Below are 62,901 nucleotides of genomic sequence, written 5' to 3' on the forward strand. Positions count from 1 at the left end.
TAGAAGGAGGGCAAGAGGAAAGGCAAGTTTTCGCCACTCCAGTACAAAACACTGGAGGAAGTCAACCACTGCACTTCCTGCTGGAGAGGACTGCTGATCAGGCAGTCTCTGTCTCACACACACACTTAAGCCCTTCACTCCTACATATCTGTATCCTGTAACAGGGAGAGAGAGTGAAGTAAGGGCCTTGCACTGTTCTGCTCTGTGGTTTCTCTCTCTTCTCTCTGTCTCGATCCTTCTCCAACTTCTAAGGAAACAGGTTTATTTTGTATATTTTCTGATTGGTATTAAACCTCATGGAAATGAACTGACGGAGTGTGGTGTATTACTATTAATTGGTGTGAAGAGCCGTTCATAATCATACCCCAATCATAAGTATGGGTGATTGATACAGATTGATGGGTTACAGGGTTGTGGAAAAATCTGATCTTGGAGTAAAGAAACGGTTAAGCATTCACCCAGGGTTTATTTAAGCAATAAGGCACCTCAGGGGTTTGTGGTATATGGCCAGTATACCACGGCTAAGGGCTGTATCCAGGCACCCCGCATTTTTTTGGCAAGCTTATCTATTATATACTGCCACGTTTCATACTCCCCTTCCTCAAAGGCAGATTTGTCTGGTTCTAGTTCGATAATAGCTTTAAAGCACACATTACAGTTGTCTAACACAATTGTCATTAAGCTTAATGTTTTCCTTCACAGCAGTAGGTGTGAGCATAACTTACAATGACCAACTTCAGAAATGTATGTATATGTAGATAATGTAGGACCACACTAGTGTGTCTTTAGACAAATATGTGTATTAGTTGCCCTTAGACATGCATGACAACTTCGATTACATTGTCCTCCTGACTAAACATGTTTTTAGCAATGGGTGGAATTTCACCAATGAATATGCTTTCTAAATAGCTGCAGAGTCAAGAAAAGGTCACGTTTTCGATATATAGATAGCCAGCCATTACTTCAATATCACTAAGCATTAGTTCAGTAATAAAGCACACAACGAAACAACTGGTTATTTGTTTGAGCACGCTCAACGGTCAAATTATAACAGGAAGAAATTATAGACAGAACAAAACCTAAAACAACAGAGGAATGTATAAAGTGTTTATTCTGTTCATTAATTTGTCTTGTGGTAAAATTGGTTTAGTTTTTTTGTCATTTGCTTCAATAAAATAATGATTAGAGAATACTGCCAATCAGTTGAGAAGGAGCAGAGAAAACTCTGGGAGCGTGGAACATGAATCTACTAGTACCAGCCACGCGCTCTCACCAGAGATACATTTGAAGAAGTTGTAACAGAAGAGAGGAGTGGTTTTGGCAGTAATGCACTATAACGTTGGATGCCGATAAACCCCTCAGAAGAAGCGTGCGAGTTGTTGATTGCTAGATCTCGGTTGGAGACATGCATGTTTACCGCTGATCTGCCGTATGCGAAAGAGAGAGGAGCAGCGCAGGCTTTCTGTAAGTATCCTAGCTCTATATTCGCTTAAGAAAATCCAATGGTTGACATGAAAAACAATGCTATCTATGTTGAATAGTATTTTCTATTTGTGCAACAAAAAAAAGCATCGGATTTACGCATGGGTATTCATTCTCCAGGAGTTATCCAAGTAAATACACGGAGGACCGTTTCAATGTGTTTTCTCGTCACTTTGTAACACATCTTAAAGCAGCAATCAGCAGATGAAACAATAACGAATTGAATCCCTGCCACTGTTTCTGTAAAAGGCTGAGGGATGGGGCTGGAGAAATATAACCACTCTAAAATTCATATATAGCGCTGTGGATGCAAGGAATGACCACCCATGATATCAAAATTATAGTTTTAACCATGTTCTGAGGCTATAGTCAGTGGCGATTTTAGCATGTAAATCTTGGTTGGGCAAATCACTTTTTGTTGTTTATGCATGACAGCAAAGACACAACACTAAACTATACATTAATTGCACTACACGGTGCAAACGGTGCCCACAAACACCGAGGTAAAGACAGATTCAGGTTGGATATTCGTCTGTAGTTTTCATTACGTCCACCAACAGCAGTTGGAGACCGTCAACATGGTAACAAATCTAATTTTTCAAATGTCAATAGCTCCATGGTCATGTGACCCACACACCTCAAACAAGGTTCATAATGTACACTCAGTGGGTCTACACATTGCACACCCTTTTGTTTGACAATTTGCATCTAATTAGATTCTAAGATCATTTTTAAATGTTTCAAATTTCAATAGCTCCTTAGTCATATGACATACAACCCTCAAACTACTTTCAGAATATCCACTGAGTAGCCTTATATGTAGCACAACCTTTTGTTTGTCCATTTTTATCTCACACGATTTTACATTAATTTCATATGTTTTTAAATGTTTCTAATTTCAATAGCTCCTTGTTCATGTGACCTACAACCATCAAACTACTTTCAGAACATCCACTTACTAGCCTTATATATTACACACCCCTTTGTTCGTCTAATTTCATCTCAGGTGATTTTACATGAATTTTTCTGTTTTTCATTGTTTTTTCGAATTTCAATAGCTCTCTGGTCATGTGACCTATTGACCTCAAACAAGGTTCAGAATGTCCACTGACTACCCTTCTATATTGTACATTTTACATTTTAGTCATTTAGCAGACACTTTTATCCAGAGCGACTTACAGTTAGTGAGTGCATACATTTTTATTAATTTTTTCATACTGTAATATACATACATTTTTCAAACTTTTGAATTTCAATAGCTCCTTGGTCATGTGATCTACTGGACTCCAACAAGGTTCAGAATGTCCACTGACTAGCCTTATATATTGCACACTCTTGTTTGTGTACTGTAATCTCACGCGGTGTTACGTAAATTGTTCATATTCTTGAATTTTAATAGCTCCTTGGTCATGTCAGTTACACAGCTAAGAAGTGTGCCTAAGTTATAGCATAACCTCCAGTTACGTATCTTCTATATTGTTGTACATTAATATTAGTTTGACAATTAGTGGGTTCAGTCCAGTGTTGTGTTTACCCTTTTCTTTAATGTATTTATCTATAATAATTGGTAGTTCTGAGAACTTATTTTCCCTTTCCTTAAGAATTTATTTTGCCACAGTATTTAACAGCGGTAAACAATAGGAGAGAGAGAATATCTCCTTTCATCGTTAATATCAACCATAAAGGAAAAGGGCAAAGTATGAGAGTCATGTGTTTTTATATTTTTTTTTTAGGGAGTAGATCAACTTTAATATTGCAGATAGATTGTAACTTCCATCAATGTAATTGTCTGCATCACTTCCAATCCCCCATGTGGTTTTTTGTCTCACAAATATATGTGTATATATATATATATATATATATATATATATATATATATATATATATATATATATATATATACACACATACATACATACATATGCTTTAAAAAAATATATTTCCCTTTATTACTTTCCAACCACACCACCCCTTCCCTAATTGGAGTAAACTAGTGAACAACAATGCTTAGGCCTCTACTTCCAGCTTATACATACTATATTCATTTTATGGACACAGTCACTAATTATATTTTGTTTGTTTTTACTCCTGAACTTCCTCTACCCTCAACCTCTCCGATCATTTTCATGATGTCCATCTGGTTTGCTTCTATATGCCATATCTTTCTAACTGTGCTCTTTCACAAAAGCTCTCAACCTATAACCTATATACTTAATATGGACACCGCATGCTTTACATTATTAGTTATCTTGTTGTTATTAGTTGTTGTTAGTTGTTATTAGACACATCCTTCAATTCCATTCAACACCACCCATCTATCTCTTAATACCATCCATATTGGATTTCTATTTGCCATATATTTTTCAACTGTACTGTGATGTTTTACAAAAGTTCAATTATATAATAATACTTTTAGCAAAAATGTTTATTTTCAATTTACAATCTGTAGAAACAATGAGAATAGAACATTCTCATTGTTTCTACAGATTGTAAATTGAAAATAAACATTTTTGCTAAAAGTATTATTATATTATTGATCGATTGACTATGACTTTTCAGATCACCCAGTAATGCTATCTGCAGGGTTAGCTCCAGGTAAATATTGCAATCCTTTAGCCATTCCTGGACCTGAGTCCAAAAACAAGCTACAAATGTACAGTACCAAAACAAATTATCTAATGATTCTGTCTCTTTGCAGCAAAATCTGCAGAGCTGGGAAGATTGTATTCCCCATATAAATAACATTCTAATGGTAGCAAGAATTTTATACAAGAATTTAAATTGAAAAATTATATGTTTTGAATCCGGCGTCGTTTCGCGTATCAGTTCATAAACACTATGCCATGGAATCGGTACGTTAAAAATCTCTTCCCAACTATTTTGCAGTATATATGGGACGGCTGTCAATCCTTTGGTCCTTAAATGAAACTGGTATACTTTTTTATTTATCACAGTTTTCTTTAACCAATTATGTTCTTTAATGCAAGGCCGACAGACAAGTTCCTTACTTTTTCCCCCTTCCACTTTCCTCTTACATTTTTGCGGTAATGCTGCAATTATTTGGTTGTAATTTTGGGTAGAGCAGACTTTTCCATATGTTTTTGTTAGCTGCATGTGCGACATAACTCCACCAGTCCTACCGATAATATCATTTACGAAGATTATACCTTTTTTTATCAATTAGTATATTTGAGTTTAACCACAATATTTGTTGCATTATATGTTCTGTCGTTTCTGGAGGATTAAATTGAAATGGCAACCAACTTTCTAGGGCTTGTTTTAGAAATTGTGATATTTGGGAGATGATTTCCTTTTCAAATAACTGAAAGTGAGAGGTTGTAATCTGTATAAAGGGGAAAAGGCCATTCTTGAACATTTGGTGAGACAATCGTACTAATTTATTAGAGAACCATTTCGGATTTAAGTATACCTTTTGAATGACTGAAGCTTTTAGTGATAGGTCTAATGCTTTAATATTTAATATTTTCTGTCCTCCAAATTCATATTCATTATATAAATAGGCCCGTTTAATTTTGTCTGGCTTGCCGTTCCAAATAAAATTGAATAGTTTTTTCTCATATAATTTAAAAAACTGTTCGCTTGTGGTGTAGGCAAGACCATAATCAAATAGGTAAACTGGGATAATACTAAAGAGTTAATCAGGGTGATTTGTTCCACAAATTGACAGGTATTTACCTTTCCATGGTAGCAAGATCTTATCTATTTTTGCAAACTTTCTATTAAAATGTATTGAAGTGAGATCATTTTTTTCATTTGGGATATGTATTCTGAGTATATCACCATCAGACCATTTTATTGGTAAACTACATGGTAATGTAAACATTGTATTTTTTTGTGATCCAATACATAATATAGTACATTTATCATAATTTGGTTGTAATCCAGAGAGGTTAGAAAATGTATCTAGATCCTCTATGAGGCTGTGGAGGGATTCAAGTTGTGGATTTAAAAGAAAACATGAATCATCAGCGTAAAATGACACCTTTGTTTTTAAGCCCTGGATTTCTAATCCCTTGATATTATTGTTGGATCTGATTTTAATAGCTAACATCTCGATGGGACATAATAAATAGATATGCCGATAGTGGACAACCTTGTTTCACTCCTCTTGACAGTTTAAAACTTTCTGAGAAATAGCCATTATTTACTATTTTACACCTAGGGTTACTATACATGATTTTAACCCAATTTATAAGAGATACTCCAAAATGGAAATGCTCCAGGCATTTATATATAAACCCAAGTCGTACTTTATCAAATGCCTTTTCGAAGTCTGCTATGAATAGCAGGCCTGGTTTCCCAGATTTTTCATAGTGTTCTATTGTTTCCACTACTTGCCTTATATTATCTCCAATGTATCGTCCATGTAAAAAACCTGTCTGATTAGAATGAATAATGTCCAACAATACCTTTTTAATTCTATGAGAGTCATGTTAATAATTGTCCAAAGTAGGGATGGAGAGTGAACTGCACGGCCAGTAAGGTAGGCTGCAGTGGGTTTGCTGGTCGATACATATACTGAACATGTAACCACAATAATGGTGGCCAGATAATCAATTAATTAAAATTGAATATTGACAAATTAAACAGAAATTGTAGACCTTTAATCTTTTCCAACATGTCAACAGACACTTTAATAATCTTTACCCCTGGTTGATGTACATTTCAGAGCCTCTTCCGTGTGGATGGGGTATAGCATACAATTTCAACAACAAAGACAGCACTTCCAGTTTGTGTTCTTGACTCTGTTGAACTCTTTTGTAGCACATGGAACCACCGTTGGCATGCAAAACATCTAAAACAGAACAAAGTGTAACACGTTTTAAATAATATCAAATATCATTGCAGTATGACGAATTTGCCATCCATTGTGTTATATCATAAATTGTCACTGTTGCCAAAAGATTATAAACATGTTAAATAAAGTTACTAACCCAGTCAGTCTTTGGGCCACATCCAGGTTCTTTGTCAGTGGGACACATGAAATAGTTGTTGGCTTTGTTGAACTCTCAAATCATGGGCATGAACTGAACATATGGTTGTCCCACACAACTACATAAAAATAAAGAATTGACATTTACTTTGAATGAAATTTCATTACATACCAGACATTTTTAGTATATCCTTAGCCATTTATTTTCAGTTGCTCCATGTGTTTTTGTGAAGGTCCTATATCCATTTGGGAGGGGATGTTGGGGAAGTTCTGTGCAACTTCCTTGGCCATCTACACCAAAAAAGAAAATAGTTTTTGACCTAATTGTCACATAACAGCTAACCATTCATTATTGAAAATATACAGTTGAAGTCGGAAGTTTACATACACTTAGGTTGGAGTCATTAAAACTTGTTTGTCAACCTCTCCACAAATTTCTTTTTAACAAACTATAGGTTTGGAAAGTCATTTAGGACATCTACTTTGTGCATGACACAAGTCATTTTTCCAACAATTGTTTACAGACAGATTATTTCACTTAAAATCGACTATCACAATTCCAGTGGGTCAGGAGTTTACATACACTAAGTTGACTGTGCCTTTTTAAACAGCTTGGAAAATTCCAGAAAATTATGTTATGGCTTTAGAAGCTAATTGACATCATTTGAGTCAATTGGAGGTGTACCTGTGGATGTATTTCAAGGCCTACCTTCAAACTCAGTGCCTCTTTGCTTGACATCATGGGAAAATCAAAAGAAATCAACCAAGACCTCAGAAAGAATATTGTAGTGCTCCACAAGTCTGGTTCATCCTTGGGCGCAATTTCCAAATGCCTGAAGGTACCACGTTCATCTGTACAAACAATAGTACGCAAGTATAAACACCATGGGACCACGCAGCCGTCATACCGCTCAGGAAGGAGACACGTTCTGTTTCCTAGAGATGAACATACTTTGGTGCGAAAAGTGCAAATCAATCCCCGAACAACAGCAACGGACCTTGTGAAGATGCTGGAGGAAACGGGTGCAAAAGTATCTATATCCACAGTAAAACAAGTCCTATATCGACATAATCTGAAAGGCCTCTCAGCAAGGAAGAAGCCACTGCTCCAAAACCACCATAAAAAAGCCAGACTACGGTTTGCAACTGCACATGGGGACAAAGATCATACTTATTGGAGAAATGTCCTCTGGTCTGATTAAACAAAAATAGAACTGTTTGGCCATAATGACCATCGTTATGTTTGGAGGAAAAAGGGGGATGCTTGTGTGGGTAATTTTTGGTTAACTACTCTCTCACTTAGGGGCGGACAACATAAAACCCAATTATATTAATTATGCAGGTTGTAAAATGAAACGCCTATATGCCTTAAATGTTTATCGATTAAGAACCAATTAAAGGGTTAAAACAGAGCAGAGACATTTATTTAGTCTCCTGAGTGGCGCAGTGGTCTAAGGCACTGCATCGCAGTGCTAGCTGTGCCACTAGAGATCCTGGTTCGAATCCAGGCTCTGTCGTAGGCGGCCGCGACCGGGAGACCCATGGGGCGGCGCACAATTGGCCCAGCGTCGTCCAGGTTAGGGGAGGGGAATGGCCGGCAGGGATGTAGCTCAGTTGGTAGAGCATGGCGTTTGTAACGCCAGGGTTGTGGGTTTGATTCCCACGGGGGGCCAGTATAAAAAAACTATGTATGCATTCACTAACTGTAAGTCGCTCTGGATAAGAGCGTCTGCTAAATGACTAAAATGTAATAAATAAAAGATTTAGTGCAAATGCTGTGCTTCTGATAATGAATGGTTCCCTCTAGCTCCCTGCAGCTGGTCTGGGTATGTCAATGACATGTGATGGAGATGAAACTTCTCGTTGTGGCTGTGTGGAGATTAGAGTAACAATGGAACTAGTGCTATCACTTGTTTGTGCTTATGACCTGACACACATAGCCGCATGCACATAGTCACATAGTGGCTCAGGGTCCTGGGAGGATGGCTGTTGGGAAAGGCTTAAATGTATGTTATGGACATGACATGTGTAAACCATGTTTAAGTATTAATTGAAATGTGTTATAAGGGTAAAACAGAATGAACATGATTGATACTTTGTACTCCAGATGCATGTCTGGATAGTGAATATAGTCAATACAGAGTGTGATTGTTCTTTAACGTAAGTATGTGTATAATTTCTTGAGTCACGTCACCAGTATAATGAGACGAGACAGAGGACCTTGTAAGTAAATAACATGTGACAATGAAATATGTTAATAATGTACATATAATGGAGTAACTATGTATGTTGTATAAGCATGACTATGCATTGTGTCTGTATAAAAGGAGAGCTCCGAGTCAGGGCAGGCAATTGCTCCATGGACCAGCTCAGCTTTGTTTCGCTTTAATAAAGTATATTCTGAATTCACAAGCTCCAGTTTTTTTAGAGATACTTTTGAGCTAAATATTTCTGCCACACTTGCAAGCCGAAGAACACCATCCCAACCGTGTAGCACGGGGGTGGCAACATCATGCTGTGGGGGTGCTTTGCTGCAGGAGGGACTGGTGCACTTCACAAAATAGATGGCATCATGAGGAAGGAAAATGTATGTGGATATATTGAAGCAACATCTCAAGACATCAGTCAAGAAGTTAAAGCTTGGTCGCAAACTGGTCTTCCAAATGGACAATGACCCCAAGCATACTTCCAAAGTTGTGGCAAAATGGCTTAAGGACAACAAAGTCAAGGTATTGGAGTGGCCATCACAAAGCCCTGACCTCAATCCTATAGAAAATGTGTGGGCAGAACTGAAAAAGCGTGTGCGAGCAAGGAGGCCTACAAACCTGACTCAGTTACACCAGCTCTGTCTTGAAGAATGGGCCAAAATTCACCCAACTTATTGTGGGAAGCTTGTGGAAGGCTATTCGAAACGTTTGACCCAAGATAAACAATTTAAAAGCAATGCTACCAAATACTAATTGAGTGTATGCAAACTTCTGACCCACTGGGAATGTGAAGAAATAAGTAAAAGCTGAAATAAATCATTCTCTCTACTATTATTCTGACATTTCACATTCTTAAAATAAAGTGGTGATCCTAACTGATCTAAGACAGGGAATATTTACTAGGATTAAATGTCAGGAATTGTGAAAAACTGAGTTTAAATGTATTTGGCTAAGGTGTATGTAAACTTCCGACTTCAACTGTAACTATCAAACCTGCATTGCAAAGACCCCGCAGCTGAAGGTGTCCTGCTGCATGGTGTGAGTTATTTCCCCTCCTTTCCACGATGTCCACCCAGTCATCTTTTCCATGGCAGGATCTTATCATTTTGAAGTATTCTCTTTTTTATGTAAAGATAATGGAATTCTGATTAGTTATAGGCAAATGAATACACAGGCCAAAACTGTATGCTGTTTTCCTTATCAGCATAATCTAGTAGAGGTAAATTCCTTTATGCCCCATTCTACACACAGCCTAAATTATAGGCACTGAACCATTTACAGGAGAATAATAAAAGTAGCATATAGGATCCAACCCTATCACAGAGTTAATAAATGTAGAGCGTTTGTAGACTTTAAGAAAACAATATTAAGTGACCGTTTCATCAGAACGTGCTTAAAGAAAGTCATATCACAAAGATCACAGATGACATTGCCCACCAAGTCTATGACAATATATCATTAATTGTAAGCACCAATTTAAAGTGTGTTTTGTCAAAATAAGATCTGAAAATGTCAGTTGTTGAACATAATACTTCTATTTGCCATAGCAATTTGTGATATATGCAGTTGATGAGTATTCTATGTACCAACACTACATGTAGGACAGACATTCCCACATACAGTATACACATACAGCTTTTTTTAATGAACCAGAAAATCAATAGTTGTATCTGGTTTCTTATTAAAGTTAGCTGTCTTTAATTGATCCTGATTGTAGTATAACACTCTAGTCTAACCCGAGACGGGCCAATAGCTTAAAACCTGGTGTGAGTCTAAGGAAGTTGTCTACATAGCTAGGAATGAATAGGCTCCATTGTTATTATAACTGTTTAACCATTGTGATTAATTCACTTCAAGGTTGCGTCTCTGCATCACTTGAAGGCTGGAGACAGTTGTCTGGTCAATTGTCATAATAATGATTAGCCTGAGACAAGTTACCCTTGTTTAATCCTGAGAAAGGGCCTTGGATATCAACAATACCATATTATACACCAAACAGATGTGGAGGGTTCGTCTGGAGGGTCAACCTGACCTGAGTTGGAACTCTCCTCCTGCCCAGACTGCTATTTGTGGGGCACAGGCTCCTCCTATATTAGTGTGTACTATGTTGCTGGTGTTAGTTAATTGTGAATTGTGTGCAGCTCTCTAACTTTCAACCCATGATGTCCAAACTGGCAGTCACATGTCCTAATCATTTTTCAGAGTTGCAGTGCATGTTAGAAAAATCAATAGCTTGGTTGATGGATAACCATTGCATAGTTTTCACAACTGTTTCTCTCTTTTTTTTCTCCAGAATTGACCTCTCACAATTCAACTATTGAGGATGGTGCCCCATATGCTTGAAATGCTGCCCAGCTCAATGTGCTGGGTCAGATAGAGCTGACACAACATGGATAACACTTGGAGCAATGGTGACGGATGCAGCCGCCATAATATGGCTCACTGGGAAAGTCCTCTCCCTGCTGGTGAAAGACAGTACCTTACCCAACAGGAAAGGGAACGCCAGTGGCTGAAGCATGAGGAAGAAGCTGCCATACGGGCCCACTACAACTCCCAAGTACAAATCTCTCAAATGGACTTCCGTGGACATGGGGCACAAGAGACCCATCCGGCTCCTATGTATCATCAGCACCGTCACAGAATGGCTCAGAGTCAGAACATAAGGGATTTGCCCAATCTCTATGGACCCTTAAGAGGCCAGTCACCCCCTAATGTAACCTTACTCCGCAGTGGAGAAAGAACAGAAACATGGGCTGAGCATGAACCCCACTTGCCCAGCTATGAGCTTTTGCCCCCACTCATTGAAGAAAGAGGGCATGAGGATATTTCCCTTCACCATAACGCTGACCGTGATTATATGGTTGGTCGGATAGTGAATCATAACAATCTCCATTACTTGGAAAGGAAATGGCAGATGTTCAATCCCACCCGTTCCAATGGACATGCTAGAGGACATTTTAATGAACATTCAAGGGGACATTCTAATGAATACTCAAGAGGATGTTCTAGGGCTGGCTCTAGTGTACGGTCTAGGGGTGGCTCTAGTGAACATTCTAGGGATGGTTCTAGTAGACGTTCGAGGGGTGGGTCTAGTGGACATTCGAGGGCCCATTCCAGCAGGTGTCCCAGGCTGGACTTCCAGGCTAAGCATGTCAACCCTTCTCAAACTACGACCAACAGTTCTCCTGACATTCAGAACGCCAACATCAGTCCAACTATTCCTGTGGTCAACAATGAACACAGTGAAACAACATCAGGACGAACAGCAGGTCCTGTGAGAGATTCTACATCACTTGTGCAGGCCTTCACTGCGACTGCAGAGCAGTGTGTTTCTATGGATCTCCCTTCCACAAGAGGTAGAGAATCTGGTGTCGTTGACCTAAAAGCAGCCCAGGTAACAAATGCAGACACCCATGGTATACTAGGACATAGTCTTCCTTCCCAAGCCATAACACAACAAACCGATAATCTTCCTGGCAATGCTGCTCTGGTTTCTCACACCCAGACCTCTGCCACCCCTGAACAGCAACATGCTCTCTTTCCTTCTCCCAAACCTCTCACTGAGACACCTCAGGACAAACCACCACATAAACATAAGATCTCACTCAATGAAATACAGGACTGGCTCCAGAGTGTTTTCAGATCTAAAAATTGACCCGTAAATGGGAACAACTCAACAGAAGACCCCTCTCAGTCCCAACAATCCAGCACAGAGAAGATGGATGTTTTACAAGCAGGCGAAACGCACCGACACCTAACCATGAGAGGTTTAGTGCTGACGACTTCACTGTACGGCTAGAGATTACGTCCACCCCCAGGTGTATGACCCTGATGGCAGTCACCACCACTCCGCCCCCTGTGGCTGTTGTCCCTCCAATGGGTCCACAGCAGTCCCCAGAGCCCATGGAGACAGAGAACACAGGCAATGAGGTGCCATTTAAGATTTTACATGCCTGGTCCATCAACGAACAACAGGCAGAAAGCCTGTGGGAAAGAGCTAAAGATGATGCAAGTTCTCAATCTGTCCTAATTGAGACGGTTCAAGTTGAGAGTGTTATAAAGTGTGATAAGCTTGTAGATGCATCTGCAACAAGTTCACTGGCATCTACTGGAGAGGACAATGATGAGGTCCTTCAGGTCATCGCACAGATGGACAAGAGTTCACCTTCACCATTTGTCCACACCAATCCTCAGGCAACTGATATTGTACGCATTTGTGGTACCCAGACAATTGTGGACGTTAGCTCTAATGGCACAGATGAGAGAACTCTTGATTTGTCCACAATTGATGAAGTTCAGTTAAAGTTAAGTACGCTGCAGCAACTGGTTAGTTATCTGGAGAGTGCAGCAACAATCACAGAGGCAAAGGATGGTTGTCTAGAGGCCATATTGGAGCGGTATTGGGGTGGGGATACCTCTAACCTGTTAAAAGCTTTAAAAGATAAAAGGGAGGAAAAAATCATGCAGGATGTGTCTGCCTGGGCCACAGAGGCTGAGAAGGCAGTGGTTTTCTTTGCAGTCAGTGGTATATCACTGGGGGAAGTGATCGAGCAGTTTCCCATTCCAGCACATGTTGACTGCTCTTCCCAAGTGGAATACAGGTCATCATGGTTAAATATCAACGAGAATCTGGAAGAGCTTGGTCTATGTGGTTTATACCAGATAAAGCAGAGGAGAGTTCCAAAGTGGTTGGGGGAGTCAAAATGGATGACACCTTCCACAGCAAGGTGAAGACAGTGAACTTGCCTGCACAACAACCTGTTGAAGCAGAAGCAACAGACACAGATCTCGCAACAAACACAGCCTTCATGATGGATGCAGACCCCCCAACAGACACAGACCTCCCAACAGACGCAGACTCAGAGACAGAACCCCTTTCCCCAATGATTTTGACCGTCCTCACATCAGAGGATGCTGTGAGACTGATTGCTGAAACAGAGGCACCAGACACAGACCTCACAACAGACTCAAACTGCCCAACAGATGCAGACCTCAAAACAGTCACAGACCTCACAACAGACTTGGACACAGACCCCCTTTCCCCAATGAATTTGACCATCCTGACATCTGAGGATGCCATGAGACTGTTTTGCCAGATTGAAAATGGCTGTGACCTCCAACTCGGATCCCCTGAACCATGCTCTGAAAACAAAGATAAGACACAGACAAAGCAACTAGAGAATATAGTAAGTGGCAGCTTAGATAAGTCCTGCTACTGTCCTTGTATTATTGAAAGTGACAATGGGTTTGAAAGTGGCCTATGCTCCAGTTGTCAGAGAGAGAAAGGATTGCAGCAAGGTACAAGATGCATAACAATCAGACACTGCTTTACCCTGTCAGATACAAGCGACAATTCAGATCAAGAGACAGAAGCAACAGACTCAGACCTCATGATGGACGCAGACCCCCCAACAGACACAGACCTCCCAACAGATGCATTCTTAGAGAGAGAACCCCTTTCCCCAATGATTTTGACCATCCTCACATCAGAGGATGCTGTGAGACTGCTTGCTGAAACAGACTCTGGGAGGAAGGCGACAGTGGACAATCAATGCAGGTGCAAGAAGCAGATACAATCAACTGAAGAAGAGGGTGATGACAATCAATCCAGTGACAATAAAACAGAGGGAGAAATGCAGAAATGTACAAGCGTCGTACCGATCACTTACTTTTTTTTCTGGTCAGATACAAGTGAGGATTCAGATCAGGAGACCGAGGAGAACCCTAATGAACAACATGCTCAGATTGAGGCTCATGCTTCTAATGTTAAAAGGACAGAGCCTGAAACTGATGCCAAAGCACCATGTGAGTCAGCCCAAGAACATAATACCCAAAGCAAAGTCAGTCCTGGTTCTGAGGATAGGGAAAGACGGCAAGAGAAGGACCAAGACTGTAGGACGAGTACATCACTACTTCCCAAGGTTGAAACCCCCTCTAAGTTAAGATCTAACATCATAGCAGACAACTGGTGTTCAACTATAGAGGACTGTGGTTCACCTGTAGATAAGTATGACAAAGTTGCTGACTTCGTCACCCAATACAAAATCTGCAAGTCAAAGAGAAAGAATATATATATATATATATATATATATATATATATATATATATATATATATATATATATATATATATATATATGGAAAATGAGAAAACCCTCCATCCAAAGTCATCTGATAGACAAAAGCCCAGGAAAAGCCATGGGAGAGCAGAGAGGGGACGGTCACCATCCCAACCCCCTAAGAGCTCTGGGGTGAAGGCAACTGTGAATAATCAACGCAGGGACAAGAAGCCACATGCATCACACAAGAGGAGACATTAGACTAAGAGTGATGAAAATCAATGCAAAGAGAAGAAGAGGGGATCATCAACTGAGAAAGAGAGTGAGGACAATCAAAGTAGGGAGAAGAAGAGGAGACCTTCAATTGAAAAAAGTGGGTGAGGGCAGTCAATCTAGGGACAAGATGTCACAGAAGAGGAGAACTTCAACTGAAACTGAATGCAGGAACTCTGGTGACTCCAAAGAGTTGCAGTGCCAGTTGGTGGAAAGAGAGAGGGACCGCGGCATTGGAAACGCACCGCCATGCCCTGGGGTGAAAACCCTCCATGTGCAGGGATCCTCAACTACCACAGTTCCTCTCAAACTCTCCATAAACATCCCCAAAAAGCCTTCCACAAACGGCTCACCCTCCAAACATACTGAGGAAGTCCCCAAAATGCCAATGGAACAGCCAAAGATTAAAAGTCAGTGTCTTCTGTTGTCAAAGAGAGGCAGAGGAACGGCGTCAAACACAAGCAAAAAATTCAACGCCTAAAAGTCCGATTGGATCTTGTCAGGACATCTTGTCAGGAAAGGTTCTCCACCAAGCCCTAAGAGAGAGGAAGGTTCCCCACCAAGGCAGAAGATGGTGGAGGATAGAGGAGACCCTAGGGGTTTAGGGGTAAAGGTTTCTAAGACTCCTGACTCGTCCATGAAACTAAAACGTAAGGCAGTGAACGACTTTACATCCCAACAGAAGTTGACAAAGATTCCGAAGATGTTGAATAGGAATGAGAAAGGATGGTTTTCAAAAAGCGAGTGTGAGAATGACTCGCCGCCCCGAAAGCCAAAGCTGCCAAGGATTCCCAAGCTTCCGAGGACTCCAGAGGTTTCAAAGGATGGGAATGAGGGAGAGAACAGAGAAGAGACATCTCCCAGTGCTTTACCTGAATCACAAACGCTGAACAAACCTGCAAGAGTGGAACTCAAGCCGAAACCTTTTATCAAACCTGCCAGTCCCAATGGTAATAGGCCAGGTAGTCATGCTTGCCCTAATCCGGCCAGGGTATCACTGCCATATGGCAATGGACATTTTGGGGCAAAAGTCTTTACGAGGCAGCAGGTGTTCTCTGATTGGACTCGCAGACGATCAGGGTGTCCTCCAGAGGAAGTGGAAGGTCCACAGGCCATTCGCAGGTCCAGCTCGGAGACCAGGATCATTCGACCCATTCCAAAACCCAAGCGGAACATCAGCTTCGCTTTGAATCTAAGGAAGGTGCACTGCTTAAAGCCCCGTGAATATGGAAATGATGTCATGTTCAATAGGTCTTACATCGATCCTGAAGATGCACAGCGTTTTGACGAGGATGAGGAAGATGCTCCTGTGAACTGCCAGAACACGAAGGAACAGCCCCCTGTTAGGGAAGAGAAGCGGCAAGATATAGGGGAGCTGAAGCCTGGACCAAGCGGTGCATGTGAAAAGCACTTCAAAAGGAAGCGTGAAATGCATGAGCCTGCTGCCATTTTGATGAAGAAGAGCGTTGTTCAGGCAAACCATATGGAAGAAGTCTCTCCATCGTGAACCTCCAAAAGACTCCAGACACTCGTGTAAGGACACCGATCACAAGCCACTGGCAAACGAATATGGTATGTATTCCCTCAGTTTTTTGTGGAATATGTATAGCTAGCATTGGCATGAAAAACGAACACACAGAATAACACGTTACAGGTCAATATTTAGTTACATTTTATTGGATTTCCAGTCATTGACAAGTTCTTCTGGTTACAGCAAAAAAAAACTGGAGTTGGTTACAAGCGGTCAGAGAAGCAGACGAAGATGCCAAATGAAATTGAAGGTAAGTCGCAGGCTATGCTAGCCTCACATGGTAGGCTACTTTTACAATTGCGCCAATGATTTCCCAGTATTTCAAACAAAGTTGTATATGTATTTTCTTTTAGAATGTTGATGTTGGAATCATCTAGATCAGGGTTTCCCAAAGTCGGGACTGGGCCCCCCGGGTGCACATTTTTTTTTGGGTCCTTGCACTACACAGCTGAATTAAATAACCAAAGCTTGATGATGAGTTGGTTATTTGAATCAGCTGTGTAGTACTCAAGCCAAAAACAAAACGTGCACCCAGCAAGAGCCCTAGGACGGACGTTGGTAATCCCTGATCTAGATGAAAGGGTATTATGTTATTTATAGGAACTGAGTAGTGAATGCAAATGTTTCATGCTATTGTACACAGGCCTGTGAGCCAGTTTCAATATTACCTAAGTAAAGTTGGGAGTTAAAGTGAGAGGGGTGACACAGAATAGGGGTGGGCAGACAGGGGTATTTCCCAACTCTCACAGGATGTGACTCAATTCATTACCATATGTAATTGATAAGGGTCATTCCATTTGATTTCAATCACTTTTTGACCGCACCCCTTTTGATTTGAACAAAACTTCCCATACATATTTGCCCATGGTAGAAGATGTCAGAAAGTGACTTTTTGAACCAGAATGCCAAAACGTTCAGGAGATAGAGGTGCCCAAAGTTGACCCATTTTGCATACCCTACCATACATCCATATCTTCATCACTGGAAAAGATTAAAGGTTGAGTTTGATATAATTTAAAAGCTTACAAAAAAATATTGGCAAGATTATGCTGTGTCTCAACTGATGGCTGGCACAACACATACACCTCAGATTATGTAAATCAGGGTTTAAGATACAACATATGGGAAAAAAATAAAGAGTTTACACGTTTTTGATAATTGATGTTGAAGTTTAAAAAACAGACATTTTTATAAGTAGTTTACACGTTTGTGCGTATCCTGAATGGGATATGCGAAATGGGTAATTTTTGAGCACGTCAGTGTCCTGAATGTTTTTGCATTCAGGTCCAAAAAGCCACTTTCTGACCACTTCTACCATGGGCAAATATGTATGGAAAGTTTCGTTCAAATCAAATGGGGTGCAGTCAAAAAGTGACTGCAATCAAATAGAATGACCCATAAAGTAAATGAGAATGCTTGGGGAAAATGTTGATGTACTTGTTCAGAGTATACAAAAACATTATTATCGATGATAATTATTATCGATGATAACGTCAATACCAACTTGTTCAACTTGTTAAATATTTCTCACCTGCTTGCTTATGTTTGCCTCTTAGGTTCCTCTCCGAATGCAAGCCCCCCTCACAGTAACCATCCAGCTTCCTCTCAGAATGCAAGCCATTCTCACGGTCACCATTCAGGTTCCTCTCAGAATGTATGATCCCCTCGTGGTCGCCATTCATCCTCCAGCCTATTGAGAAGAGTTGAGCCAACAGCCAGGCACCATAGCTCTCCCATGAACGAATGGAATGAGCGGTGGTCAGGAGACAGACGTGATTTGTAAGCCAATCCGCCCTGACAGGATACACCAGACAAAACAGTAGTTGATGGCAACTGGCAAAGACAATACTTTTACCTCAAACCTGACGTTGTGCATATGCTGTTCTTTTTTAAAACTTGAAACACTACAGACAGTGCCTATAAAGCCATATTTAGGCTACATTATGAAGTTTACTTTTCTACATGTTTTTATCTGTTTTTAAATGAATACATTTCTCTCTCTATAATAGGTTTGGTTATTTGTGGTTGAAACAGTCAGAAGTGTGTTTTATATACTATGTATATGTGTTATTGTTACTCTTGACACCCAAGGGTGATTTGTGTTTGGTTACCCGTATTCCTATAGTATTGTTGTCCTACATTGTTAGGGCATCATAATGATTAAGTGATGGTATTGGAAATTGAATTTAGTTTGTTTCTAGTATTTTTATTGTCTACTTCTATTGCAGCCAGAACCAAAGCTAACGGGGAGAAACCAGACTGAACTTATTTTTTAAGGAGATTCTCCTGTCCCACACACACATTTTTTTTTTTGTGGTAAAGTGGGTACATGTATCATGGATATCCAACATCAAATTATGTTTGAAAGCCATTCACTTTGTTTGATGTGGTTCCTTGCGCTGGATGTATAGTTATCTGTGGCCATAGATGTTGTTTGTAGTTAAATTCAACTGATGCTGCTCATGTTTCGGGTATTGAGGAAGGTTTGTACTTTACAGGTCACTGGTTTTATACTAAGTCTTAAAAATTGGTCTAAATGCCAAGTTTTGTTTTTCATATCTGATATGACGTGTAAACACAGGATTTGGGGATGTGTTCAAGCCATTCATTTATGTCACTGTGGATGCCAGAAAGTCTGGGTGGCCAATGGTGTTAATATTAGAATGATTGATAGATGGAATGTCCTGACTGGTGTGCAAGCTGATACCATCGTGGTTGGGAGTGTCCTCCAATGACTGTTGGCAACTGTTGGTTAGAATTTGTTTAACGCTGAAGTATATAAACTGAGAGATCTCTTGGTCTATCATTCGGATAGCAAGAGGCAACTTACTTGTATCTTATGTTGAATCCGGTACCATATTATTAAATACCTTGTATCAAATCTCCATCTAAGAGTTTAGTTGTATTCTTGCATACTGAATTCCTTAATACCAGATAATCTCATCCCGGCCGGCCCCCTATTGTTTCTGTGCCTACCCCTCCCGGGCCATCTACGCTGTAGACCTTCTACTCAAGTGGGGCACTGGGGACAGAGGTGAGGCCTGGGTGTATTAATGCATACGTTTGTGTGTACGTTTGTGTACCTTTACATGTGAGAGCTCTACATTCCTCACAGAGTTCCTCACACATTCACAAGATAGGCTAATTGTATACACTGTGGGAACAGGAGGACAGCTGGTCTGGCCTTGAACTGGCTACAGTCTCAGAAACAATAGATAGGCCAACTGTTATTGTCCACATTCTTATTGATAATCTCACACTTTGCATGGAAATGATCCCACGCATGGTTTACACACAGATTTGTGCTGAAGCATTATTGATCAATGAGGCCTTGTAAGTAAGCATTATTCAGCGAATGTGACATACATTTGATCTATTGTTTCTGAGACTAGCCAGTTCAAGGCCAGACCAGCTGTCCTCCTGTTCCCACAGTGTATACATGGTAACTGTGATGGATGGTACTGCCTTTGTAAAGAAAGGAGGGGGATCAGCGGAGGACCAGCAGCAGCTGCATGAAACATTAACAAATGTATAGGCGTAAGGTTGTTACTCTGTATTTTTTAAGTCCCTACATTTACAGACCTAAAACTCATATGACTACTGGGGTTTGTTGGGAATAATATATTTGTTCAAGGTGTAGGAAATGCTGGATAAAAGGATAAAGTGAACACATTTGATATTTTTAAAGGTTTAATAGAGATACACATATGGGGAGACAGACACGTTCCCTGGAAGGTCCATACCAATCTGCGAAGAACTGAAGGACAAACCACTCATATATCTATATATATATATATATATATATATATATATATATATATATATATATATATATATATATATATATATATATATATATATATATATATATATATATATATATATATATATATATATATATACTCATCTTATCTCTGTTCGCTCTCCAAGTGCCTAGACCCTGGTCAAAACATCTCCACCCTCTGGGTCAGAGTGAACTCTTTCTCATAGTACACGCCTTTTCCTTAATCCCTCCCCAGTTAGTTCACTCCACCATTGTTTCCAATCTTAACATCTTGACTGCCCCGCCCATCATGTTTATTCTTTAATAGTGGCACAATCTGACTTCTCCTCCTTCTATTCCTTCAGTTTTTAGAAACAATAGTGGCGTGACCAAACCTTATTATGTAAAAAATAAGTTTTAACCCTTCAATTGATTCATAAAAAATAACAGGCTCTGTTTCTGTTTTAACTCTTTAATTGGTTTTACTCCATAGGCGTAATCAAATAAGAGTCATTTCCTGGCTCTATTTTAGGCCTCTTCCTTTTGCACCATACTTAGCTTGTTATGTTTTATATCCTTGTGTGAGATAGTGGTTAACTGCAATTAACTATGATTAACTGAAAAATCTCCAATATTGTCTTCTGTTATTTAAATTGTGATCCTGTGTGGCTCAGTTTGTAGAGCATGGCGCTTGGAATGCCAAGGTTTATGGGTTCGATCACCGCTGGGGCCACCCATACGTAAAATGTATGCTCGCATGACTAAGTCGCTTTGTGATATATAACACAGATACTGATCTCTACAGAAATTTAGTTTCACTAAACTGCGAACACCTCAGCGTGTAGGAAAACTGCTATATATCTTAGTGGGAGTTTCCCGTAGTGATAGTTTCCCCCAGGGGGATAGGTACAACAGCATTGTTAATCTATAAATCAATAGTGATACCATTGCAGAGTATTACCAGTGTAGACCATTGTACACTAAATACCATATACTTAATCAAATTTCTCACACTTAATATGTATTTCTTCATTTCTCATCAATCTTATTTTAGTTGTATTATATGTCATCCATTATTAACCCCTGCTAATAATATCCAGTGTATGATCCAACCCTCTATGATCTGTTCCTGGATCAGGTGAACGTGTGATGAAGCCTCAGATCCTGGAGGTGAACTTCAGTCCAGACTGCGCCCGGGCCTGCCTCTATCACCTTGGCTTCTACGACCACATGTTCCAAACACATTCCTGGATGAGGCTGATCAGTGCCCTGTCACTCAGGTCTCATGATGACCTCTAACCCCTGACCTCAAACCCCTTCCATATTACGCAGTTGAAAAGGCCCATTTGGAAATTGTGTATTTCCTCTTTCTAGTAGGAATTGATCATGAGTAGTGGTCTGGACCAGAGGTGCCAAATAAATGTTGCCCCGTGGGCCGCATTCGATCTCCACTGAGGTCTGGAGGATCACACTTAAAATTGATAATATTTCCTCGCCATCAAAATTTACAAAGACAATTTTAGATTTTTCTATGCTCCCTGACTGTCTAGATTTCATTTTGATGACTGTTAGCAAACTGGAAAGAGTGAAGAGACTATAAATGTATGTTCGTTATCATTTCTACACAGTTTTGATTTGGCTTTAGTCATTTTAAATATCAAATGAGTTTTTCCCCGAATCTTTCTTTATTAATTTTCTTACAGTATTCAGATTGACGGATTGAAGGGGCTTGCGGGCCGGATCTGAGCTGCAGGCTGTATATTTGACACCCTGGTCTGGACTGAAACACACTGATCTCTCTCACACACATACACACACACACACACACACCTACCCCGAGTAGGTAGACCCAGAGTAGGGGTGGTAAGGGGAGGCCAAGGTGGGGAAAGAGTGGGGACAAAGTAGATGTTGGGTAGGTGATCTAGAAGGACGGCAAGAGGAAAGGCAAGTTTTCGCCGATCCAGTTCTAAACACTGGAGGAAGTCAACCACTGCACTTCCTGCTGGAGAGGACTGCTGATCAGACAGTCTCTGTCTCACACACACACTTAAGCCCTTCACTCCTACATATCTGTATCCTGTAACGGGGAGAGAGAGTGAAGTAAGGGCCTTGCACTGGTCTGCTCTGTGGTTTCTCTCTCTTCTCTCTGTCTCGATCCTTCTCCAACTTCCAAGGAACACTGGTTTATTTTGTATATTTTCTGATTGGTATTAAACCTCATGGAAATAAACTGACGGAGTGTGGTGTATTACTATTAATTTGTGTGAAGAGCCGTTCATAATCATACCCCAATCATAAGTATGGGTGATTGATACAGATTGATTGGTTGCAGTGTAAAAATCATGTTAAGCATTCACCAAAGGTTCATTCAATAGTGACCTGTGCAGGGGAGACCATTTTTTTGGACTTTCTTAGATGCATACATTTTAGCTTATATAGGCAAGGAACATCTGGTTTAGATCAGTATGCTCTTTTCTGCACAGTTTTCTGTGGTCCTCTGTAGCTCAATTGGTAGAGCATGGCACTTGTAACGCCAGGGTAGTGGGTTCGATCCCCGGGACCACCCATACGTAAAAATGTATGCACACATGACTGTAAGTCGCTTTGGATAAAAGCGTCTGCTAAATGGCATATTATTATTATTTTTTTCTTGCCAAGCTTATCTATTATTTAAGACATACATGCGGGATTGCCATGTTTCATACTCCCCTTCCTCAAATCCAGATTTGTCTCTTCTAGTTCATCTTGGATAACAGCTTTAAAGCACACAGTAGTTATCTAACACAATTGTCATTAAGCTTAATGTTTTCCTTCACAGCAGTAGGTGTGAGTATAACTTACAATGATCAATTCCAGAAATGAATGTATATGTAGATAATGTATGACCACAGATCTTTAGACAAATATGTGTATTAGTTGCCCTTAGAAATGCATGACAACTGTCATGGTAATTATTCTAATCAAAGGAGAAACATTTAGATTTCTTCAAAACAATCATAGGCACTCCCTTTCTCTGTTGTTATTACCCTTTGCCCCAAGTCATTATATCCTGTCCATCAATCATATTACCCTAAACATCAGTAATCTCCTTTGACATAAAGAATGTAGACTCAGTGGAACCAAACCAATTATCTCGTAACTCTTCCTCGGTCCTCACGATTCTAAGCCCTGACATCATGACAGCAAGCCACAGCATCTTATAGTTATGATATGATGAGTTTCTCTGGTATTAAGCAAGCCAGGATGCAAGAATACAAATAACTCTTAGATGGAGATTTGATACAATGTATTTAATTATACTGCAGCAGATTCAACATAACAAGCTGCAGGTGAGTTACCACTTGCTATCAGAATGAGAGACAAAGAGATCTCTCAGTTTATATACTTCCGGATAAACACGTTTTAACCAACATCTGTCAACCATCACTGGAGGACACTCCCAACCGAGATGGTGCCAGCCGGCACCCCCAGGCGGGACATTCCATCTATTAGTCATTCTAAGATAAATAACAGTGGTCTTTCAGACTTCCTGGCTCCCCGAGTGACATGATAAATGGATTGAACACATTCCCAAATTCTGTGTAAACATGTGAGTTAAGACACATCCTCCTGAATACGTGACAAACAACAGATGTGTGGAATGGGTCAAAAGGTTAGGATTTGTATGAAAGCAATGAATAATTCACAGCGGACAGTATCTGCTGTGAAGACTGTTCTCATTGTATGTTAACCAGGGTTTGGCCCCCAAGACCAGGTTCTTATCAACTATTCATAACAGATCTCGTCCCTGATAACTTACACACACAGACACCAATTCAGTCTATGAAAATGCAGACTGAGTCAGACCAGAGACATCTCCCTCTCACACACACTACTAATCATAGAATAGAATGTGGCTGCTTGTTTTATCACTTAGCCATCACTTAATCAGTTGCCAGCCTAAACTTCAGAGGCTCAACTGAGTTCACACAGACACAGATGACAGAGTTCTAAGAACCCTATTCTATTGCATAAAACAACCATTCGATGCATAAACAGTATTATAACATAATCTTGTAATTTCGCCACCACACAACTTCAATGCCATGTCATTCTATGACAACTTCGATGACAATGTCCTCCGGACTCAACATGTTTTTGGCAATGGGATGGAATTTCACCATTGAATATGCTTTCTAAACAGCTGCAGTCAAGAAAAGGTCACGTTTTCTATCTATAGAAAAAAAGAAAAAAAAAGCCACTCATTCCTTCCATATCACTAAGCATTAGTTCAATGAATCACAACGAAACAACTAGTAATTTGTTTGAGCATGCTCAACTGTAACATTGTAGCAGGAAGAAAAAAGTATAAATTATAGTAAGAACAAAACCCAAAACCTCAGAGAAATTATAACGTATTTCTGTTCATTAATTTGTTTTGTAAAATTGGCTTTATGTTTTTTGTCATTTGCTTCAATAAAATAATGGTTCGAGTATACTGCCAATCAGTTGAGAAGGAGCAGAGAATAACTCTGGGGGCGTGGAACATGAATCTACTAGTACCAGCCACGCGCTCTCACCAGTGATACATTTGAAGTTCTAACAGAAGAGAGTAGTGGGTTTGGCAGTCATGCACTATAACGTTGGATGCCGATAAACCCCTCAGAAGAAGAAGAAGAAGAGTGCGAGTTGTTGATGGCTAGATCTCGGTTGGAGATATGCATGTTTACCGCTGATCTGCCGTATGCGAAAGAGAGAGGAGCAGCGCAGGCTTTCTGTAAGTATCCTAGCTCTATATTCTCTTAGGAAAATCCAATGGTTGACATGAACAACAATGCTATCAATGTTGAACAGTATTTTCTGTTTGTTAAAAAAAAAAGCATCGGATTTATGCATGGATTCATTCTCCAGGAGTTATCCAAGTAAATACACGGAGGACGGTTTCAATGTGTTTGCTCGACACTTTGTAACACATCTTAAAGCGGCAATCAGCAGAGGAAACAATAACGAAGTGAATCCCTGCCACTGTTTCTGTAAAAAGCTGAGGAATGGAGCTGGAGAAATGTAACCACTCTAAAATTCATATACAGCGCTATGGATGCAAGAACGGACCATCCATGATATCAAAATTATAGTTTTAACCATGGTCTGAGGCTGTATAGTCAGTGGCGATTTTAGCATGTAAATCTTGGGCAATCAACTTTTTGTTGTTGTTGATGCATGACAGCAAAAACGCAACACTAAACAATGCATTAGTTGCACTATATCGGTTATAAACATTGCCCACAAACTGTTAGGGCCTACTTAAAGCTGTCCCAACAATAGAGCTTTCTTTTCAGCGCCATGAAGTGAATCCTTACCAGTGCTACACCTGGCTATCAGCTGAGCCTCGTCTTGCAGCGAAACAGTTCATTCAGCCTCATTTACTGCCTGATATGGCTGACTCGCTTAAACAAATGTGGTTTCTACTGACAATTGAGATGTACAAACTATGGAACGATGAGTTGATAAGAGGCCATCCGTAATTTTTATTAAGACATTAATGAGCGAGCTAAGACAGAATATTTGTTCAGCACTTTTGAAATGTAAGACAGTTCTGAATTCTGTATGACAGAATTCAGAACATGAGCCGTTCTTACAGTATTTTCCTTGTACACCGAATCAGAACCGAAGGATAAATAAAGGGGGCATATAAGCAGACAATAAAAGTTCCTACATTTCACCACCAAGTCAGAACAGTAGGCTAAGGTATGAGGAGGAAAATGACCAAATTATTAGGGTGAGGCACATGGGCTACTAACAGCTTACTACACAATATACACTTAGTATTACTTTCTTAGCTACATTACACATATCTCCAGGGGCGCAACTTTGGTTTTAGGAGTGGGGGGGACATAATAATAATAATTTTGTATATCCAGTCAGATAAACACTCCAAACAGCCTACCCGACCGCATGGTCCTAAAGCACACCATTGTCTCGTTTTGTATCACATTCCAATGATAAAACTGGAGGATGGCGGGGGCCCTCCTGAAATTTCAGAATGTGTCTGCCCTGTCCCCAGTGAAAGTTGCGCCCCCTGTATATCTCCCTGGCATATTACAGAATATATGTTGCAGCATGATAGACATTTTTGGACTCACAGTTGTGCTGTGCTCACTTGAACAGGAAGGTGGCTCGGCAGTCCTTCTTGTGGGCAAAATTTGTCATGAAACTTTGTGATCAAAGTCTGGTATTCTCTGGATTTATGGTGCTTTCACGATAACTGGAACTCAAAAAAACAAAACAAGGTACAGTGAGGGAAAAAAGTATTTGATCCCCTGCTGATTTTGTACGTTTGCCCACTGACAAAGAAATGATCAGTCTATAATTTTAATGATAGGTTTATTTGAACAGTGAGAGACAGAATAACAACAAAAAAATCCAGACAAACGCATGTCAAAAATGTTATAAATTGATTTGCATTTTAATGAGGGAAATTAATATTTGACCCCCTCTCAATCAAAAAGATTTCTGGCTCCCAGGTGTCTTTTATACAGATAACGAGCTGAGATTAGGAGCACACTCTTAAAGGGAGTGCTACTAATCTCAGTTTGTTACTTGTATAAAAGACACCTGTCCACAGAAGCAATCAATCAATCAGATTCCAAACTCTCCACCATGGCCAAGACCAAAGAGCTCTCCAAGGATGTCAGGGACAAGATTGTAGACCTACACAAGGCTGGAATGGGCTACAAGGTTTATTTGAACAGTGAGAGACAGAATAACAACAACAAAATCCAGAAAAATGCATGGTCAAACATGTTATAAATTGATTTGCATTTTAATGAGGGAAATAAGTATTTGACCCCTCTGCAAAACATGACTTAGTACATGGTGGCAAAACCCTTGTTGGCAATCAGAGGTCAGACGTTTCTTGCAGTTGGCCACCAGGTTTGCACACTTCTCAGGAGGGATTTTGTTCCACTCCTCTTTGCAGATCTTCTCCAAGTCATTAAGGTTTCGAGGCTGACGTTTGGCAACTCGAACCTTCAGCTCCCTCCACATATCTTATATGGGATTAAGGTCTGGAGACTGGCTAGGCCACTCCAGGACCTTAATGTGTTTCTTCTTGAGCCACTCCTTTGTTGCCTTGGCCATGTGTTTTGGGTCATTGTCATGCTGGAGTACCCATCCACAACCCATTTTCAATGCCCTGGCTGAGGGAAGGAGGTTCGCACCCAAGAGTTGACAGTATGTGGCCCCGTCCATTGTCCCTTTGATGTGGTGAAGTAGTCCTGTCCCCTTAGCAGAAAAACACCCCCAAAGCATAATGTTTCCACCTCCATGTTTGACGGTGGGGATGGTGTTCTTGGGGTCATAGGCAGCATTCCTCCTCCTCCCAAACACGGCGAGTTGATTTGATGCCAAAGAGCTCGATTTTGGTCTCATCTGACCACAACACTTTCACCCAGTTCTCCTCTGAATCATTCAGATGTTCATTGGCAAACTTCAGACGGCCCTGTATATTTATTTTATTTTACCTTTATTTAACTAGGCAAGTCAGTTAAGAACAAATTCTTATTTACAATGACGGCCTACACCGGCCAAACCCGGACGGCGCTGGGCGCCGCCCTATGGGACTCCCAATCACGGCCGGTTGTGATACAGCCTGGAATCGAACCGGGGGTCTCGTATATGTGCTTTCTTGAGCAGGGGGACCTTGCGGGCGCTGCAGGATTTAGCAATATTCATCATTCCTTCAATTCTGACCAGTTTCCCAGTCCCTGCCGATGGGAAAAACATCCCCACAGCATGATGCTGCCACCACCATGCTTCACTGTGGGGATGGTGTTCTTGGGGTGATGAGAGGTGTTGGGTTTGCGCCAGACATAGCACTTTCCTTGATGGCCAAAAAGCTCAGTTTTAGTCTCAACTGACAAGAGTACCTTCTTCCATATGTTTGGGGAGTCTCCCACATGCCTTTTGGTGAACACCAAACATGTTTGCTTATTTTTTTCTTAAAGCAATGGCTTTTTTCTGGCCACTCTTCCGTAAAGCCCAGTTCTGTGGAGTGTATGGCTTAAAGTGGTCCTATGGACAGATACTCCAGTCTCTGCTGTGCAGCTTTGCAGCTCCTTCAGGGTTATCTTTGGTCTCTTTGTTGCCTCTCTGATTAATGCCCTCCTTGCCTGTTCCCTGAGTTTTGGTGGGCGGCCCTCTCTTGGCAGGTTTGTTTTGGTGCCGTATTCTTCATTTTTTAATAATGGATTTAATGGTGCTCCTTGGGATGTTGAAAGTTACAATTTTTTTTTAAATAACCCAACCCCGATCTGTACTTCTCCACAACTTTGTCCCTGACCTGTTTCGAGAGCTCCTTGGTCTTCATGGTGTCACTTGCTTTGTGGTGCCCCTTGCTTAGTGGTGTTGCAGACTCTGGGGCCTTTCAGAACAGGTGTATATATACTGAGATCATGTGGCAGATCATGTGACACTTAGATTGCACACGGGTGGACTTTATTTGACGAATTATGTGACTTCTGAAGGTAATTGTCTCCTGAGTGGCGCAGTGGTCTAAGGCACTGCATCGCAGTGCTAACTGTGCCACTAGAGATCCTGGTTCGAATCCAGGCTCTGTCGCAGCCGGCCGTGACCGGGAGACTCATGGGCGGCGCACAATTGGCCCAGCGTCGTCCAGGGTAGGGGAGGGAATGGCCGGCAGGGATGTAGCTCAGTTGATAGAGCATGGCATTTGCAATGCCAGGGTTGTGGGTTCGATTCCCACGGGGGGCCAGTATAAAAAAAAAAAATTATTCACTAACTGTAAGTCGCTCTGGATAAGAGCGTCTGCTAAATGACTTAAATGTAAATGTAAATGTAATTGGTTGCACCAGATGTTATTTAGGGACTTCATAGCAAAGGGGGTGAATACATATGCACGCACCACTTTTTCATTATTTATTATTTAGACGTTTTTGAAACATGTTTTTTTTTTTTTTTTCACTTCACCAATTTGGACTATTTTGTGTATGTCCATTACATGAAATCCAAATAAAAATCCATTAAATTACAGGTTGTAATGCAACAAAATAGGAAAAATGCCAAGGGGGATGAATACTTTTGCAAGGCACTGTGTGTATATATATATATTTTACATTGTTTGCAAACTTTTATATGTGAGACGTATTATTGCCAGAATAACATGCAAAACAGGCAAGAGGTGGGGTCTCAAAACAGGTGGGGCTCTACCCCACCTGCCCTGAATGACGGATCGCCAATTCAGTGAGGGGAAAAAAAGTATTTGATCCCCTGCTGATTTTGTACGTTTGCCCACTGATAAAGACATGATCAGTCTATCATTTTAATGGTAGGTTTATTTGAACAGTGAGAGACAGAATAACAACAAAAAAATCCAGAAAAACGCATCTCAAAAATGTTATAAATTGATTTGCATTTTAATGAGGGAAATAAGTATTTGACCCCCTCTCAATCAGAAAGATTTCTGGCTCCCAGGTGTATTTTTATATTTTTTATATATATTCTCTTAAAGGGAGTGCCCCAGGCCGAGACAGGTGTCTTTTATACAGGTAACGAGCTGAGATTAAGAGCACACTCTTAAAGGGAGTGCTCCTAATCTCAGCTTGTTACCTGTATAAAAGACACATGTCCACAGAAGCAATCAATCAATCAAATTCCAAACTCTCCTCCATGGCCAAGACCAAAGAGCTCTCCAAGGATGTCAGGGACAAGATTGTAGACCTACACAAGGCTGGAATGGGTTACAAGACCATCGCCAAGCAGCTTGGTGAGAAAGTGACAACAGTTGGTGCGATTATTCTCAAATGGATGAAACACAAAAGAACTGTCAATCTCACTCGGCCTGGGGCTCCATGCAAGATCTCACCTCGTGGAGTTGCAATGATCATGAGAATGGTGAGGAATCAGCCCAGAACTACATGGGAGGATCTTGTCAATGATCTCAAGGCAGCTGGGACCATAGTCACCAAGAAAACCATTGGTAACACACTACGCCGTGAAGGACTGAAATCCTGCAGCGCCCGCAAGGTCCCTCTGCTCAAGAAAGCACATATACAGTCCCGTCTGAAGTTTGCCAATGAACATCTGAATGATTCAGAGGAAAACTGGGTGAAAGTGTTGTGGGCGGCAGGTAGCTTAGTGGGTAAGAGCGTTGTGCCAGTAACCGAAAGGTTGCTGGTTCTAATCCCCGAGCCGACTAGGTGAAAAATCTGTCGATGTGCCCTTAAGCAAGGCACTTAACCCTAATTGCTCCTGTAAGTCGCTCTGGATAAGAGCGTCTGCTAAATGACTAAAATGTAAATGTAAAATGTGGTCAGATGAGACCAAAATCGAGCTCTTTGGCATCAACTCAACTCGCCGTGTTTGGAGAAGGAGGAATGCTGCCTATGACCCCAAGAACACCATCCCCACCGTCAAACATGGAGGTGGAAACATTATGCTTTGGGGGTGTTTTTCTGCTAAGGGGACAGGACAACTTCACCGCATCAAAGGGTCGATGGACGGGGCCATGTACCGTCAAATCTTGGGTGAGAACCTCCTTCCCTCAGCCAGGGCATTGAAAATGGGTTGTGGATGGGTATTCCAGCATGACAATGACCCAAAACACATGGCCAAGGCAACAAAGGAGTGGCTCAAGAAGAAGCACATTAAGGTCCTGGCGTGGCCTAGACAGTCTCCAGACCTTAATCCCATAGAAAATCTGTGGAGGGAGCTGAAGGTTCGAGTTGCCAAACATCAGCCTCGAAACCTTAATGACTTGGAGAAGATCTGCAAAGAGGAGTGGGACAGAATCCCTCCTGAGATGTGTGCAAACCTGGTGGCCAACTACAAGAAACGTCTGACCTCTGTGATTGCCAACAAGGGTTTTGCCACCATGTACTAAGTCATGTTTTGCAGAGGGGTCAAATGCTTATTTCCCTTATTAAAATGCAAATCAATTCATAAAATTTTTGACATGCGTTTTTCAGGATTTTGTTGTTGTTATTCTGTCTCTCACTGTTCAAATAAACGTACCATTAAAATGATAGACTGATAATTTCTTTGTCAGTGGGCAAACGTACGAAATCAGCAGGGGATCAAATACTTTTTTCCCTCACTGTATATAGTGTTTGTTTACAGACATTGGTGTAAAATAAGCTTATAGTTTGGGTTCTGATGGGGTATGACAGTTGAACCAAGCTCAGGAGGCGTTTATAAGCTATATTCTTCAAGAATCAATGGGTACAAATCTGTTATGATGAGTTTCTCTGGTATCAAGTAATTCAGGATGCAAGAAGATATTTAACACTTAGATGGAGAGTTGATGCAGATTATTTAATAGATACAGTACCAGGTTCGTATAACAAATGGCATACAGTGGGGAAAAAAAGTATTTAGTCAGCCACCAATTGTGCAAGTTCTCCCACTTAAAAAGATGAGAGAGGCCTGTAATTTTCATCATAGGTACACGTCAACTATGACAGACAAATTGAGAAAATAAATCCAGAAAATCACATTGTAGGATTTTTAATGAATTGATTTGCAAATTATGGTGGAAAATAAGTATTTGGTCAATAACAAAAGTTTCGCAATACTTTGTTAATATACCCTTTGTTGGCTATGACACAGGTCAAACGTTTTCTGTAAGTCTTCACAAGGTTTTCACACACTGTTGCTGGTATTTTGGCCCATTCCTCCATGCAGGTCTCCTCTAGAGCAGTGATGTTTTGGGGCTGTCGCTGGGCAACACGGACTTTCAACTCCCTCCAAAGATTTTCTATGGGGTTGAGATCTGGAGACTGGCTAGGCCACTCCAGGACCTTGAAATGCTTCTTACGAAGCCACTCCTTCGTTGCCCGGGCGGTGTGTTTGGGATCATTGTCATGTTGAAAGACCCAGCCACGTTTCATCTTCAATGCCCTTGCTGATGGAAGGAGGTTTTCACTCAAAATCTCACGATACATGGCTCCATTCATTCTTTCCTTTACACGGATCAGTCCTCCTGGTCCCTTTGCAGAAAAACAGACCCAAAGCATGATGTTTCCACCCCCATGCTTCACAGTAGGTATGGTGTTCTTTGGATGCAACTCAGCATTCTTTGTCCTCCAAACACGACGAGTTGAGTTTTTACCAAAAAGTTATATTTTGGTTTCATCTGACCATATGACATTCTCCCAAACCTCTTCTGGATCATCCAAATGCACTCTAGCAAACTTCAGACGGGCCTGGACATGTACTGGCTTAAGCAGGGGGACACGTCTGGCACTGCAGGATTTGAGTCCCTGGCGGCGTAGTGTGTTACTGATGGTAGGCTTTTTTACTTTGGTCCCAGCTCTCTGCAGGTCATTCACTAGGTCCCCCTGTGTGGTTCTGGGATTTTTGCTCACCATTCTTGTGATCATTTTGACCCCACGGGGTGAGATCTTGCGTGGAGCCCCAGATCGAGGGAGATTATCAGTGGTCTTGTATGTCTTCCATTTCCTAATAATTGCTCCCACAGTTGATTTCTTCAAACCAAGCTGCTTACCTATTGCAGATTCAGTCTTCCCAGCCTGGTGCAGGTCTACAATGTTGTTTCTGGTGTCCTTTGACAGCTCTTTGGTCTTGGCCATAGTGGAGTTTGGAGTGTGACTGTTTGAGGTTGTGGACAGGTGTCTTTTATACTGATAACAAGTTCAAACAGTTGCCATTAATACAGGTAACGAGTGGAGGACAGAGGAGCCTCTTAAAGAAGAAGTTACAGGTCTGTGAGAGCCAGAAATCTTGCTTGTTTGTAGGTGACCAAATACTTATTTTCCACCATAATTTGCAAATAAATTCATTAAAAATCATACAATGTGATTTTCTGGATTTTTTCTCTCTCAATTTGTCTGTCATAGTTGACGTGTACCTATGATGAAAATTACAGGCCTCTCTCATCTTTTTAAGTGGGAGAACTTGCACAATTGGTGGCTGACTAAACACTTTTTTTCCCCACTGTAGATGAAGAATTTGTACTTTCCCTCCTTGCATTAATATTGACTGATACATCTCTAGCTGTAATCACTGGCATGTTAGTAGTAGTTTGTACAGATCTCAAAATCAATCCCAAAATATGGGAAAACACCCCATAACTATGGCTACAATAAGTACTATTGCCACTATGGGACCCAGAATGCTTGCCATCCATGTTCCTACTGAATTACCACTAAAGAACCTTGAAAAGACTTCAACAGCGTTCAAATTGCTATATCCCCCCACAATCTTTGCATCTCTATTCGTATTCTTAATTCCATCCTGTATTTCTCTAATATTTCCCATAGCTTTAGTTAAATTCCCAAGACCTTCCTATTCTGATGGCAAGTATGCACAACATGCATCTCCCCCTATAATCGCATACACTCCCCCTTTAGCTGCTATAATAGCATCCAATGCTATGTGATTATCAATTGCATATTGTCTAATGAGTGCCATTTCAGACCGAATTGCTTGAAAACCCTTGACTGTTACTAGGTACCAGGTTTAGTCTGAACTCTGTTCAACCCTGACTCCGTTCCAGTAATATGCCTTAGGATAGACTCTGTGGCACCAAGAGTGACATATTTAACAGATTTAACTTTGTTCATACAATACTGCGAAAATACGTTATGTCAATATCATAATTTTGTTAATACCAAAATGTATGTAGAAACTGTTGATTGCCCCTTTTTGTTTTGTTTTGACACTTTTTACACTCATAAACATCTGTTTTAATGATATGTATTACTATTATAAATGCTGTTAGAAATATGCACGTAATGCCTCATATTTTGGTGGTGTTTTTAAAATTAATGCCATTACCCCTACATTTACAATTATTATTAATTACTTCTCCAGTAAGGATGTTTAGCACATTTTGTTGAGTATTATAATAGTGTTGTTTTCTTCATACACTTCAAGGAAAATTCCACCCCAAAACTATATTTTGGTATTTGTTTCATTAGTCCATTGTTGATATAGTACCATAATGTTTTGTATGTCAGGAATCAGTTTTTCAAGATATATAACTATAAAAATACAGAAATACAGCTGTATGATGCATTTAGCATCATATGATGCTAAATGCATCCTACTGGCTGCTTGGCACGGTGGAGAAATATGATGGCATATGCACAATGGTTGGCCTGTCAGTCTCAAGGTTCTCCTCTGCAGAGCTGATGGCCTTTAGACCTACTTGTGATCTTAGATAGGAAACCCAGTTTCTACTCTACATCCCAACCATGCTGTGACTCCACACCACTGGATTACCTCATCCTTCATCAGTCAGTCCCTCTCACGGTTCCAATCTCAGTGTTTCCTGCTTATAACTACTAATATTATTGTCATCGAAATGTTTTTTTCCCGACTGTAACACCAGTGTTACCCTAGTGTATACATCCTGATGTTATACTAGGAAAATTGTGTTTCTATAGTTAGGGCTGAGAGTGAGGACTTGTGAAGAGAAGAATCAACAACGAATGCATAATTAAGACAGTTGCTTTGTGAGAAGGTGTTAACCGTCGAAGGTGTAAACAAATGTTCACAGTTAGCCATTGTTATGTAGATGAAGCTGGAAAGTACCAGTGGCCTAACCTTGGCTCCAAGTCAGAGCAGGTCCGCTGGAGCCATGTCCCAGTGAGACACGGGTGCCAGCTTGTGTAGATGGCAACAGAAAAGTCAGTCTTTTGGGTAGAACACTGGGGTAAATCCTCAATGGAAATGCGCCATCATGTCCTTTTTTCAGGCCTATCGCCAGGCTATCAGACTCTTGAACAGCCATCACTAACCGTCTACCAAGTGATTCTCACTCACAGAAAACACACACACATGCTATCACACACACTTTTTTAGAGACACATTTTATAGAGACATTAAAACACTGGACACTTCCCATTTCACACTGTGTATTTAAATACTGTATTCTTGATATGGCTCATTCTAATATCTCTACTACTGTACATCACATTTTAGTTACACTGTTTCACTGTTAGGTTCTGAACAAACAGAGTAAAAACTCAAACGGATGACTAGAAAAAGCTCAAACCAAGTTTATTCACCCACTGGGTCAAACAGCTGCAAAAGACAAGGTATGATTACACAAGCACATATATGTATACCCTCCTACTAGGTGGAGTCAACTCCTAGACAGCCAATATATCTCTGTTGCTAGTCAGGAACTTAATTGGTTCCTCTCACTGGTGTAGTCATGGCCCTGCCTGATGCTAGAACCTTATCCTCCCTGTCTTACCTTTATCAGTGACTGAAACCAGATTGATTTCCTTAGCCCCTCTCCTTAGGAGCCTTGATATTCAACAATAACATGTTTGACAGAATGTAAACTTTCTGCACTCCCCTTGTCTCACTCATTAACTTTCCATACACCACGTTCCTATCCACCCTTCATTGACCCCAACCTTTCTTATACATGTAAAGTCATCAATAAGATGTGGCGCAGTCGTCTAAGGCACTGCATCGCAGTGCTAGCTGTGCCACTAGAGATCCTGGTTCGAATCCAGGCTCTGTCGTAGCTGGCCGCGACCAGGAGACCCATGGGGCGGCGCACAATTGGCCCAGCGTCGTCCAGGGTAGGGGAGGGAATGGCCGGCAGGGGATGTAGCTCAGTTGGTAGAGCATGGCGTTTGCAACGCCAGGGTTGTGGGTTCGATAAAATAATGTATGTGCTAACTGTAAGTCGCTCTGGATAAGAGCGTCTGCTAAATGACTAAAATTTAAAATGTAATGTAAATGTAACATGAATAAGTATATTTTAAACTAGAATCCAACAATAACTCTAAAATATAATTATTATTATATCTTGTGTAAATTCATCCAGTGTATATACATAAAGATTGCATTTAGACTACTTGTTACAGTGCTATTTGGGTTGTTAATTGGATTCGTTACGACATTTTATTATATTTTATTTTACTGCATTCTTAGGAGCTAGTAACATAAGCATTTTGCTGCAACCGCTATAACATCTTCTAAACTGTGTAGGTGTGTCACGACTTCCGCCGAGGCTGCCTCCCCTCCTTGTTCGGGCAGGCTTCGGCGTTCGTCGTCACCGGCTTACTAGCCACTGCCGCTCCATATATCATCATTCCATTTGTCTTGTCTTGTCAATTACACACCTGGTTCATAGCCCCTCATTAGTCTGGGTATAAGTGTTCCCTCTGCCCCCCCTGTCCTTGTGGGTGATTGTTTTATGTGAGTTGAGTGTAGCTCGGTGGAGCTACTCATACCTTGTATTGCCGGGGTAGATTATTCCCCTGTGCCTGTATTTTGTTGTCGCTATCCAGCGCAACTGTGTACGATGGAATAAACTCTGTATTCTGTGATTTACCCTCCTGCGCCTCACTCCTTCTAATCACACTCATCACAAGGTGACCAATACACTTTGATTTGAATTTATTATTTTTTCCTATGCAGCCCAGAGGGGTATACTACAAAGCAGGAATAAATGAATTAGCCAGCTAACTTGCCTAAATATTCAGATAAATTTATTTTGTAGAAATCTACGCTTGAAATGGGCATGGTTTAATAGATTCAACAAACAAAAACGCACATCTAAGTTTAAGTTTAGCTTTTTTTGAATTAACCAGAAAATCAATAGTTGTATCTGGTTGCGTATTAAAGTTAGCTGGCTTAATTGATCCTGATTGTAGTATAACACTCTAGTCCAACCCGAGACGGGCCAATAGCTTAAAACCTGGTGTGACTCTAGGGAAGTTGTCTACATAGCTAGGAATGAATAGGCTCCATTGTTATGTTAACCGTTTAACCATTGTGATTAATTCACTTCAAGGTTGCGTCTCTGCATCACTTCAAGGCTAGAGACAATTGTTGTGTGGTCAATTGTCATAATAATGATTAGCCTGAGACAAGTTACCTTGGTTTAATCCTGAGAAAGGGCCTTGGATATCAACAATGCCATATTTTACACCAAACAGATGTGGAGGGTCCAACACCCTTCCTGATTCCTCTGGAGAGTCAACCTGACCTGAGGTGGAACTTTCCTCCTGCCCAGACTAGTATTTGTGGGGCACAGGCTCCTCCTATATGAGTGTGTACTATGTTGATGGTTTCTGTTGATTGTGAATTGTGCGTGGCTCTCTAACTTTCAACCCATAATGTCTGAACTGGCAGTCACATGTCCTAAACATGTTTCAGAGTTGCAGTGTATGTTAGAAAAATCAATAACTTCGTTGATGGATGATATTACGTGTTACACAGGATTTGGGAATGGGGACATTCCATTTACAGTGCCTTGCAAAAGTATTCATCCCCCTTGGCGTTTTTCCTATTTTGTTGCGTTACAACCTGTAATTTAAATGGATTTGTATTTCATGTAATGGACAGTGAAGTGAAATGAAAAAAATAAGTTGTTTCAAAAAATTATAAATAATAAATAACGGAAAAGTGGTGCGTGCATATGTATTCACCCCCTTTGCTATGAAGCCCCTAAATAAGATCTGGTGCAACCAATTACCTTCAGAAGTCACATAATTAGTTAAATAAAGTCCACCTGTGTGCAATCTGTGTCACATGATCTGTCACATGATCTCAGTATATATACACCTGTTCTGAAATGCCCCAGAGTGTGCAACACCACTAAGCAAGGGGCACCACCAAGCAAGCAGCACCATGAAGACCAAGGAGCTCTCCAAACAGGTCAGGGACAAAGTTGTGGAGAAGTACAGATCAGGGTTGGGCTATAAAATAATATCAGAAACTTTGAACATCCCACGGAGCACCGTTAAATCCATTATAAAAAAAATGAAATAATATGGCACCACAACAAACCTGCCAAAAGAGGGCCGCCCACCAAAACTCAGGGAACAGGCAAGGAGGGCATTAATCAGAGGCAACAAAGAGACCAAAGATAACCCTGAAGGAGCTGCAAAGCTCCACAGTGGAGATTGGAGTATCTGTCCATAGGACCACTTTAAGCCATACACTCCACAGAACTGGGCTTTACGGAAGAGTGGCCAGAAAAAAGCCATTGCTTCAAGAAAAAAATAAGCAAACACGTTTGGTGTTCACCAAAAGGCATGTGGGAGACTCTCCAAACATATAGAAGAAGGTACTCTGGTCAGATGAGACTAAAATTGAGCTTTTTGGCCATCAAGGAAAATGCTATGTCTGGCGCAAACCCAACACCTCTCATCACCCCAAGAACACCATCCCCACTGTGAAGCATGGTGGTGGCAGCATCATGCTCTGGGGATGTTTTTAATCGGCAGGGACTGGGAAACTGGTCAGAATTGAAGTAATAATGGATGGCGCAAAATACAGGGAAATTCTTGAGGGAAACCTGTTTCAGTCTTCCAGAGATTTGAGACTGGGACGGAGGTTCACCTTCCAGCAGGACAATGACCCTAAGCATACTGCTAAAGCAACACTCAAGTGGTTTAAGGGGAAACATTTAAATGTCTTGGAATGGCCTAGTCAAAGCCCAGACCTCAATCCAATTGAGAATTTGTGGTATGACTTAAAGATTGCTGTACACCAGCGGAACCCATCCAACTTGAAGGAGCTGGAGTAGTTTTGCCTTGAAGAATGGGCAAAAATCCCAGTGGCTACATGTGCCAAGCTTATAGAGACATATCCCAAGAGACTTGCAACTGTAATTGCTGCAAAAGGTGGCTCTACAAAGTATTGACTTTGGTGGGGGTGGTGAATAGTTATGCACGCTCAAGTTTTCTGTATTTTTGTCTTATTTCTTGTTTGTTTCACAATAAAAAATATTTTGCATCTTCAAAGTGGTAGGCATGTTGTGTAAATCAAATGATACAAACCCCCCAAAAATCCATTTTAATTCCAGGTTGTAAGGCAACAAAATAGGAAAAATGCCAAGGTGGGTGAACACTTTCGCAAGCCACTGTATCTAGTTCACTCTGGCGGCAGAAAGTCTGGGTGCCAGGAAGTCTGGGGGCAGCTACCGGTGTTAATCTTAGAATGATTGATAGATGGAATGTCCTGACTGGGGTATATAAACTGAGAGATCTCTTTGTCTAGCATTCTGATAGCAAGTGGCAACTCACTTGTATCTTGTTATGTTGAATCCGGTACCGTATTATTAAATACCTTGTATCAAATCTCCATCTCAGAGTTTAATTATATTCTTGCATCCTGAATTCCTTAATACCAGCGAAAATCATCATATCAATTGGCATGTAACGAACAGGATACAGTTTGCGGCCGAACCAACAGGTAAGCAGACTCATTTTTTTCAGGATTGTGTTAAAATCTGCTTATCTGTGGTAAAGCTGAGCTGAAAAGAACGTTAAAATTCAATACTTTTGAGGGGGAAAGATGTGGTATTGAGTTATGTAATGGGATGTAAGGAGAATATCAAATTAGAAGAAATGACATGGGTTAAAGGCCCTTATGTGTAAAGGCATCATAAAAGAGTGGGTTTGAGGCCCTTAATGTTTAAAGGCATTATAAAAGTTTGGGTTAAAGGCACTTGATGTGTAAAAGCATTATAAAAGATTACCTTGGTGAAGAGAGAATTAGTCCTTTGTGAATTACTCAAAACTGTCCGGAGAGAGGGGAAACAATAACTCACACGGCATAAGACTCAAGCAACTACAACAAAATATATTGTAACACCGCACCAATAAGTAAATAGACAAACAACATTTTAATAAATATCAAGTTGGGTATTTGATTCAAATATTTAATTACTAACATTGCATGAACTAATACAAAAATGGGGAGCCAACTCAATAGAACTGAATCAGAGCTTGATTTGCCTCGAAAAGAAAAAAAGGAAATGACGAAATTATTACAGACAAATCCGCATTTAAAACATGCCTCTACTAAAAGTATCGAAAATCAGACACCACACGAATGGATGTTAAGTAAATTAGGATTTTTCAATGTGGAACCATATCTCAGTGATTTATCAGCATGGACAGATAATGAGTATCCTCAAGAAGGTAGTTTTAAAAGGGATAAATTGACAATGCTGCCGTAACCAACCCGAAAGGGGATTTAGATTATATGAAAGAGGCTTATAACGCATGGGATTTAATGAGCGGACAATGGCCTGGAAATATAATTAGGAAGGAGAAAAAGTCAACTAAGAAATTAAACAATTTGGCAATGGAACAAAATAGTCTACCTTATGAACAGTGAGCCCACATGTTTTATAAAGGGATCTGAAAAGATGAGAGGAATTTATTCACAGGAGGACAACTTTGACGATGATAGCGACATATATGATTGGTTATTTATATTCCTGCAGGTTATACAAATATTGATTAAGTGTTGGATGGAAAGACCGAGGTAGAGTATGATAGAGAATGGTAGAGGGCTTTCTGGGTTAAAGGACACAGAGAGGTAGACTAGGAAATATTTAAAAAAAAGGAAAGTAAGTTAATTGGGAAATGAGAAATTTGAATTATAATTCTTTGGGTAGACTGGAATGAAATTAATGTTTGCTAATAATATGAATAAAGGGAACACTAAAATAACACATCCTAGATCTGAATAAATGAAATAATCTTATTAAATAGTTTTTTCTTTACATAGTTGAATGTGCTGACAACAAAATCACACAGAAATTATCAATGGAAATCAAATTTATCAACCCATGGAGGTCTGGATTTGGAGTCACCCTCAAAATTAAAGTGGAAAACCACACTACAGGCTGATCCAACTTTGATGTAATGTCCTTAAAACAAGTCAAAATGAGGCTCAGTAGTGTGTGTGGCCTCCACGTGCCTGTATGACCTCCCTACAACGCCTGGGCATGCTCCTGATGAGGTGGCGGATGGTCTCCTGAGGGATCTCCTCCCAGACCTGGACTAAAGCATCCGCCAACTCCTGGACAGTCTGTGGTGCAACCACAGGCGTTGGTGGATGGAGCGAGACATGATGTCCCAGATGTGCTCAATTGGATTCAGGTCTGGGGAACGGGCGGGCCAGTCCATAGCATCAATGCCTTCCTCTTGCAGAACTGCTGACACACTCCAGCCACATTAGGTCTAGCATTGTCTTGCATTAGGAGGAACCCAGGGCCAACCGCACCAGCATATGGTCTCACAAGGGGTCTGAGGATCTCATCTCGGTACCTAATGGCAGTCAGGCTACCTCTGGCGAGCACATGGAGGGCTGTGCGGCCCCCCAAAGAAATGCCACCCCACACCATGACTGACCCACCGCCAAACCGGTCATGCTGGAGGATGTTGCAGGCAGCAGAACGTTCTCCATGGCGTCTCCAGACTCTGTCACGTCTGTCACATGTGCTCAGTGTGAACCTGCTTTCAACTGTGAAGAGCACAGGGCGCCAGTGGCGAATTTGCCAATCTTGGTGTTCTCTGGCAAATGCCAAACGTCCTGCACGGTGTTGGGCTGTAAGCACAACCCCCACCTGTGGACGTCAGGCCCTCATACCACCCTCATGGAGTCGGTTTCTGACCGTTTGAGCAGACACATGCACATTTGTGGCCTGCTGGAGGTCATTTTGCAGGGCTCTGGCAGTGCTCCTCCTGCTCCTCCTTGCACAAAGGCGGAGGTAGCAGTCCTGCTGCTGGGTTGTTGCCCTCCTATGGTCTCCTCCACATCTCCTGATGTACTGGCCTGTCTCCTGGTAGCGCCTCCATGCTCTGGACCCTACGCTGACAGACACAGCAAACCTTCTTGCCACAGCTCGCATTTATGTGCCATCCTGGATGAGCTGCACTACCTGAGCCACTTGTGTGGGTTGTAGACTCCGTCTCCTGCTACCACTAGAGTGAAAGCACCGGCAGCATTCAAAAGTGACCAAAACATCAGCCAGGAAGCATAGGAACTGAGAAGTGGTCTGTGGTCACCACCTGCAAAACCAGTCCTTTATTGGGGGTGTCTTGCTAATTGCCTATAATTTCCACCTGTTGTCTATTCCATTTGCACAACAGCGTGTGACATTTATTGTCAATCAGTGTTGCTTCCTAAGTGGACAGTTTGATTTCACAGAAGTGTGATTGACTTGGAGTTACATTGTGTTGTTTAAGTGTTCCCTTTATTTTTTTGAGCAGTGTATTATTTATTGGTGGTTTGTGGATAGACTTTACTAATGCCATGTTTTACTCCGCGGGTGAAAGAGAGTCGTGCTGTAAAGGATGCAGTGGGACATTTGAAGCAGAGGTCTGAATAGTTGAATCGGAAACGTTCTTTGACAATTTCTAATTATTATTAATCAATTCTATAGTTTGCGTAATACCAGTGATTTATGCAAACAGTTAACAGTGGAACAGTGGATTGCAGGTAGTTTTGACTATTACGCTGATGGGGCAGCACCATCTTTTTGAAGGTTCTAGATTTGTTAATCAACAGGTTTATATTTTTACTAAATCAATTCAACAGGTGGCCATGATTAGATTACCGGAAAGGGGTTATGGGTTTGTTTATTTTAGAAGGTGTCTATTCCACTTAATGGAACACGGTATTATCTGATATGTCTTGAGTAGGAATTTTTCTTCCGGGACTGATGGAAGTCCCTTACAGAGACAACGTCTCAAACAACTTTTTAATAGATGCCTGGAATCAAATATCACTGATTTCTTACGCTGACAAATTGATTATATTTGCGACTGAATAAAATATTACATTTAGAGGGGTAACAGGAACAATCTAAGGCGAAACAGCTATTACCTATGTCGTTGGACATTGATCCAGTAACCATACTAGGGTAATTTGACATGGGAGCAAATGGAGCCGATTTTGGGGTCTAAAGGGTAATCAATTAAAAATACTCCTTGCAAACTCGGAGAACCTTGTGGGGTTTTAATCTTGTGAGAGATTTTATGTCATCTTATTCTGGAGTAGTCATGATTTGAGGGAGTACAGTGGAATTATCTTCATGTTTTATTTGTAATTACGATTTTTGGGTTGCTGATTAAGAGTGAATGTTAACGACATGTATACTTTCTCTTCCAGGAGAATGGGGGTTTCATTATCTATCTTTGAAATATTCCAGTGTCGGTGGTCTTGGGAAGAGCTGTTAGTTAAATTCGGCAGTTTTATAAGTATAAAGATATCCGAATTAGGCCGTAAAAGGGAGCTATCAAATTAAATAAGGCCTGGCTAGTCTTTTTTTTTAACTTTTTTTTTTTTAGCTTATGGTTTGCAAATAACCACACACAACACACTTGTTATTAATATTTGGTAGTGGTGTTAAAACGTGTTTGACTTACTTAGTAGGATTTTATTTGATTTAGTGGGTTTTCACAGGTTAGTGCCGAGGTATCTTAAAGGGTCACACACATGGATTTTCAGAAGTTTTTATTTTCTGAGTGAGTTTTACTTAAACACGTGATTTCTTTTGATTATAACTGAGGACTTACTGTACACTTGGGATACGAAATGTATGAAATGTTTGACTGTTTTTGGTGATTAGTCTACTATGGAATGAAACGCTTCTTCGAAGGATTTGAATGACCGCTGACCTCTGTCCTGACTTTCAAGTGTGGTTTGATCACCATCACTGGAAAGTCGAGAGACATTGGCTGATGAATTTAAGGTAAGTTATAAAACTGATTTGAAGGTCATTTGTAATACTGTTAATTATGAAGAAGTTTATAGTTCATAGCCATATTTTTATTTTGGACCACGGGAAGGAGGAGAGGGCGATGTCTTTCATTAAGGGTAGGATATCTTAAGTCTATTTTCTTATGAATGTATAGATACAAGTTTTTTCTTTATGGAGTTATTAAGGGTAGTGATTCTTATTCGATTCGTTATTTTTTTTAACCAGTGGTAGTGTTGTTTTTGTTTTTTATACAGTACTCACATTTTGAGTCGTGTCAAAATATGGGAATTACCAGTCCTCTGAGGTTTTTGGATTGAAGTGTACACACCTTGAGTGATATGTAAGAGTGTATCGAGTGATATATTAAGGAATGTATTGTTGTGTTTGTTTTGTTTCGATGTAAATCTCACCAGATTGAGTCTGCTGGATTGTTGGGATTTCTCTCGATGGGTTAGAGGTCTAACTACTTGATCCTGTGACTCTGCAGGAGTATATTAGCAACTGATATTAAGAATAATTTGTAAAAATAATAATTTGTCATATGCTTATCTGGATTTCCTGAATCAGATATAAACTCAACTAAGCTGTTCTGATCTGTCCTCTCTCGAGGTTACTACAGATGGTGTCTTGATACATAGCAGGGATAATTCGGTCAAGGACGGTGTGAACCTCAAAACCCCCTCTAACCGGCTGAAGAGGAGCGACCAAGCCGTTCAATATGGCCCTGTCCAGCACCACTTCTACCGAGAGACTTTCTCTCATGCTTTTCTCTTGGGAGTGTGACAGGAGTCTACGTGGAGTGAGCGTGGAGTGAGCATGGATAGAGTTCCGTTCAAAAACATCTCTCATGTTGCTGGTATACTGGTTGGCAACTGGACATGACAGAATGGGGGGTAGAGATGGTGAGGGCTCAGGTGAGACATTGAAATTGGGACATTGTCATGGGCCATCCACGTTGAACCATGAAGTTATCTGAAGAACATAATGAAGAGACTCCAGAAGATTGAGTGCCGGGGAAGGAAGGGGTTGGTCAACTGTGCCCGTAATTGATTTATTTGGGGTATCAGGTTGATTGAGGAGGTCTACACACTGCTAAATTTAGAGTACTAAGAATGCATTGAGATGAGGATCTGTAGTTACTCTCCTTATGAGGAAGTTAATACTAGAATTATGGATAATTATACTGTATGTTAATATAAATGTACATTCTGCCAGTGTTAATGGGTGCTAAATTTAGGGTTTTTAACTTTTAGTGATAAGACAAATGTGAATCACAACGAATTGTCATTCTAAATTTGGTTTGGATAATTAATTTGGTTTTGATTATGGGTTATAACCTGACTGAGTGATTTCAGTAAGTTATTAATATGTTAATAACTAAAGATATTGATGCTATTCTCAGCATGCCCAGGTATTGCTAATACAATCACAAGATAACTGCTTTAAATAGATATTATGGTTAAAACAACACTACATTATTTTTAATGTGTTAGGATAAACTTTTGAATCTTACTTTTTGAAATATATAATGTTAATGCAAGGATTGTGCCTTATATCATGAACATGTTGATTTTTATGTTAGTCACTATCTACATGTGAAGTGTTTGCATGTAAGGATGTGGGACCGATTTAAGTCCCAGAGGGGGGATATGATGATGATTTTTCAGTAGACTATAAGCTAAACATAGTTAATCACAACATGAAACACGGAGCAAGGGTTAAACATTGGTACATCTCTGTTGCTAGGCAATAACTTAATTGGTTCCTCTCACTGGGTTATGTGTGTGTGAAATAGAGCTGTTTGTTCTCTTGTCATCTGACCTGTCTTCTGGTCAAATTCCTCACTCCTACCTAATCCACGGCTGTCCTGATTTATCAGTGACTGAAACCAGACTGTTGCCCTTTGTATCTCTCCTCAGGCATATTCCTGGAACGGAGCCAGGGTTGAACAGAGTTCAGACTAAACATAGTCCCTACAAACATTAAGGGGCGTCGATCTACAAGAGAGACTTCAGAACTTATGGGTTATGTACATTTTAAAGAATTCGGATCCGATTGATTTGGCTACTAGATACTGTGCAATACCTCAAGATTTTAGAATATTTACATGTACTCAGCTAGTTTTCAAGACTATATTTGGGAATACGGAATTACAATATTCTAATCATTATCTCATAGCATTGACGTGTCATGATGTTGCTAGAGTGGCTAATGCAACACTTAAGGGATTTCAAGCACTTGGGTCTGAAATGGCACTCATTAGACAATATGCAATTAATAGTCGCATAGCATTGGATGCTATTACAGCAGCTCAAGGGGGAGATGCATGTTGTACATACTTACCATCAGAATCTGAAGGTCTTGGGAATGTAACTAAAGCTATGGGAAATATTAGAGAAATACAGGATGGGATTAGAAATAATAATAGAGATGCAAGGATATTAGGAGGATATAACAATTTGAATGCTATTGAAGTCTTCAAGGTTTTTTAGTGGTAGTTCAATGGGCACATGGATGGCAAGCATTCTAGGTCCTCAAGTGGCCATAGTACTCATTGTAGCAATAGTCATGGGGTGTTGTTTTCCCATATTTAGGGTGATTGATTTTGAGATCTCTACAAGCGATTACTAACATGCCAATGATTACGACTAGAGATGTATCAGTCAATATTAATGTAGGGAGAGAAACTACAAATTCTTCATCTATATCATCTTATTCAAGTGTGGATTCCATTGATTGTATAACTTTTACTATAATGTTTACAGGAATCGAAATGTAGGAACGTGACTATGATCAGATAGTGCAACAATGTAAAAAAAAAAAAAACTTGGGGTTCCTCTGAATGAAGAATGAATTCTGAAGTTATTTTTATTGGGATATATTCATATACCTCTATTGTAACTAACTTAGAAATAGTCATGAATCAATGTATTTTCTTGGATGATGTCAAGCATTCATCTATATATATGTTTTTCTTATTAGCCTGGTTAAGAGGATGGGTATACTTGAAAATTATGTATACAAGTGTGTTATTTACAAAATATGTAATAATAATAATAATATGCCATTTAGCAGACGCTTTTATCCAAAGCGACTTACAGTCGTGCGTGCATACATTTTTGTGTATGGGTGGTCCCGGGGATCGAACCCACTACCTTGGCGTTACAAGCGCCATGCTCTACCAGCTGAGCTACAGAGGACCACCATATGTATGTCTATGTGGGATCTTTCCTTTTTTGATTAAATATATTGAGAATCCGTTTGGATTCAAGTATAGAGATTGTAAGGGGGAATTCCTTCTCAGTTATATGGCATGACTCCAATCATATGTATACCACTATTGGAGAATATTTTATTGTGGAAGTGGAGTGTGATGTGAATTGTTTAGTTAAAGTAATGTTATATCTGGGGAATTTTACTTACAACAGATAAAGAAAGAAAATGGGGCAACTGATATTACGTGTTACACAGGATTTGGGAATGGGGACATTCCATTTATCTAGGTCACTCTGGGCCCCAGAATGTCTGGGAGCCAGGAAGTCTAGGGGAAGCCACCGGTGTTAATCTTAGAATTATTATCCTGACTGGGGTGCCGGCTGATACCATCAGGGTTGGGAGTGTCCTCCACTGATGGTTGTCAGCTGTTGCTTAGAACTTGTTTACCCTGAAGTATATAAACTGAGAGATCTCTTTGTCTATCATTCAGATAGCGAGAGGCAACTCACTTGTATCTTGTTATGTTGAATCCGGTACCGTATTATTAAATCTCCATCTCAGAGTTTAGTTCTATTCTTGCATTCTGAATTCCTTAATACCAGCGAAAGTCATCATATCAATGGATAACCATTGCATAGTTTTCTCAACAGTCTCTATCCTTCTTTCTCCAGAATTGACATCTCAAAATTCAACTATTGAGGATGGTGCCCCATATGCTTGAAATGCAGCCCAGCTCAATGTGCTGGGACAGACAGAGTTGACACAAAATGGATAATGCTTGTGAAAATGCCAGCGCAAGAGAATGGAGAGATTTTGACGGATGCAGCCGCCATAATATGGCTCACTGGGAAAGTGCTCCCCCTGCTGGTGAAAGACAGTACCTCACCCAACAGGAAAGGGAACGCCAGTGGCTGAACCATGAGGAAGAAGCTGCCATGCGGGCCCACTACAACTCCAATAGACAAAACTGTCAAATGGACATCCATGGACATGGGGCACAAGAGACCCAGCCGCCTCCTCTGTATCATCAGGGCCATCACAGAATGGCTCAGAGTCAGAACAAAAGGGATCGGCCCAATCTCTCTGGACCCTTGAGAGGCCAGGCACCCCCTAATGTAACCTTACACCGCAGTGGAGAAATAACAGAAACACGGGTTAAGCATGAACCCCACTTCCCCAGCTATGATTTTTTGCCCCCACTCATTGTCGAAAGAGGGCATGAGGATATTTCCCTTCACCATAACACTGACTGTGATTATATGGTTGGTCGGATAGTGAATCATAACAATCTCCATTACTTGGAAAGCAAATGGCAGATGTTCAATCCCACCCATTCCAATGGACATGCTAGAGGTAATTTTTATGAACATTCAAGGGGACATTCTAATGAATGCTCAAGAGGATGTTCTAGGGGTGGCTCTAGTATACGGTCTAGGGGTGGCTCTAGTGGACATTCTAGGGGTGGGTCTAGTAGACGTTCTAGGGGTGGGTCTAGTGGACATTCTAGGGGTGGGTCTAGTGGACGTTCTAGGGCCCATTCCAGCAGGTCTCCCAGGCTGAACTTCCAGACTAAGCATGTCAATCATTCTCAAACTATGACCAACAGTTCTCCAGACATTCAGAACGCCAACATCACTCCAACTATTCCTGTGGTCAACAACGAACACAGTGTAACAACATTAGGACGAAGAGCAGGTCCTGTGAGAGATTCTACATCACTTGTGGAACTCCCTTCCACGGGAGGTACAGAATCTGGTGTTGTTGACTTTAAAGCAGCCCAGGTAACAAATGCAGACACCCATGGTATACTAGGACATAGTGTTCCTTCTCAAGCCATAACACAACAAACCGATAATCTTCCTGGCAATGCTGCTTTGGTTTCTCACACCCAGACCTCTGCCACCCCTGAACAGCAACATGATCCCTCTCCTTCTCCCAATCCTCTCACTGAGACACCTCAGAACAAACCTCCTCATAAACATAAGATCTCACTTAATGAAATACAGGACTGGCTCCAGAGTGTTTTAAGATCTAAAAATGGACCCGTAAATGGGAACAACTCAACACAAGACCCCTCTCAGTCCCAACAATCCAGCACAGAGAAGATGGATGTTTTACAAGCAGGCAATACGCACCGACATCTAAACACCAAAGACGACCAGGCGAGGCCCCCTAAGTGGTTTAGTGCTGTGGACTCCACTGTACGGCTAGAGATTAAGTCCACCCCCAAGTGTATGACCCTGACGGCAGTCGCCACCGCTCCGCCCCCCGTGGCTATCGTCCCTCCAATGGGTCTACAGAAGTCCCCAGAGCCCATGGAGACAGAGAATGCAGGCAATGAGGTGCCATTTAAGATTTTACAGGCCTGGTCCATTACCGAACAACAGGCGGAAAGCCTGTGGGAAAGAGCTAAAGATGATGCAAGTTCTCGATCTGTCCTAAATGAGACTGTTCAAGTTGAGAGTGTTATGGAGTGTGATAAGCCAGTAGATGCATGTGCAACAAGTTCACTGGCATCTACTGGAGAGGACAATGATGAGGTCCTTCAGGTCAATCCACAGATGGACAAGAGTTCACCTTCACCATTTGTCCACACCAACCCTCAGGCAACTGATATTGTACGCATTTGTGGTACCCAGACAATTGTGGACGTTAGCTCTAATGGCGCAGATGAGAGAACTCTTGATTTGTCCACAATTGATGAAGTTCAGTTCAAATTAAGTACGCTGCAGCAACTGGTTAATTATCTGGAGAGTGCAGCAACAATCACAGAGGCAAAGGATGGTTGTCTAGAGGCCATATTGGAGATGTATTGGGGTGGGGATACCTCTAACCTGTTAAAAGCTTTAAAAGATAAAAGGGATGAGGAAATCATGCAGGATGTGACTGCCTGGGCCACAGAGGATGAGAAGGCAGTGGTTTTCTTTGCAGTCAATGGTATATCACTGGGGGAAGTCGTCAAGAACTTTCCCATTCCAGCACATGTTGACAGCTCTTCCCAAGTGGGTTACAGGTCATCATGGTTAAATGTCAACGAGAAGCTGTATGACATAGACAAAGAATCTGGAAGAGCTTGGTCTCTGTGGTTTATACCAGATAAAGCAGAGGAGAGTTCCAAAGTGGTTGGGGGAGTAAAAATGGATGACACCTTCCACAGCAAGATGGAGACTGTGGACTTGCCTGCACGACAACCTGTTGAAGCAGAAGCAACAGACTCAGACCTCGCAACAAACACAGCCCTCATGATGGACGCAGACCCCCCAACAGACACAGACCTCCCAAAAGACGCAGACTCAGAGACAGAACCTTTTTCCCCAATGATTTTGACCGTCCTCACATCAGAGGATGCTGTGAGACTGTTTTGCCAGATCGAAAATGGCTCTGACCTCCAACTCTTGTCCCATGAACCATGCTCTGAAAACAAAGATAAGACCCAGACAAAGCAACTAGAGAATATAGTCTGTGGCAGCTTAGATAAGTCCTGCTACTGTCCTTGTATTATTGAAACTGACAATGGGTTTGAAATTGGCCTATGCTCCAGTTGTCAGAGAGAGAAAGGATTGCAGCAAGCTACAAGCTGCATAACAATCGCTCACTGCTTTACCTTGTCAGATACAAATGACAATTCAGATCAGGAGACAGAAGAGGTCCCTAAGGACTCTGGGGGGAAGGCAACTGTGGACAATCAATGCAGAGACATGAAGCAGATACAATCAACTGAAGAAGAGGGTGATGACAATCAATCCAGTGACAATAAAACAGAGGGAGAAATGCAGCAATGTACAACCGTCGTACCGATCACTGACTTTTTTCTCTGGTCAGATACAAGTGAGGATTCAGATCAGGAGACAGAGGAGACCCCTAATGAACAACATGCTCAGATTGAGGCTCATGCTTCTAATGTTAAAAGGACAGAGCCTGAAACTGATGCCAAAGCACCATGTGAGTCAGCCCAAGAACATACTACCCAAAGCAAAGTCAGTCCTGGTTCTGATGATAGGGAAAGACGGCAAGAGAAGGACCAAGACTGTAGGACGAGTACATCACCACTTCGCAAGGTTGAGAACCCCTCTAAGTTAAGAGCTGACTTTGTTGCTGACTTTGTCACCCAATACAAAACCTGCAAGTCAAAGAAAAAAATATATGTAGAACAGGAGAAAACCCTCCATCCAACGTTACCTGATAGACAAAAGCCCAGGAAAAGCAATGGGAGAGCAGAGAGGGGACGGTCACCATCCCAACCCCCTAAGAGCGCTGGGGTGAAGGCAACTGTGAATAATCAACGCAGGGACAAGAAGCCACATGCGTCGCACAAGAGAAGACATTCGACTGAGAGTGATGAAAATCGATGCAAAGACAAGAAGAAGGCATCATCAACTGAAAAAGGGTGTGAGGGCAGTCAATCCAGGGACAAGAAGCCACCGAAGAGGAGACATTCAACTGAGAAAGAGAGTGAGAATAATCAAAGTAGGGACAAGAAGAGGAGACCTTCAATTGACAAAGTGGGTGAGGGCAGTCAATCTAGGGACAAGATGTCACAGAAGAGGAGAACTTCAACTGAAACTGAAGGCAGGAACTTTGGTGACTCCAAAAAGTTGCAGTGCCAGTTGGTGGAAAGAGAGAGGGACAGCTGCAGTGGAAACGCACCGCCGTGCCCTGGGGTGAAAACCCTCCATGTGCAGGGATCCTCAAGTACAACCGTTTCTCTCAAACTCTCCATAAACGTCCCCAAAAAGCCTTCCACAAACGGCTCACCCTCCAAACATACTGAGGAAGTCCCCAAAATGACAATGGAACAGCCAAATACTAAAGCCCTGAACAAAACTAGCAGACACCGCTCCCCTGCAAAGTCAGTGTCTCCTGTTGTCAAAGAGAGGCAGAGGAACGGCGTCAAACACAAGCAAAAAATTCAACACCTAACAGTCAGATTGGAAAAGCTGTCCTTATCCAAACATCTTGTCAGGAAAGGTTCTCCACCAAGCCTGAAGACAGAGGAAGGTTCCCCACCAAGGCAGAAGAGGGTGGAGGATAGAGGAGACCCTGGGGGTTTAGGGGTAAAGGTTTCTAAGAATCCTGACTCGTCCATGAAACTTAAACATAAACAGAAGTTGACAAAGATTCTGGAGGTGTTGAATAGGAATGAGAAAGGAAGGATTTCAAAAAGCGAGTGTGAGAATGACTCGCCGCCCCTCAAGCCAAAGCTGCCAAGGATTCCCACGCTTCTGAGGACTCCAGAGGTTTCAAAGGATGGGAATGAGGGAGAGAACAGAGAAGAGACATCTCCCAGTGCTTCACCTGAATCACAAACACTGAACAAACCTGCAAGAGTGGCACACAAGCTGAAACCTTTTATCAAGCCTACCAGTTCCAATGTTTATAGCCAAGGTAGTCATGTTTGCCCTAATCCGGCCAGGGTATCTCCACCACATGGCAAAGGACATTTTGGGGCAAAAGTCTCAGTGAGGCAGAAGGTGTTCTCTGATTGGGAGAGCAGCTTTTTCCCGACTCCAACCCCCCGGATTCACAGACGATCAGGGTGTCCTCCAGAGGAAGTGGAAGCTCCACAGGCCAGTCCCAGGTCCAGCTCGGAGACCAGGATCATCCGACTCATTCTACAACGTGTCGATGCTCCGCCAAAACCGAAGCGGAACATCAGCTTTGCTTTGAATCCAAGGAAGGTGCACTACTTCACACCCCTTGAATATGAAAATGACGTCATGTTCAACAGGTCTTACATGGATGCTGAAGATGCACAGCGTTCTGACGAGGAAGAGGAAGATGCTCCTGTGAACTACCAGAACACGAAGGAACAGCCCCCTATTAGGGAAGAGAAGCGACAAGATATAGGGGTGCTGAAGCCTGGACCAAGCGGTGCATGTGAAAAGAGCTTCAAAAAGAAGCGTGAAATGCATGAGCCTGCTGCCATTTTGATGAAGAAGAGCGTTGTTCAGGCAATCCATTTGGATGAAGTCTCTCCTTCATGAACCTCCAAAAGACTCCAGAAACTCAGGTAAGTACACCGATCACAAGCCACTGGCAAACAAATGTGGTATGTATTCCCTCAGTTTTTGTGTAATATGTATAGCTAGCATTGGCATGAAAAATGAACACACAAAATAACACACTACAGGTCAATATTTAGATACACTTTATTGGATTTCCAGTCATTGACAAGTTCTTCTGGTTACAGCAAAAATAATTGGAATTGGTTACAAGTGGTCAGAGAAGCAGAAGAAGAGGCCAAATGAAATTGAAGGTAAGTCCAGGACGGACTTTGGTAAACCCTGATCTAGATGAAAGGGTATTATGTTATTTATTGGAGCTGAGTAGTGATTGCAAATGTATCACACTATTGTACACAGGCCTGTGATCCTGGGTCAATATTACCTAAGTTAAATTGGGAGTCAAAGTGAGAGGGGTCACACAGAATAGGGGTGGACAGACAGGTGTATTTCCAACTCTCACAGGATGTGACTCAATTCATTACCATATGTAATTGATAAGGGTCATTCCATTTGATTTCAATCACTTTTTGACCGCACCCCTTTTGATTTGAACAAAACTTCCCATATGTATTTGCCCATAGTAGAAGATGTCAGAGTGACTTTTTGGACCAGAATGCCAAAACATTCAGGAGATAGAGGTGCCCAAAGTTGACCCATTTTGCATACCCTACCATACAGCCATATCTCCATCACTGGAAAAGATGAAATGTTGAGTTTGATATAATTTAAAAGCTTACAAAAAAATATTGGCAAGATTATGCTGTGTCTCAACTGATGGCTGGCACAACACATACACCTCAGATTATGTAAATGAGGATTTAAGATACAACATATGCGGAAAAAATATTGTTTACACGTTTTTGATAATAGATGTTGAAGTTTAAAAAAAAATACATTTTTATAAATAGTTTACACGTTTGTGCGTATCCTGAATGGGATATGCAAAATGAGTCAACTTTAAGCACCTCAATCTCCTGAATGTTTTTGCATTCAGGATCAAAAAGCCACTTTCTGACCACTTCTACCATGGGCAAATATGTATGGAAAGTTTCGTTCAAATCAAAATGGCTGCAGTCAAAAAGTGACTGCAATCAAATGAAATGATCCATAAAGTAAATGAGAATGCTTGGGGAAAATGTTGATGTACTTGTTCAGAGTGTACAAAAACTTCACTAGAAATCAGCCTTATCGATGATAATGTCAATACCAACTTGTTGTTTGGTAACTGAAACCTATACAAGTGTGACTTGTTTCGACTGGGTTGGAACATGTTCTAGCCATGCTCTGAGTATATGCTGAGGCAGTGTTCCCAGGATCCTGTGTACGGTGAATAAATAGACTTATGAACTGAAAAGTCACCTTACTGATCCTTCATCTCCTCTTGGAAAGCCAGTAGCTGGGGGAAGGCTATTTCCTACAGTGCTAATGTAAATATTTCTCACCTGCTTGCTTATGTTTGCCTCTTAGGTTCCTGTAATGATGTCATGTCATAGTATTGTGTGGACCAGGAGAGAGTTAGTAGGTAAGTGGTTTGGTGCCACAGTCTGCATTCCTTATGTCAGAGTAGATTACTGATGTTGATCTTAGAATAATTGATGGACATGATATAGTGACAGGGGTAAATGGTAATAACATCAAAGAAAGGGAGTGCCCATGGAGGTTTACCAGATGTTTGTGAAGAAACTTGTAACAGAATGTATATAAGCTGAAGGATCTCTTTGTTATGGAGTTGGAAGATGGCAGAGGCAGGGCTATGTCCTCCTTCTGTTATAACTAATCATGGTACCATATTACATATCTTATATGAACTCCCCAGCTAAGTGTCTAAATCTATTCTTACATTCTTAAGGACTTGTTACCCTAGAAACTCATCATAACAGATTGGCGTCTAAATGAACAGGATGTAGTTAACAGCCAAACTAACAGGTAAGCAGACTTTCATTTTTTTTATTATGTCAAATGTTGCTTATCTGTGGTAAGGCTTAGCTTTAACGAACATTTAAGCAATATTTTAAAAGGGGACGATGAGTGGTATTGAGTTATGTAAGAGATGTAAGGAGAAATATAAAATAGGACTATGACATGGTGTTATGATTCAAAAATAGGGTATGGTCGAAGTAAGGAGTAAAAGCAACAGAAGTTCAAATGAGTGGGCGCAGGGCAGCCTTGATGTAAGATACATCATAAAGAGTGTGGGCAGGGCACCCTTAATGTACAGTACATTATAAAGAGAGTGGGTTTTTAGTCCTGTAGTGGGTAAGACATTATAAAAGAAGTAGGTTACGGACCTTTGATGTGGTAAATCGTCATAAACAGAAGGGAGAATTAATCCCTTTTTAATTACTCAGAACACCCAGGAGATGGAGCCAATGCAATGCAACATATTGAATCATAGCACCAAAATGACAAATAGGAACTCAATTTTAATACAGATCAGGATGGGGATTTTATTTAAGTGTTTAATTACTAATATTGCATGAACTAATAGCAGTAATGAATGTCCATCTTAGTAGACCGTTATCGGAAAAAAAAAACAGTCACTATTAAAAGTAAAGCGGAGTTTCATTTAACTCGAAGAGAGAAACAGGAAATGATGAAATTATTACAGGCAAATCCGCAGTTAGAATAAGTATTTTGTAAAAGTAATGTAAAGTTAAGTAATTGAATGGGACAACATGGGCTATCTCATGAACAAGAGCAGAGGTTAATTTAATCTGAGGGGTGCATAATAAGTTCTAAAAATGGGTATAATAATTTGATATACAGTGGGGAAAAAAAGTATTTAGTCAGCCACCAATTGTGCAAGTTCTCCCACTTAAAAATATGAGAGAGGCCTGTAATTTTCATCATAGGTACACATCAACTATGACAGACAAATTGAGAAAAAAAATCCAGAAAATCACATTGTAGGATTTTTAATGAATTTATTTGCAAATTATGGTGGGAAATAAGTATTTGGTCACCTACAAACAAGCAAGATTTCTGGCTCTCACAGACCTGTAACTTCTTCTTTAAGAGGCTCCTCTGTCCTCCACTCGTTCCCTGTATTAATGGCACCTGTTTGAACTTGTTATCAGTATAAAAGACACCTGTCCACAACCTCAAACAGTCACACTCCAAACTCCACTATGGCCAAGACCAAAGAGCTGTCAAAGGACACCAGAAACAAAATTGTAGACCTGCACCAGGCTGGGAAGACTGAATCTGCAATAGGTAAGCAGCTTGGTTTGAAAAAATCAACTGTGGGAGCAATTATTAGGAAATGGAAGACATACAAGACCACTGATAATCTCCCTCGATCTAGGGCTCCACGCAAGATCTCACCCCGTGGGGTCAAAAGGATCACAAGAACGGTGAGTAAAAATCCCAGAACCACACGGGGGGACCTAGTGAATGACCTGCAGAGAGCTGGGACCAAAGTAACAAAGCATACCATCAGTAACACACTACGCCGCCAGGGACTCAAATACTGCAGTGCGAGACGTGTCCCCCTGCTTAAGCCAGTACATGTCCAGGCCTGTCTGAAGTTTGCTAGAGTGCATTTGGATGATCCAGAAGAGGATTGGGAGAATGTCATATGGTCAGATGAAACCAAAATAGAACTTTTTGGTAAAAACTCAACTCGTCGTGTTTGGAGGACAAAGAATGCTGAGTTGCATCCAAAGAACACCATACCCACTGTGAAGCATGGCTGTGGAAACATCATGCTTTGGGGCTGTTTTTCTGCAAAGGGACCAGGACGACTGATCCGTGTAAAGGAAAGAATGAATGGGGCCATGTATCGTGAGATTTTGAGTGAAAACCTCCTTCCATCAGCAAGGGCATTGAAGATGAAACATGGCTGGGTCTTTCAGCATGACAATGATCCCAAACACACCGCCCGGGCAACGAAGGAGTGGCTTCGTAAGAAGCATTTCAAGGTCCTGGAGTGGCCTAGCCAGTCTCCAGATCTCAACCCCATAGAAAATCTTAGGAGGGAGTTGAAAGTCTGTGTTGCCCAGCGACAGCCCCAAAACATCACTGCTCTAGAGAAGATCTGCATGGAGGAATGGGCCAAAATACCAGCAACAGTGTATGAAAACCTTGTGAAGACTTACAGAAAACGTTTGACCTGTGTCATTGCCAACAAAGGGTATATAACAAAGTATTGAGAAACTTTTGTTATTGACCAAATACTTATTTTCCACCATACTTTGCAAATAAATTCATAAAAAATCCTACAATGTGATTTTCTGGATTTTTTTTTCTCATTTTGTCTGTCATAGTTGACGTGTACCTATGATGAAAATTACAGGCCTCTCTCATCTTTTTAAGTGGGAGAACTTGCACAATTGGTGGCTGACTAAATACTTTTTCCCCCCACTGTATACGAACAGTGAGACACAGAATAACAACAAAAAAATCCAGAAAAACGCATGTCAAAAATTTTATAAATTGATTTGCATTTTAATGAGGGAAATAAGTATTTGACCCCTCTGCAAAACATGACTTAGTACTTGGTGGCAAAACCCTTGTTGGCAATCACAGAGCTCAGACGTTTCTTGGAGTTGGCCACCAGGTTTGCAAATCTTCTCCAAGTCATGAAGGTTTCGAGGCTGACGTTTGGCAACTCGAACCTTCAGCTCCCTCCACAGATTTTCTATGGGATTAAGGTCTGGAGACTGGCTAGGCCACTCCAGGACCTTAATGTGCTTCTTCTTGAGCCACTCCTTTGTTGCCTTGGCCGTGTGTTTTGGGTCATTATCATGCTGGAATACCCATCCACGACCAATTTTCAATGCCCAGGCTGAGGGAAGGAGGTTCTCACCCAAGATTTGACGGTACATGGCCCCGTCCATCGTCCCTTTGATGCGGTGAAGTTGTCCTGTCCCCTTAGCAGAAAAACACCCCCAAAGCATAATGTTTCCACCTCCATGTTTGACGGTGGGGATGGTGTTCTTGGGGTCATAGGCAGCATTCCTCCACCTCCAAACACGGCGAGTTGAGTTGAGCCAAAGAGCTCCATTTTGGTCTCATCTGACCACAACACTTTCACCCAGTTCTCCTCTGAATCATTCAGATATTCATTTGCAAACTTCAGACGGCCCTGTATATGTCCTTTCTTGAGCAGGGGGACTTTGCGGGTGCTGCAGGATTTCAGTCCTTCATGGTGTAGTGTGTTACTAATTGTTTTCTTGGTGACTATGGTCCCAGCTGCCTTGAGATCATTGACAAGATCCTCCCATGTAGTTCTGGGCTGATTCCTCACCGTTCTCATGATCATTGCAACTCCACGAGGTGAGATCTTGCATGGAGCCCCAGGCCAAAGGAGATTGACAGTTATTTTGTGTTTCTTCCATTTGCAAATAATCGCACCAACTGTTGTCACCTTCTCACCAAGCTGCTTGGCGATGGTCTTGTAGCCCATTCCAGCCTTGTGTAGGTCTACAATCTTGTCCCTGACATCCTTGGAGAGCTCTTTGGTCTTGGCCATGGTGGAGAGTTTGAAATCTGATTGATTGATTGCTTCTGTGGACAGGTATCTTTTATACAGGTAACAAGCTAAGATTAGGAGCACTCCCTTTAATAGTGTGCTCCTAATCTCAGCTCGTTACCTGTATAAAAGACACCTGGGAGCCAGATATCTTTCTGATTGAGAGGGGGTCAAATACTTATTTCCCTCATTAAAATGCAAATCCATTGATAACATTTTTGACATGCGTTTTTCTGGATGTTTTTGTTGTTTTTGTGTACAAAATCAGCAGGGGATCAAATACTTTTTTCCCTCACTGTATAAACTTGCTCACCCAAACGTAGACGTACGTCATGAGTGGGGAAGTAATTAACATGGGTTTTCTAAGTTTGTACCGTTGTTGGATCATGTGATGGAGATAAGGTTTAAGGAATAAACTGACCATAAGTAATGTGGTTATAGACGTAATGTATAATATAGTACAAAGCCAATATAGGGTTTCCATTGAACTAATTATCAGGGTAGAGCTAACGTAGTGAAGTGATGGAACTTCATTTTGTATCAGAGAGTAAGATGACAAAACATTGTAATTGAGCTATTTGTGGAATTTATTTCTCATTTGAATGGCATTGAGTAAAATCTGCATTTATGAGTGTAATTCAACTGCTGGTATGTGTTGCTTGAACGGATACTACAGACTATTTGGTTTGGTGATGTGAATGGAAAATTTGAAGTGTGCGTGGTTGTAATGGTAAGATTCACTTATTTAACAGGATGCGAGACGATTTCGTGCTAGTCATTTTTTGCGTTGCATAAGGGTTTGCTAGATTAAACGATTGAGAATGGTGGCTTAATGTCTATAAATAAATTGGATATTGATAATATGGATATGAATTCAATATATGATGGTAAAATACAGCAAGTGTTTGGTCTTACTTGTAGCCTACTTAGAAAGGACAGTTACCTAGATCTGATGTATTCTGATAATGGCGGATGGGTGGTTTCAGAAGAGCTGTGGCTATGATCTTAGTTGATTACAGTGGAAATAGAATGTAGTTTAGGACGCATAGAGAAGCGAATGTCTTATCTTCATGGGAAGTGAAGCAAGGGAATTCTGAGAATAAAAGGAAATATAACATTGACTGAGGACTATGTCAACTTTTGGTTGAGGTCAATACAGAAGTATTATGGACATACTATCGTAATACATAAGCTGAACCAAACATGACATTACTACAGCAATTTAGGATGGTTACTGTTGTTAAGTTAGTTTTTAAACCCTACGATAGAGGTAAATGCAGAACGCTGTTTGAGAATGTGTTATTTTGTGTACTAGTAAAAGAAAATGGAAGAGTTTCCTTGTTTTTTGTCTGCGGGTGTTAACCATTGGGGCTTGCTGAAACGTGAGAGCGCTGTAAGGGACATTATGGGTTACGTTAGGTGTACAAGGATCAATGGTTGCTGTGGAGAAGGAAGTCATAGGGGGTTGAATGTTTGGTGTGAAAGGGCTAGCTAGTTAGTGGTGCGTACTAGTGGCATTTAGATTGGTGACGTAACTTGCTATGCGACATGGAAGTAGTTGTTTAACTTGCTTTGCAAGGACCGCAGATTTTGTGGAGGGACGGGTAACGGTGTTTCGATGGTGAATGTCGTCGTTGTGTGTAGAGGGTCCCTGGTTCAAGCCCAGGTAGGGACAGAAAGTAAAACTTTTACATAGATGCTATTGACCTAGATTACTAGGTGAATTGATAAGGGATGTAGCTCAGTTGGTAGAGCATGGCGTTTGCAACGCCAGGGTTGTGGGTTCAATTCCCACGGGGGGCCAGTATGAAAAAAATATATATGTATGCACTCACTAAACTGTAAGTCGCTCTGGATAAGAGCGTCTGCTAAATGACTAAAATGTAAATGTATAACATTATGTGAAAGAGATTGTCTTACCAACACATAGCGGATAGGATAACATTGTAATTAAAGTTGCATCGCTGTGAATAGATGTTTTGTTTGTTTTGACTATAATTAAAAAATAATTTGTCATCTGTTGAAGTACCGTTAGATGGAAAGTCAGCGGTAGAGAATGATAGATATGGTAGAGGGTTTTCTATGTTACAAAATAAGTAGGATCATTGGGAGATGTGAAAGGTTGAATTGGATTGCTTAAGTAGTTTGGTATTAAATAATTATTTCTAGCAAGGTCTATGAAAATATGTTATTAAGTAGTAGGGGTTTGTGGATACAATTTTACTAATGACATGATTTAGCAAGAGGGTGAAAGAAAGTAGTGATAAGTGGGCTATATTGACATATGTAGGACGCATTGGGATGATATGAAGAACATGTCTAGATAGTTGAATATGGAAAGTTTTTTGATAATTGGTAATTATTATTATTACATTATATAGTTTGTTTAAACAACAAGTAGTTATGCAGACAGTTCATTACTTCTAAAAACGATAATCTGTTTATGGTAGGTTGAACAATGGGAGATAGTTGTTACTATTAGGCTGATGGATTAAGTAAACATAATTTGTAAGTTATGAAGTTATGAAACAATAGGTTGTTATTGTAAAACATCAATGCAACAGGTTGCGATGATTAAATTACTAGAAAGGGGTTATAGGTTTATATTAGAAGGTGTAGTGAACTTAATGAAACGTGGTATTATCTAGTGTCTTCTGAGTGGGAGTTTTTTTTCCAGGATTGATGGAAGTCTACTATAGTATTATGTTAAGGGGAAAGTAGGAGACAACGTATCAAACAATTTTTAAATAGATCCCTGGGATAAAATATCAAGTCTTACTTACGCAGAGTATGTGATTGTATTGGCTAATGAATTAAATATGACATTTACAGGGGTGACAGGAACAATAGAAGGAGAAACAGATATTTCTTATGTTGTTGATCAAGTAAACGAGAATGGATAATTTGATATGGGATCACATGGAGCAGATTTAGGGGTTCAATAATCAGTGTGAGTATTACAGAGGATAAAGTCTGAAGAGTAATCAATTAAACATAATCATTATCAACTAAAATAACTTTGAGTGGTTTTCATCTTTTGAGAGATTTTATATAATCTTATTATGGAGTAGTTATGAGGAATTACATTGAAACAAAAGATTATTGATGAGATAGGACTGTGTATATCTGTATCATGTTTTGTGTGTACTTACTATTTTTGGATTACTGATTGTAATTGAATGTTAATGAAATGTATAATTTCTCTTCCAGGAGCAAGGGGATTTCCTTATCTCATTGGAATGTTGCCCAGGGCTAGGGGGAGCAGTTTAGTGAAGTTAGGCAGTAATAGGTCATAAAAGGGAGCTACCAAATAAACTAAGGCCTGGCTATTTTTGTTTGTTGTTTTCCAATAGGGTTTTTAAAATAAACCCACAACCCACCTAGGATGATGTTTATATAGGGTTCATATTTTGATTGTAAAGGCTTCAACAGGTCAAAGGTGATAAGTCTTAAAGGAGCACACACAGTGAATTTTATGACTTTTTTTTTCTTTTTTGAGTGAGTTTTGGGTACAAATGTGATTTCTTATGAGAAGGCATGTCATGAGGACTTAATGTATACTTGGGGTACACAACATTTATGAAATGTTTTGAATGTTGGTAATGATTAGTATACTATAGAATGGAACAATTAGTTGAATGATTTCAATTACCGCTGCACTCTGTCCAGACTTTCTAGTGTGAATTGATCACCCACACTGGAAATGGCAGAGGAATGGGAGGAGGAATTTAAGATAATTTATTATACCGAATTGGGGGTTAGTTATAATAAGGATGATTGTGAGGAAGTTTATAATTTGGTAATAATATATATGATTCGAACCATAAAAAAACATAAGAGAGAAAGAGCTATCCTGAATAAGGGATAACCTGTTGCTAGTCAATTGTACTATTCTTGAATTACTTTACTGGATAAAAGTAAGGTAAGATATTATCAAATGTTTTCATTTTAATTTCTTATTTTGGTTTAATAGGCAATGTTGGTGTTTTTGTTTTTGAAAGCATGAATCATGTTGTGACTCGTGTTCAAAAGAGTGTAGTACTGATGGTATGAGGATTTTTGGGTAAATTTGCATATTGTAGTAAGAATATGAGCAGTAGTAATTAATATGTTATGGGTTAGATTAAATGTATTTGTGGTATAAGGTAGAATGTAGTGGAGGCCTGTCTATGGAAAGAGTGACTATAACAAGATGCAAGAATGTGCACTTCCTAATCAAGGCTTTTCATGACTGATAAGTAGACATGGTAAAGTAGCATATTGTGTATCAACTAACAATATTTTGAAGATTTTCTTCCAAAAGGGTAAGGATGCTTTGGCAGAACTAACAGGAGAATCTGGGCATTTTCTGAGCATAGGAGACTGTGTGGCAGTAAAGGATTACAGAAGTAAGAGCTGGAAAGAATCTAGGTGAAGAGGTTAGTACTAGGTGTTGCAGTAGAAGAGAG

At 40.7% G+C, this 62,901-nt stretch overlaps 1 protein-coding gene across 1 annotated transcript; it reads left to right on the forward strand.

Annotated features, from left to right (window-relative positions):
* The first annotated feature begins 24,831 nt into the window (after positions 1-24,831).
* LOC311140309 (uncharacterized protein) lies at positions 24,832-54,661 on the forward strand. The gene is made up of 4 exons (XM_084175315.1): positions 24,832-25,024; positions 47,647-52,985; positions 53,166-53,231; positions 54,448-54,661. The coding sequence occupies exon 2, from the start codon at positions 47,743-47,745 to the stop codon at positions 52,957-52,959; it is 5,217 nt and encodes a 1,738-aa protein (XP_084031441.1). The 5' UTR covers positions 24,832-25,024; positions 47,647-47,742; the 3' UTR covers positions 52,960-52,985; positions 53,166-53,231; positions 54,448-54,661.
* The last annotated feature ends 8,240 nt before the right edge of the window (positions 54,662-62,901 follow it).

The sequence above is a fragment of the Coregonus lavaretus genome (genome assembly GCF_964263955.1).
Source record: "Coregonus lavaretus genome assembly, chromosome: 13".
Classification (NCBI taxonomy): domain Eukaryota; kingdom Metazoa; phylum Chordata; class Actinopteri; order Salmoniformes; family Salmonidae; genus Coregonus; species Coregonus lavaretus.

Bases quoted from the DNA above. Each gene is read 5' to 3' on its own strand.
- LOC311140309 (XM_084175315.1), top strand. From the start codon at position 47,743: ATGGATAATGCTTGTGAAAATGCCAGCGCAAGAGAATGGAGAGATTTT.